At 40.5% G+C, this 72,089-nt stretch overlaps 3 protein-coding genes and 1 pseudogene across 3 annotated transcripts; all 4 read right to left on the bottom strand.

Moving 5' to 3' along the window:
- Positions 1–3,410: 3,410 nt before the first annotated feature.
- Positions 3,411–29,467, bottom strand: LOC137078334 (interferon-induced very large GTPase 1-like). The gene is made up of 4 exons (XM_067445528.1): positions 29,441–29,467; positions 14,949–15,629; positions 12,151–13,382; positions 3,411–8,217 (listed from the first exon to the last, which is right to left on the bottom strand). Exons 2-4 carry the CDS (start codon positions 15,127–15,129, stop codon positions 3,538–3,540), a joined length of 6,093 nt encoding a protein of 2,030 aa, XP_067301629.1. The 5' UTR covers positions 15,130–15,629; positions 29,441–29,467; the 3' UTR covers positions 3,411–3,537.
- LOC137080297 (5S ribosomal RNA) lies at positions 23,110–23,226 on the bottom strand (annotated as a pseudogene).
- A 16,921-nt stretch (positions 29,468–46,388) lies between the features above and the next one.
- On the bottom strand, positions 46,389–60,848 carry LOC137078335 (interferon-induced very large GTPase 1-like). Its single transcript, XM_067445530.1, has 2 exons — positions 60,720–60,848; positions 46,389–51,068 (listed from the first exon to the last, which is right to left on the bottom strand). Exons 1-2 carry the CDS (start codon positions 60,846–60,848, stop codon positions 46,389–46,391), a joined length of 4,809 nt encoding a protein of 1,602 aa, XP_067301631.1.
- A 37-nt stretch (positions 60,849–60,885) lies between these two features.
- LOC137079142 (GTPase IMAP family member 8-like) lies at positions 60,886–69,380 on the bottom strand. The gene is made up of 5 exons (XM_067447106.1): positions 69,284–69,380; positions 66,062–66,742; positions 62,418–63,044; positions 61,034–61,951; positions 60,886–60,938 (listed from the first exon to the last, which is right to left on the bottom strand). Exons 1-5 carry the CDS (start codon positions 69,378–69,380, stop codon positions 60,886–60,888), a joined length of 2,376 nt encoding a protein of 791 aa, XP_067303207.1.
- Positions 69,381–72,089: the final 2,709 nt, after the last annotated feature.

The following is a 72,089-nucleotide window of genomic DNA, read 5'->3' as shown; positions in this document are numbered from 1 at the left end:
CTCTCGTTGACATCTGAAGGACGGCGCGCACGGCAAACGTGTATGTGTATGCGCTAGGTTCGCGCTTATATCGTCTGATCTTGCGGGCTATGTGTAATATAAAAATAATAGTCCATTCAATCGTGGGTTGATGAGAAATTAAACATTGTGTTTGTTTGAAAAAGACGCTTACGAGCCCTATGATCGAGATAATCATTCTAGTTGCTTCTCCCTCATTCTCTCCTCTCCCTGAACTGATAGGGGAGCTGAAGCTCATTAAATATGCAAGTCTTATCCAATCCTTGCCAGGGGCCTTTACTTCCAAGTCTCCAGTGCGTCTCCCAAGTCTCCCATCAGAGCCCAGCTTTCAGGAGAGAGCCTCAAAACCAGTGTAGAAAATAGCCTATTACTTATTAGTTATGATGTTTTGAATTGTAAAAACCACACAAACGTCATTAGTTGACCTCAGACAACAGTATAATTTTTTTTAAAAAGCCAGTCCATGACACCTTTAAATAAAGCACATAATCTGCACTTGTCATACTTGGTATGCTGTTCCAGCCACAACGTCGCATAAATATAAACTGTTTATAAAATAGAATCGGCGTGAATCGCAGTTGCAGCTGGTTAGTACAAAAAAACTCTATAATTAATAAGGAAATGTTAATTTTTCTCTCGTGGTTAGGACAGTGATTTAAGGGGCTGTTTCAGTATTTGTTAAGTCTGTTGTAAAGTTCTTTTAGTGGGTTTTTGTCCACATTTTGTTTAGCTATAATGTGATTATTTGGGATGTTGTTGTTGTATGGCCAGAAGGATATCCTAGGTTTTTGTGAAACGCCACCACTTCTGCTACAGATTGCGCAATCCCCTCGGAAAGGTCACACTAGACGTAGCACCGCCTCCGTGTTTACAAAATGCTCATGTGTAGACTAACCCAAACATCCTGTAGCAAAAAAGGAGCAGTGCAAAATGAACAATTTAGGTTAAAATGTATATAAATATTTTTTTATTCTTGAAAATGGCCTATGATTTGGTTAGATAAGTCCCCATTCCTCGTCTGGGATCGTACAGAGCCTCTGAAGCCCTTCCTTTGAAACTGCATTGATTTGGACCTTCAACCGCTGGTTCCCATTAAAGTCCATTTTGTGGAGAAAAATCCTGGAATGTTTTCCTCAAAAACGTAATTTATTTTTGACTGTAGCAAGACAGAAATAAACATCTTGGATGAGATGGGGGTGGGTTACATTTTTAGGAAATTTTTATTTTAAAGTGAACTAATCTTTTAAAGGATACTTCTTAGGCTGTAAAATTGTATTGTTTTTTAGGACATTCTTCTTTCAGACAAATACAATTGGCGTTATATAAAAAAAATATCCTGACTCTTCCAAGCATTATAATGGCAGTGAATGGCAGACACAAATTTTAAGACAACAAAAAAAGTGCATCCATCCATTATAAAAGTTATCCACACAGCTCTGTGGGTTAATAAAGGCCTTCTGAGGTTAAACGTTGAATACGAAAGGCAGTCTGTCGGAAGCTGGGTATTTTACTTTATAATGAGTTAAATATGGATTTTTTTTATTTTTTTATTTTTTATTTTATTTTTATTTTTTACAATAAACCATTGATTCGATTCAGACTGCCCTTATTAACACCCTGGAGCATTTGTTTATATGGCATTTTCTTACATCAGACACGGAGTAAAACAGCTCTGGAAAAACTTGGACTTTCTCAATGCTAAGTGGTCTCTTAATTTTTCAGAGCTGTATTTTATCCTGCTTAAATCTAGGCAAAATCATTACTTTTATACTAGGCAAACAGCATTTCTTACAGCAGGTGCTTTCACACACTAGAGCATTTGGAGCAGAAATGAGTTTTGGTTTAATTTGGTGTAAATGCATTACTCCAAACTCACCACCAAAAGTAGGCTCGGGTTCAAATGAGCTCCAAATATTCTCAGCCTCTTCAATCAGGAATGCACAGACGGGAGAAGAAACAGACACAGAAGACAGAACACTTTGATTAAGTCGCTCTTTTAAATTTTGAATCTATTATGTGAACTACTGCTTTTAGCGGGTTCGGTATGCTATATTTTATATGCCAAATTCACTGAAGTATGAACATAATCTCATTTAATTTTAGGGTTGTGCCGATGGAAGATATCATCGCACATTGTGATGGCTGACCGATATCACTATGGTGCCCTGACAACCCCCCCACCCCACCCCCCGCAGGGATTGCTCTGTAAATTAAATTAAGAGTATAACTAATGCATATAGCCTACGCTATTTTAAATACTATAGTATATGCAAGAGAGAGAGAGAGAGAGAGAGAGAGAGCTATACATTTTGAAATGATAAACGCTCAAACATCAATTATTTTCTGTCAGTGAAACAACTCACTCAGCCTGTAAAACAATTAAACGATTATGTGTAAATAATGGTAACCCAAAGAATATAAGAAAATTAAATATTAGTTTAAAAAAGTAGATAGATTCCTAGCCTTTTCCCCCGTAAAGATGCGTCCTATGCTGCTCTGTGCTTTGAGATGAATGTGGGACACGAGCTGGATAGACACCTTTTCGAATATCTTTGTCTTCGTTTTCTCCTGATGTTGCAAAGCAACACTTGTTGTAAAAGGGCTGAAGAGCGAATTTTATCTTCCACAGGGCCAAGACATTTAGGCTATGTTTGATTATGCAAATGAAAGTAAAATCGCAGGGTGTGAAATGCACTATTCAAATAAACTTGACGAGCCTTAAGTCTAATAACAAGCACAAACATAAAATTTAATCAAATAAAATTTGTCAAAAGGTATTTGTCCTACAGTATTTATCATAGATGTGAATGGGTATAATAGACTTAATTAGGCTATACGCAAACAAAATGAAGAAACGTTTATAATTTCCTGTGAAAATGAGTGTGACGCAAGTGAAGATTTGAGAAAAGAAACTAGATGTCCAGTGAGCTAAAATGGACTAACATTATGCCTATTGTTAAAATTCACGGAAATCGGAAAATCGGGTGACCAGATCGCAAAACTGAATTAAAAAGCTGGCCAATCTTAAATTGGGCTCAGTCCACCTCTCTCATCCAGGGCTGCAATGTTACATCTGCAAATTTATTTCCTTTGTAAACAAAGCTTTGTGCTTTACTCCTGTGGTTATATAAAGCAGCATTCACATACAAAACACTGGGTTAATAACAAAAATATAGCTTAAGTAGAAAATAGTATTTATGTAAAGAGATAGACATAAAATAAAAAGTGCCCAACTCTTCTTAAGTGGAAGGAAGCTACTTTTTCCCCCTATCACGTGCAACCTAGTGAGTCCTTATTTGGTTTACTAAAATAATGAAATTATAGTTTTTAAGTAGAAAATAGTATTTATGTAAAGAGATAAAATGCAGAGTATAGTATATTATATATTTTTATAAGAATAAAAACAAACGACGATATCATCATTCATCGCAATGTTTTACTGTAAACATCGTCAACTGCCAATTTAGGGGATATCGCCCAACTGTGTATTGTGTATCAGAGTCCTTGTTAATTTCTTCATTATATGTATTCATCCAGACTCTTAATAGCTTCCTCTTGAGAGTATTTTCTCCATTCATCTGGGATCGTGCCACTTCCCTCAAAGGTTTTTCCGTAGTGCTTTTCCAGATCTTTCTGGAATCTGCACGCAAACCACTTCCAGTACGGCAGCTCAGAGAGATCCGGGGTGATACTCCATGTAGCACAATTAGGATCTTTTCTGTATTCCTTCCAGAGGACTTTATCATCTGAGCTATTTGGATAGAAAGATCGATCGCTGGCTACTGCTGATGTGCAGATACTGATAGATAGGTTTGTTGTTCCTCTGTAACTAATCCCTTTTACTCCAGTAATACGATGGAAAGGAACACTGTGATCTCCACGATGGCCTTCTATTGTGTTGGTGCAGATGGCTGCACAGAAAGGACACTGAACCCAACAGCACTGACAGAAGTGATTGATCAAAAGCTCATCTGGTCTGTCTGTGTGTTCCAGCTTCACTGGAAAAGTTTCTGTGCTGAATGTACTGCGTATGTCAGACATTATAGAAGGAAGTTCTTTCATTATCACATCTTCTAGGAAGCTGACTTCAACATCATCATGATTAACTCCAGTGAAGTCATTCAGAGAGAATATCAGCACATCAGAGAGCTCTTGTGTGAAATTATTCAACCATGTATCAGCATCTCCATTGATCTCTTTAACCTGTTTGGTGGATGCATGTGCTGCGTTTCTGATCTTCTGCTCCAGCAGTTTAATGCTTTTTTCCATCTTGGGCCGAACTCTGTCTTCAAATCTTTCAGTAATGTACTTATTGACTTCTGCTCTGATGAAATTCTTGAAGTGTTCTTTGGGATTGTTAATGTAGGTCATGTATGCTTTGAAATCCTGTTTTACTGCCATTGTCCTCAGAATGTGTTTCTCCAGTTTTGATCGATTTCCATTTAGTGATTCACAGTTTGTCATCATTTCGTCTGCTAAATCTCTGGCAGTTTTTTTGTAGACATTCTGCTGAATGGGCTCTTTCAGTTTGTTACAAACAAATTCACCAAAAATAGCAGCTGATGTTGTTCCTTGACAGTATTTCTGGAAAATTATGATATACTCCTGACTTTTCCTTTCAAAATAGAGAACAGGATCATTGCCTTCCCTAAACATTTTGTACTGATCAGTGAATGTCTTGTTTGCTCTGTGAAATATGCAAAACACCAGATCCACAAAGAATTCACCCTTGAATACATATTTCACGTTTTCCCCTTCCTCATGCTGCTTTATTCTTGCCTTTATGTAATCTACGAGTTGTTGAATGCAGCTGAAGTTGTAGCCCATCTTTGCAATGTTAAATGACTGAATCATTTCTTCTGTGTGTTCAGTGATGTCTGTGATTAAGGATCTTATCTGAGATTCATCCTCTTTAGATAAAACAAGACCCATCATCTCTTTACCTCGTTTGTATGCATTTTTTAAAGGTGCTGTCTTTCCAGTGGATTTCTTCAACCGTACATATTTTGAATAGCTTGGCAAAGAGATCATATCTTTGTGCTTACTGCTCTCTTTCATTCGGTCTAAAGGGAGACTTGCATTGGTCTCACTGAAGAGCTTTATCACATCCTTTAATATGTCAATATCTTTGACTAAAGGAGTGTCTCTGATGATCTCAGCTGTCTGTTGTTTCCAAAAGGACTCAAACTGTGTTTTCATGAAATTTTCATCATTTGCTTGATCTTTAAATTTTAAAGCAAGTTCTTTGCTCTTTTCAAAGAGTGTGTTTTCATGATGTGTCCTCTGAGCATCCATCTTTTTCTTCAGGTGACGCTGCTGAAGAACCCCATTTAGTTTCCTCTTAGTTTCTCTCACAATGTTTTCTTGAAGCTCTTTGATTTTTATCTCAAAGAAACCTTTCCACTGATTCAGTACAGATGCATCTCTGTCTTTCTTAAAGAAATGGTACATTGTCTTTTTCACTTCTTGACTTTTTGGATTTAGTTCTCTTTCAAGATTAAATTCTTCAATGTCATGAATTGCTTCATTTTCTATTTTATTGTGTAGTCTGTTTTCAATTTCCAGCATTGCATTGCGAAGGCTCCAGGTCCACTTGCTGTATTCAGTCTCGAGTTTTTTGTATATTGCAATTTCCAGGGAATTTTTGAAGCTGAACACAAATTGTTCATTCAGCAAAGCCTCCCAGAGATCCTGAATACGGTCTCTTAGGTGTGTCAGCATTATGCCATCTGATTTTGAAGCGTGTGTAAGAATAGTTTCCTTCAGTTCTTGAATGTTCTCGCAGTAGTTTGGGTTTGGTGGTGCCATGGGTGGGCTGCCCTCCCAGAGCTGAGCAAAATACTTCACATCATTTTGTACATCAAACGCAATCACGTCACTGAATCTTTCTGCATCACAGACTTCCTCTTTAGCAGCGATTTTGGTCATTTCATCCAGTTTCTCCTGCAGTCGTCTTCTTCCCTCCATGTTTTTCTCTCCAGCTGTGACATCTGAGACATTCTGATGCACGAACATACAACTGGGACTCAATCTGACGTTCTTCATCCTCATGAAAGCCTGAACAACAATCTGAAGAATGTCCTGCATCTCAGATGGGTTTTCTCCAAAGATGTTGACCAGGGTCATATTGCCAAGACCAACAACAAATGTGGCCATTTCATTGTCACGATGTGTTGTTGAGCTTCCAGCCAGTTCTGGTGCACGTAGTCCTTCAGTATCAACAACCAGAATATAGTCGAACTTCAGCTCTGTTTTCATCTCTTCTGACACTTTGACCAGCTGCATGAAAGCTCCTCTGGTGCATCTGCCAGCACTGACGGCAAACTGCAGTCCAAACATGGCATTCAACATTGTGGATTTCCCAGAGCTCTGAATCCCTAGAATTGACAACACAAAGACTTTCTGGTCTCCCAATTTCTTAACAAGTTCACCTAGAACAGCAGTGACCCAGGTGAGAGGAACATGAGCAGCATCTCCATCCATCAGCTCCATCGGAAATCCAGAGATCATCATCTCTGCTGCAAGACTTGAGAGAGAATGGAAGTCAAACTGCAGGCCTTTCTTCTTCACAGATGACCACGATTCATAGATCTGACCAAACTCTCTCATGACGTGCTCCAAGCCAAAACATGTTCTATTGATTTGCTCAAATAGTTTTTCTAGGTTTGTTTGTTCAGTCTGCAGATGATCTAGATTGGTAGGATTTTTTTTCAGTGCTGAGACTTCATGCCATTTCTTGTCATATTCCTTATTAAGATCACACAGCTTCTCTGAAGTGAACTCATCTAGCAGGTTCATCATCCATCTGAGAAAATATTTTTTTTCATTGAAACTTTGTGATTTCATTGTTTCAATAAATGTCATCATAAAATCTTTTAATCCTTGATCCATCTGCTTTTCTCTTATTTCTCTCATGTTCTTCAGTTTGGTACTTTTATCTTGCTCTAGATTTTCTCCTTCTAGATGATGCAGCTCTTTGTTCTTTTTACACCAGTCATGCCACAGTTTCCCCTGACAGGGCAGGTTTGTTTCCTTCGCTGTTGATGGATCCTTTCCTCTCAGTAATCCCATGATCTGAACTGCTGCCTCTTTCCCTTTTCGGCATTCTGGATCCTGCTCATCTACTCTGATTCCTGAGTGTTTGGCCACATCTTCAAGTTTGAAGGTCATTTTCTGTTTGCTCAAACTCACTCTGATCGTCTCCATTATCTGATTCGACACATCCGACTGGTTTTTGTCCAAAAGGCCGTATATGAATTTTCCATTCCCCAGTTCAGTTTCATCACAGTGATTGTCAGTGAGCAGACAAATGAGAGGTTGAGGAGATTTGAAAAGTGATCTTACCAAACCCTTGTAGTGGTTCTTCTGTCCAAAATCAGGTAAGAAGAGGACATTCACAGAAGCCATACTGGTCAAAATCTCATATTGTTTCTCATTGGCTGCTGCATCACCATGAAGATTACAGAAAGCAACACAGTCATCAAACGCGTCAGTCTTTTTCCCAGAAGGGCAGTACCAGGCGATCTCCACCACTCCATCCATCAGGATTCTGGTTCTGCTGCTTCCTGAGCAGTTCCTGTGGAAGAATGTGTTGTGTTTCTCATTGATGAGGCCGTTCATCAGCTGAGACTTGGATGAAGACACTGAACCAAACCTGAAGAAAGCCACCATTGGAGTCTCAGCCTTGTAGACTGGTTGAGTTTGACTAATGATCTCATTGTTGGTATGTGTCTTCTTCCAGCTCTTGTTGATTTGTCTAAATGTCCAGAGAGGAAACTCAATCTGTTGAGTGAATGGATCAGGAACAAGCAGAGGCAGTGAATACTGACACTGTGAGAGTTTAGTCACTATCAGCTGCTTCAGGAAACCATCAGCACAATGAAACACAGCCAACTGAACATCCATTGGGTGAATATCCGGGCTGTAGTTTGCCTTATCTTTTTTACCTTCTTTCTTTCTGTGTTTTATGACTATGTATCTTGCTCTGTAGTCCATGTTCATCAGCTTTTGTAGGAATGAGTTTACCAGTTCAGTCTCTTCCTGTGGTTTCTGCAACTGAAATGATGACTTGGTGATTTCAAGAATGTCTGCTCTTTTTATTTTATCTTGAAATCTTTTTGTCAGATCTAGTCTATCATAGAGTTCTTCAAGCTTGATATTTTTTTGTCCAACCTTTGGGTTTTGACCAGTCTCATCTTTCTGTAAATACATGAACACATCAAAACAAATTTGTTATTGTGCAACAATAGCAGAGATGATAATGGCTTACCCTCATGTCGTTCCACACCCGTAAGACCTGTAAATCGAAGTGAATCGATCAATGGTTCGGATCGCCAATGTCACGTGATTTCAGCAGTTTGGCAATTTGACACATGATCCAAACTACTGAAATCACAGTGACATTGGCGATCCGATCCATTGATCGATTTGCTGATTCATACCTGTTTGAGTCTTTATTTGAGGAACACAGAAGAGAAGACAATGCTGAATAAAGTCATAGTTTTTGATATTTTTGGACCAAAATGTATTTTCGATGCTTCAAGAGATTCTAATCAACCAACTGATGTCACATATGGACTACTTTGATGATGTTCTTATTAGTTTTCATGGACATTAAAGTGGGCATAGACTGCATATGCTCTATAACTAAAATATAAAATATCTTAAACTGTGTTCCAAAGATAAACAGAGGTCTTACAGGTGAGGAACGACATTAGGGTGAGTCATTAAGGACATCAATTTCACTATCCACTTTTTTAGAAACTAGGGTAACACTTTACTTGAAGGGGTGTGCATAAGACTGACATGACACCTTCATAATCATGACATGACACGTGTCATGAATATGAAGGAGTTTTATGCATGTTTATGACAACTGTCATTAAGTGTCATTCGCTTAATTATGTCATTTTTAATGCAATGATGACATTTCGGAGTTGTCTTTGTTATGACAACTTGACATAAACCAATACATCATAACCTGTCAGTGTCTTTTTCATGACAACTTGACATTACCAAGACAACATAACCTGTCATAAACATGACATAACAGATTATCAAATTTAAGAACTTACTTAGCTAAGAGGGTTAACCGTAAACTGTAATGTGGTTGGTTTTGATGTTGACTGAGGCCAATATAATGTAATTTCATAATTTCAGTGGCAAAAGTTTAATTTGTCATTAAAATGTAATTGGGTGTTAATACGCTGTCAAATTATTTTTTAATAACAGCATCATTAATATTTTTCAGTTCATGTTTTATTTTATTTTTTAAGTTTCCTCCACCAGCTTCAACAGAAGGTTAGATAATAGACAATTTCAAATATATGAAAAGGAGTTCGAGAAATAAAATCAATCATTTAATTGTTAAGACCTGCCCTCTCACAGAACTGACTCTTAAAAACACAAGGCATGACTTTATACACAGGTGACCAGCACCAATTAACGCAAAAAGGGGAAAACACGTACACAAATAATGGCCATTACAAAAAATAAACATATATATATCAACATCATATACACACATAAACAAACACAGAAAAATAACACTTTGTCAAATGACTTCACTTTATAAATTATCTTCCGATGTATACAAATAAGAGAAATGGTCTTTAGAGCCCCACCCCGGGCTGAACAAGGAATGGTTGCGGCTAGAGCCTAGGCCGGAACATTATATATAGGGCCAACGTTTCCGCCCGAACCCCTTTTGACGGTGCACCAGCACACGGGACTCCTCCATAACAAACAGACAAACAAAGAAATGGTAAGAATAAACTCAAACTATTCGTTAAAGAGTGAGCGAAAGTTTAAATAAAGTTTATTAAACCCAAAATAACGTTGTTGTGAATTGTTTTTACTTACTGCAAACTAAATTGACATTAAACACCCAAACAAACTAACCTGACTGAGGCTCTGCCAACAACTGTTACAGCGTAAGTTACACATTACCAGTGGTGCCACCATAGACATCATGGGTTTATATGTCTATACCACGCTATCATTTTGAGTTATATTAATAGTTTTTAATGACTCTGTACGATTTCCTCTATGATGCCATATTTCAGGTCAAGCTAAATATTCATGACACTGTTATAAAATAATTTGACAGAGTATTGACACTTAATGACATGTTAATGACAAATTCAACTTGTACCACTGTAGTTTAGGTCAAGAAATATATTCATGACAATGTTATGAAATAATTTGACACAGTATTGACACTTAATGACATGTTAATGACAAATTCAACTTGTACCACTGTAGTTTAGGTCAAGAAATATATTCATGACAATGTTATAAAATATTTTGACAGAGTATTGACACTTAATGACAGTTGTCATAAACATGCATAAAAACTCCTTCATATTCATGACACGTGTCATGTCATGATTATGAAGGTGTCATGTCAGTCTTATGCACACCCCTTCAAGTAAAGTGTTACCGAAACTAGGTTCATTTTCCAAGTCCCTTAAACAGTTGAGTTTTACTGTTTTTGAATCCATTCAGCCGATCTCTTTATCTGGCGGTAGCACTTTTAGCATAGCTTAGCATATTTCATTGAATCATATCAGTCCATCAACATCAGTCCTCAAAAAATGACCAAAGACTTTCAATATTTTTCCTATTTAAAACTTGACTCTTCTATAGTTACAATGTGTACTAAGACCAACGAAAAATGAAAACTTGCTATTTTTTTAGACCATTATAGCTGGGAAGTCTTTTTTTCATTCCTGCGTAGGAACTTTGCGGCCATCATGGGTGCAAGGATATTACACAAGGTCTGAAAATAGGCAAAGTTTTGTCAACATAACCAGTGTGACAATCTGCTTGCACAGAGAGCGATTTGTAACCATGGAGATGTTTGTGAGAGACGATTTAGAAGATATTTACTTTGGTGCAGATCTTGAACCATATCTATTTGAACCGGAATAACAGTTACACTGAAGATGAGCTTTTGAAATGTGAAAGAGAAAGTGTGGCTGAACAGACTCGGGCAGAAGGGACGAGGAGAGCAGATTCCAACTGGTAAAACAGAGAAGAGTCAAAATTGAAGACAGAGAGAGTGCGCACGCTCTGTCGTTTCTCTCTGTCACTCAGCTAATATGTGCCCTGTCATCTACATCACTTATAAATCCTTGGCACAGAACGTAACATCACTAACAAAGTATTTTGTACCATAGAGAAACAATACTGGCAATTCCACATTCTATTTTAATCAAACTATGCACCAAGTTACCTCACCAGAACAAAACTACTAACGTTATATACTGTATATGCCGTACGTAACTCTTTCCATGTTTTCCAAATAGTCACCTGGTCCCAAATGCTTTGAGGAAACACGCAGTTTCTTGTTTGAATCTACCTGTGTTTTGATATCTATGGTTCAGCGCAGTCAACCACTGATTCTTTCATTACTTGATTTTTGTTGGTATTCTGTGAAACATGATGGTAAAATACACCTTCGACTCACTATCACAGCCCTTTACAACACAGAGAACCATGGCTAATCGCACAGTAAATCCACAACATAATTTACTGACTGCAACTCTGCATTATCTGCAGCTACACAAACTCATTGCTGGTCGCATTGGAAGTTACCTATCTGAGGACTACTTTCAGGCGTTGCTTAATATCAGCACGCTGCTGAACCCATGGTACAGCCAGAATACAGAATAGTCAAGTTTTAAATAGGAAAAATATTATCTAAATGATCTAATCTTTATCTAAATCAAGTCTTTTGTCATTTTTGAGAGCGATGCTGATGGTCTAATATGATTCAATGACGAATGCTAAGCTATGCTAAAAGTGCTACCGCCAGATACAGAGATTGGCTGAATGGATTCAAAAATGGTAAAACTCAAATTTTTAACTCTAAGGGACTTGAAAAATGAGCATAATGAGTGGAGTGGAGCACACTGGAGTGTTCCTTTAACAATGGGAAGAACAGCTGCTGCACCCAGTGAATGGTCCAAAAGGTTTGTATCTCCAATGGAGGAATCGTTATTTACATGGCGAGAATTCGCAAGTGGAAAGACTGAATGCTTCTCCATAAGAGAGAGGAATCCTTTTATTTTTAATATTTAAAAATGTGTGTGTGCTGCTGTGCTTCTGTGTGTGTAACTGATCACTTACCTTTAGAGAAGAGGCTGTTTGGGTGCAGCACATTTTCATGTTTTCTATTTCTGTTCTTCTGTCGTCTTCATAGTCCACTGGTTTTGGTCTCATTAGTTCATCTTGCTTCTGTTGTTCCATTACCCTCATTTTGTCTTCATACATTTTACGTAGCTGTTCCAAGTTTCTACTTTTCACTTTGTTATGATTCTTTCTTTCTTCCTCCATCATCTTCTTGATCTGTTCTATTTCTACTTTATGATATCCCTGAATATCTTCTTTCTCTCTTTCTATTCTTTGCTTTTCTCTCTCGATTTCTTTAATTTTTTCATCACATTCATCCCTTATGTTTTGTTCTTTCTCCCTCCTTTTCCCATTCTCCTCTTCTCTCCTCTGTCTTTCCTCTTGTAGCTTTGTCTCCAGTTTTTCTTGTTTTGTTTTGTATTGTTCTTCAATCTTTCTAAATTCTTCTCCTCTTATCTTCTTCTCTGTATCATGATTCTTTCTTTCTACCTCCAATTCCATCTTTAATTTCTCTTTTTCTTTTTCATATTTGGCCAGGAGTTCTCCTCTCTCTGTGTTCAGTTGTTCCACTTTGTCTCTTAGCATCTTCATCTGTGCTTCTTGTTTTTCTCTTTCCATCTGCTTAAACTTCTTACATGAGTAGTAACTCCCTCCATTTGCTCTCACCATGTCATTGATTTTCTGCAGTAATGTCGACACCTGCACACGGTCTTCAGTCTCATTATTATTGAACACATGGTATCTGTTTCCACACTGTTCAATGAGGTTCATCAAAGCAGATCCTGGTTTTCCCAGGAATTCTTCAATGGTCTTTCTCTTTATATCATCTCCTCTGGTGAAGAGCACCATGGTGTACATTAGGGAGTTTTCACCAAAAGTCTCTTGAATGATCTTGACAGCGTTTTCCTCCTCCTGAGTGAAACGTCCCACTGGTATCAGTAACAGAAACACATGTGGTCCTGGCAGAATCATGGAGATGCAGTCGGTGATTTCTCTCTGGATTTCTTCATGACTGTGTTTAATATCAAACAGTCCTGGAGTATCAATCACAGAAATGATTTTGCCATCTATTTCAACCATCTCTCTCTGACACTCTTTAGTAACTGACTCTTGAGACAAGTCTTCTTTAAATGCTTCTCTCCCTAAGATGGTGTTTCCTGATGCACTCTTCCCAACTCCAGTTTTTCCCAACAGAATGATCCTCACATCATCTAAAACCTCTCTTGAATCTGAAAAAGAGAGAACTGCTTGAGTCATGCTGCTAGTCTTTTAAAGTCACATCCTACAAGTATTTAGGAGCAATCTGTTTGAATGATCCCAAATACAACAGAACAAACTAAAATCAAATAAATTGTGATTTTGACATAACACATTAACACATCAATTGTCACACCCTGACAATTTACTGAAATTACTTCTCAAAACTATAATCTATTTATGGCCTGTTTAAACTGATATTAAACTCTGTTTGGTGGGTGTTGCGATCTGTTGGGGGGGTGGGGGGGTGGATGGGGGGGGCTAGTTCGGCTGGCATCCAGGCTAATGAGAATTGTTCATTTGGTTTATAAAAATGTTATTCATTAATTCATTACAATTGAATAATCACCTCTGTAATAATTATTACTAATTACTTATTACAAATTACGAATTAAGTTGTTTCCACACTAATCTGTTAAATAATATAATGGTGTAATAATGTAACACAAGCTCCGCCTAACAATGCCTGTTTCGGAAAGTGACCTTTTATTAACTAATTTTGGGAGGAGCACATTCAGATAATTAAACCAATTAAACAATGGAGCACGTCAGCTTATCAAACCTAATTAACAAGGGGATCACATTAGATAATTAAACCTAATTAAACACAAGTGGAGCACATTAAGTTAATCAATCTAATCAATGATAAGAGGTGTACATATACAACAGATTTACCTTCTCTTGTTGACCATTTTTATCTCCTCACTTTAATTTAATAAACTCATCAGATGTCAACACAATCCATAATACATTACAGTCTAGTTCTAGAGTATCTTTATCACGGTTGATACTCTGGGTTCGGGCAAAAATTCCAAGCTCGGAGCCCTCCCCTGGACAGCACGCCAAATACGCATTATCTTTACTCTATTTAATTTGACGTAAGTGTGAACTTGTGAAAACAAGATTAAAAAAAAAAATAACGGGCATTTTTCAACGTCTTAAGGATGTAGGTTTTGAAGCAGTTGACCCGGGTTCCAATCCGCCTTTTGCCGAGCTGGCTCGTCTGTTTCCCATCACATATCACATCGGAAAGGCATTTACTTTAATATATTTGCTTAACGAAATGTTTAATAATAATAAAAGCATTTATTGGGTCGGGTTAGGGTCGGTGTAGGGAGGGCTTTTATTGTCCCATTAAGGCTGCACTCATTTAATAATTTTAATAAATATACTGTAATCATTTACACTATTAATATTCCATCCTGTTTATGTACAACAATACTGGAAGTGCTAACAGTATGTATCTGTCAAAATAGCTACTATTTACACATTGCAAAGAACTACTTTTACATGGTGTAAATAGAATATATCACCATTTTCACTTAGTAAATAGCATCTACAGCTATTTGCAGTTAATGCAAATTTCATCCGTCCCTAAGAAAATATTATTTTCACTTAATGCAGATAGCCGCTGCCAAATGATAAAACTGTTTTTGTATTTATCCTTCTAAAAAAATATTTTTTATAAAAAGTTATATCAATTCTCTTGGTGATGTGTATGTGTGGGTTAATCTAACTCTCTTGCCAACAAAACTTACACAAGGTATTCCTTTGGATGGCAACTTCGCTTTTCTCTTTGTTGCTGTGTTTGATTTTTCCATCAACTTCGTGATCACCATCCTCCTCTTCTTCTGCTGTGACTGAACCTCCAGATCTGCTCTGCTCTTTATCCACTGATGAGGATTCTCCTGCTTTCTCATACAAGTTTTCTTTGAGCATCTTCTCAACTCTTTCAAATATTTCAGAGAGCAATCCTGAATTTCTTTCATCAAACTGAAAATGTCCACCTCTGCACTCTTTTATGAATTGATGAATATGGTTATTGTGTATCTCTTTCTCATTAATCAACACTAGAGTGTGTTCAAGAGCCTCATCACTGAATTCATTCAGCACATATTTCACTCTTTTTCCATCATTCTCACTGAAGTCATTCAGCTGCAGCACAAGTATGATCACATGAGGTCCAGGAGCAGACAGATTCACACACTCTTTCACTCCCTGTGTGATCTGAGACTCTGACAGATTTGGGTGCAGCAGGTGACCAGCGTTGATGACTATGATGTCTCTGTCCTTCAGTTTTCCTCTGTGTTTCTCAATGTGCAGCTCTACATCAGCAGGTGGCGCTTCACTCTGAAACGCTGCTCTTCCTAGGATGAAGTTTCGTATTCTGCTGTTTTCTTTTACATTCTTCCCCAGCAGAACAATCCTCAAATCACTCACTGGAACACACAACACAAATAGCAGTACTCACGTGAGTCCATGAGCAGAGATAGCACAGTTTAAATGGCATATTTTAGTAACACATCATTCTAGGCATTATATTGACCTCCCTGATACACACAAAGTTTCTCAAGGATTCAATGCAACTTTGAATATTATGAATGATTATATAATTGCTGACTTACTTTCTGGTCGGTCAAGAGAGGGACTTCGCAGGCCTATTTAAACGGCAAATAAAATAACATGCAATTTAAAAATTCACTAATTATTTTAAAAATAGCCTATTACTTATTAGTTATGATGTTTTTGAATGTAAAAACCACACAAACACCATTAGTTGACCTCAGACAACAGTATAAAAAAAATTAAAAAAGCCAGTTCATGACACCTTAAAAAAGTGATCCAGTTGCAAGGGCAGAGTACCTTGCCAAAAGAAAGCAAGGTTTTGTGTATATCTAGATAAATTACAACTTAAATTAAGATGTTATGTTTTGTGGTAATTACACAGTTATTACATGTTAATAATAGAAATGTTTTGAATTTCTAGTTCTAAAGAATCGATAATCAAATGTTTTTATTTATTTTTATCTTGACTTACTGTTACTAATGAGTCTATTTGAATGAACAGTAGATTGATAGATTTTAGGCCCAATATTACACTAGTTCCATATAAAAGATGTTTTCATTTATTAAACATGTTCCATGAGGTTTTGTCTGTATTGTTTTGCACTTCTTGTTAATTAAATATTATTATATTACTGAGTTATATAAATTGTTCTGAGTATTAAAATAAAGGCAATTGAAATCAGAATAAAATGCATTGACATTTTTACTTTTATCTTGTGAATATCAATCATTATTGATCACAACGTCAGGTGGTGCGACCGGTCATGCTCAGGTGGTGCAACCAGCATATTTTCATTTAAATGTATCAATTCCCACTGCAATTGCAACATACCGTAAGAAATATAACTAAAACTTAATATAACATATACAAATCATTTTAACAATTAAAAACAAGAATAAAAACTCCTTATCGAAAAATTGGTGTTTGAACACAAAGAAAAGTTATTTATATGAATTGGAATAAAAAAGACAATAAATAAAGAAATGGAAGGGGAATTTACAATGCAATATGCATCTAAGACACTACAATAACAGATATTTAAAAGTTCTCAGTAGTGCTAAGTACATTAAATGTATATTTATTTAAATTAATATATGGTCGCACCACCTGACATTTTCTGGATGGTAAAATCAGAAATCTTGTTTAATAATGAATTAATGCTGCCAAAAAAGCTGTAAAACCAATATGAATCAACATCAAACATTGGTTTGGACATAAAAATGCATTTTAAAACCGTTTTGCTTAAAAAAAATAAAAAATAATCTTGAAAACCTTATTTGTCATTGACCCACCCCCGAGCGTAAGAGAAAGTCAAGAGTTTGTCACATTAATATGCTAAAGGTATATGTGACCCGTTTTAACTCTGGCTAAGATCCCTGTTGTCACTGTCGCCCCACTGAATGTACCACTGTCAGATTATTTGCCTGAAATAGACGGTTTGAAGATGAATAGTACAACATTCTCAACTGCTCGTTTACCCAACTCAGAGACTCCGTCAAACTTTTCAGCAAAATTGTCACACCTGTCTACGTCTGCCCAGGCTGACATACAAAATTTGGTTGAAAGATATTTGACTTTGTTCGGTGCCTATCCTACCACTACACACGTGATGAAACACGATATTGATGATGGTTCACATGCACCTGTTAACCAGAACGCTTATCGTGTCAATCCACTTAAGAGAGACCTGATGGGGAAGGAAACTCAGTATTTACTTAAACATAACTTTGTAGTCCCTAGTTCCAGTCCATGGTGCTCACCATGTCTTCTCGTCCCTAAGCCAGACGGTACTTCGAGGTTCTGTACAGATTACAGAAAAGTTAATGCTTTAACTAAGGCTGATTCATTTCCACTTCCACACATGGAAGACTGTGTAGAACGTGTGGGTAATGCTAAATTCGTAACAAAACTGGATCTACTAAAAGGTTATTGGCAAGTGCTGCTCACAGAGCGGGCATCTGAAATCTCTGCCTTAGCCACCCCTGAAATGTTCCTACAATACCGGGTTATGCCTTTTGGCCTTCGAAACACTGGAGTTACTTTTCAACGTTTAATGTCCATTGTGTTATCCAAAGTATCAAATTGTGAGGCATATTTAGATGATGTAGTGTGTTATGCTAACACTTGGGAAGATCATCTGAACCCTAGAGAAAGTCTTTAAACGTCTCAGAGATGCTAATCTTACCTTGAATCTAGCTAAGTGTGAATTTGGATGTGCTACAGTCACATACTTGGGTAAAGAAGTCGGTAGTGGTCATGTTCGCCCACTGAACTCAAAAATTCAGACTATCCTCGACTTTCCAGTCCCTAAGACGAGAAGAGAGCTCCGCCGATTTTTGGGAATGACCGGTTACTATCGATGTTTTTGTTAAAAAAAAAATCAGATGTTGATAGCCCTCTCACCGGTTTACTGCGTAAAGCAGTCTCGTAACCTCCCAAGGTAGGGGGTGCGAGGGTACCGGGTTCACATCCCAGAACAGCCCCCAGCTTCTGTTACGACCGCAGTCGCAGCAAAAAGGAAGCCAGTCTCAATACCAGAAAGATATCAAAATGATATACGTTTATTTACAATGAAAATAAGGGTTTTGGCGTCAGGGGCAGACACAGCCAAAACAAACAAAACAATCTTCTTTACAACCTAAATTACCTCACCAAAAATAAAGAAAACAAAATACAGCTTAACTTACCTCTCCCTTAACCATAAACAAAGTGAAATAAACATAAATAAATTGGCATCAAACCCCCTACCTCCCTTAAAGTGGTAATAATATATACAATAGTATTTACAGTAGTATATACAGGGTCTTGGCAAACAAATCAGATTCAGAATTCAATAACCGTAGTCAAACAGGCAGGGATCAAAAGCGGAATATGAATATGATATCAGATGGTAACAATAAACAAACACTCACAACCTCCTAATACACTCGCAATCTCTCTGGCTTGACACTCTAAAACAAACGATGACGAAACGAACGGTATAATCAGAAAGTCACTGGAATTGAAAATCGAGGGCGATATAGCACAAAGTCAACAAGGCACAAGGCAAAGGCTGAGTGTTTGGGGCGGTCCTTAAGTACTGGCCAGGTGCTTAGCTGGACCAATCAGTGTTTCCCAACCGGTAAGTGGAAACCATGCCCACCTGGAACACAGACACAACTATACATACAGTATATCTGTATTTTAACTTAAATGCCCTGGGGTCAGACACAGGATGCGAAACTCAGCGCCACGCCACGTCTTTAAAATTCGAACACATTCAATGAGTGTACACACACCGGCGGCAGCATTCGGCACATGTCCGCAGCCATTTCAAGATATTATATTAAATGTATATTATATTTCTCTCAAATCATCAATGTAGCCTACTGTTCCCTTTCAGTCGGTCACATTCGACGTACGTCGGACGAATGGGGATCACTTCTGGGAGCCCCTTTCAGCTTCGAGATTTAGAAAAACAGGCCAATGAACATTGGTGTGCGTGCTTTGCATATCGCCGCTGCGCGGGTATAAAGCGGAAGCGATTACCACGCACCATTGTCATTCACTTTGGAGCCGAACAGCGTTGATGAAGCATCTGACTGCCTGCTATCTAGCAAGAGAGAGAGAGAAAGCGTGTGCCAGGGGAAATCGCTCTTGTGTTGGCCAGACGGGACAAGACAGCGCGACTGCGATCTCACTGCTGCTGAGAGAGCTGCTGTTTTCACAGCAAACTGAGCAAGTTGCACTTACACACACACCACACACCGTTGGTCTGCGGTCGATCCCTGGGTGCTTCAACACCTAAAAGAGCAGATTTTCCTCACAAAAAGAGCTACACGGGTGACGTGCCATCCTTTTCAGGATGTCTATCCACCCGTGCGTTCCCGCCGACGGCCACAAGCGCTGTATCACGTGTCTGGGCTTACAGCACGCTGAGGCAGCGTTTGTGGATAATTCGTGTTCTCACTACGGGAACATGATCTCGGCGCTGAGGTCGAGACTCGCCTTCCTCTGGGAAGGTGGAGTCCCCTTACCCATAGCTCAATCTAGTTCTATTCCTGCCCAGCAGAATAGACCTACTTTAATGGATGACCTGAGGATTACGGTTAGGACAAACCCGTCGAGTGAGCCTCCACGGGGACCCTAATCCCTCATGAGTGCCGCAACCGGTGGTACTTCCGGGAGACCCCGGTCGGCCCCCCACATGCTCGGCCAACGGTGTCTTTTGGGGCACCCGCGGATGAACAGATGTCGATCGCTGCATCGGAGGGGAAGTTTCAGTCCTCTGGGGATGAAGATTCGACTGTACTGCCTCCCTCTGGGAAAGTGGCAACGGTCGAGTCAGACCCGGAGTTGATGGCCATGCTTTCCCGGGCCGCCGAAAAGGTCGGGCTTGAGTGGAACCCTCCACCACGTCCCGAACCTTCTAGGTTGGACGATTGGTCAGCCCCAGTGCCTTTCTTCCCGGTGGTGCATGAGGAGCTGACTAGGTTGTGGAAAGCACCGTTTAGCACCCGTGGGTGACCTAGTGGCTCCTCCCTCCTCACTACCCTTGACGGCGGGCAGGTCAGGGGGTATGAGGGTCTCCCGCCGGTGGAGCAGGCGGACGTGATGCGACTGTGTCCGACGTCCGCCTCCGCCTGGCGTGGGGACCCGAATCTCCCGTCCGGGGCTTGTAGGTTCTCTTCCGGTCTGACCGCGAAGGCCTATAGGTCCTGTGGCCAGGCTGCGTCCGCCCTGCATGCCATGGCGTTGCTTCAGGTGCATCAAGCACAGGCACTCATGGACCTGCACAAGGGTAGTCCTGGCCCAGAGCTCCTCCGGGATCTCCGGGCGGCGGTTTTCATAGGACGAGGCGATTTCCACTTTGGTGGTCCAGGAGCGGCATCTCTGGATCAAACTGGCCGACATGAGGGAGACCGATAAGTCCCGGTTCCTGGACTCCCCTATTTCGTCGGCTGGGTTGTTGCTTTGCCCAGCAGTTCTCGGCCGCGCGGAAGCAGACGGAGGCCATCCGGCACATCCTGCCCCGGCGGTCCACTGCTGCCCCCGCTCCCGCCGCCCAGCAGCAGCCTCCACCCGGACGTAGACGTGGAGCCGGCCGCGGCAAGCGCCGTTGTAAGAGACCCTGAGACGGGCCACCCAGAGATGGAGGATCCTGCTCGACAGGAAGTGGCAGCAGCACCACTTCCTCCCCCCGGAGGAGGGCCGGGGGGCTTTCCTGTGACAATAACATCTGTCCCCAAAACTTCACAGAAAGAGCAGTTTCCAAAATCTCTGGGTGCCTAGATATGGGAACATTACAGATTCTGTGTTGAATCAGCTGTAAACAGCCGCGAGCATGTATTCATGACGAGGTAAAGTGGAAAACTGCAATACACAAACGTTTCACTTTATCACAACCACAATTTACCTTGCAGCTAACAGCGAAGAAATATTGTATTTTGGAAGAAACATTTATTAAAAATGTTGCTATATTACTTAAATTAATATTGCAGAATATAAATCCCTTTTATTTTTCGTATTTTCTACTGGTGTTTATATTTTTTTTACTTACAAATATAATAGTTTATTATATATGTTTTATATATTTTAGAAACCATATAGCCATATAATGAGGAGCAAGGTTTTACAGTCTATGTTTTTTACCCTGTGACTACCATGATCTTACATTTAAATGAAACTGGCCTACAGTTAAACTATAGTCTATAAAACAGTTTTAAAGTCTGGATCCCATGAATTAAGGACAAAGCTTTTTTTCCTCTTTAAAAGTTTTATTAACTTTTTTTTAATGAAATGTAATAGCCCCATGAAAGATAGCTATCAGTGTCTTATTTTATGAAATTATGCTATCAGTGTCTTATTTTATTAAATGATGTGTTAACTCTTGAAAAATATGATTGTTCAACCCAAAAATGTGATAATTTTCTCACTCTAATGTCATTCCAAACCTAAATGAATTTATTTCTGTGTAGCATAAAATAAAATAACTTGAGTCAATTCAAATGGTAGCCTAACCAAATGGCTTGGTTGCCAACATTCTTCAAACCATCTTTTGTATTTCGGAATGACACGAGAGTGAGTAAATGATCACACCATTTAAAAGAAGTAAATTTACCGCATCCTAGCTCAAAATCATCAGTGCTTTACTGCCAAGGGCATTTCTGTATGACAAAAAAGCAATATTAAGTTTATCTGCATTTGCAGCAAATTCGATTATATCTCTCATTATTTGTCCTTGTCCTAGTTTTATTTATATACTCCAATTTAAGGCCCTAACCCCAGCAAAAACATTCACGGGGAACTCATGGGCCGGATGTGCTTGGTATGCCAGAGCCGAATTTTAGCCCCAGTCCAGCCCTGTTCTCCACGGTACGACTCCCTACGGCAAGCCTGTGTCTTTCCCTTGGCAGAGCCCACTCTGCCGTCTCAGTGTGGTGACTGTCCCCCGCCCATCTGGGCCGGGGCCACCCCTGGGACTCCCGTATGTAGCACTGCCCACGGCCAGTCCATACGTGTAATTTCCACACGTTATCTCCTTCGGGGGAGTGTGGCTTCCGCAGCGGCCTCCAGGGGCACGCTTTCCCAGCGTTATCCAATAGTCCACTGTTGGGTCTTGTGAGATAGCAGTAGGGAAATTCCCTGCCCGCTGAGACGGGGTCCGAGGCACTCCGCAAGGGCGCTGGAAGTGGTAGTAACTGTGGCGTTTTCCATAGGGATCCCCATTCGTGGGTCTAAGTCCAACGTAGGTCGAACGTGACCGACTGAAAGGGAACATCTCAGTTACGTATGTAACCCTCGTTCCCTGAAGGAGGGAACGGAGACGTACGTCCCGTCGCCACGGTTGCTGTACCATCACAGCAGTTCGAGCCTCGGTTCGGCTCCTTAGTGAAAAACAATGGTGCGTGGTGTTCGCTTCCGCTTTATACCCGCACAGCGGGGCGGGGTGTGATATGCAAAGAAAAAATGTTCATTGGCCCGTTTTCTAAATCTCGAAGCTGATAGGGGCTCCCAGAAGTGATCGGTCTAAGTCCGACGTACGTCTCCGTTCCCTCCATAAGGGAACGAGGGTTAATCCTGTGTAAAGGACTGTAAATCCTTCTAATAATAATAATAATAATGCGTTCAATTTATATAGCGCTTTTCAAGGCACTCAAAGCGCTTTACATAGAAGGGGGGAATCTCCTCAACCACCACCAATGTGCAGCATCCACCTGGATGATGCGACGGCAGCCATATTGCGCCAGAACGCTCACCACACACAGTATAGTACACCTTTTGTCAGTATAGTGTCCCCATCACTATTCTGGGGTGCTAGGACCCACACAGACCACAGGGTGAGCACCCCCTGCTGGCCTCACTAACACCTCTACCAGCAGCTACCTGGTTTTCCCAGTTGGTCTCCCATCCAGGTACTGACCAGGCTCAGCCCTGCTTAGCTTCAGTGGGAAACCAGTCTTGGGCTACAGGGTGATATGGCTGCTGGATACAGTGACCGTTACAGGATGCAGCAGCTAACATTAATAGGGAAAGAAAAGGGTTAACAATAACTACTCTGAAAAAAGTGCAGTTATAGCCTACATAAGCTACCATATTTACTGCTTAACTTTTAATAGACTCCAGGTCGAAAGAGAGTGCGTTTTTTCACTGAGAACAACTACAGTCCAAGCGCGATGCTGGTCACTCTCGCTCATGTCTGAGGTAAATCATTAAAGGGTTACTTCAGCGATTAGCATATGGCTTTCTATCAGTAGAATCCCTGAAGTGTATTCGAATGATTGTGCTTCCCCCTCTTATATCCCCCTGAGATGAGAGATTTATGCATTTTATTTCTGGAAATATGATTCCGGTGATGCAAATATCGTCGATTTGCGCTATCGGTAAAATGCTTGGCCAGACTCTAAAGACTACAGCCAGCAGAGGGAGCTATTTCCACATGTTTTCAACTCACACATGGGGGATAGGGTCGCACTCACAGCTCAGCTCGGCTCAGGCATTCATGGAAACGGTGCGGCCGGTGGAGCAAAGTGAGTATTTTGTCTTCTCAAGTTAATTCCTATGAAAGTTAATCTTCCAAACGCATGAACTGAACACGCGCTAAGAACTACTGCCGCGAGCGCGGATGCGTTTACCTCAGTGCTCATCACGAGAGCTCATTCAGCTCATCAGGATGCGTGTAATCTTACTCCTGCTGCGTCTGTGCTTACACTTCCTCAGCGGCTAAATCACAATATAAGAAGTTAGAATAAAGAAGAATAAAGAAATTTTCCAAAAGTAAAGTGTTCGCATATTGCACAAGTTTCCAGTCAACTCGCTCCTTGTCCAATAAAAACAACCCACATAATCCGTCTTCTTCATGAAATATCTTCCTTTAATCTTGATTTGTTAATAAATTAAGCAAATATAATAAATACATATTATCTTAAATCCTAAATATTACGGATGCAGTAAAGAAAAGGTGCGACTCCACTCTCTTTCGCATGATTTACAGTCGCAATTCTTAAAGGACCAGTCTACAATTTTAACATGCAACATATTATGATGTAAAATTAGAGAATAATTATCTAAAATTACACGCAAATAAATAAAGTGTACAACCTAAACGCAAATACTTAAAGACTGAAATGCACCACATAATTTGCAATATTTGTCAGTGAAAATAATTAGGGATAGGTGTCCCATTAAGGCTGCATTCATTTAATAATTTTAATAAATATAATCATTTACACTCATTATTAGTGAATCATGTTAATGTATAACAGTACTGAGGTGCAAATATTATGTTTCTGTCAAAAAGTATAAATTGCTTGTTATTACTATTTACACATATTGCAAAGAACTGCTCCTTTTATATGGTGTAAATCTAATCTATTTTCTTAAGCTATTTCACTTTGTAAATAGTATCTAAAGCTTTTTTGTTTTGGGATATGGGGGCTCATCAGGACTGCAGTGCAGAGGGCCAGGAGATGGTGCATTGGCCTGGATCTTGTGCTATGCCACTGTAGATACTGTCAAAATATAGTTTATTACTGAATACATTTTGACATTTATTTATAAAATTATGGGTGCGTCTCAATCAGCTAACTAGTTTGATAGGAAAGGAACTGATCAGGGAATTTGTCTGAGTCTTAAAACTTTCCCCCCTTTTTTTAATCAAAAGAAGGTGGAGATAATCATCCTAGCACTTGCTGTGGTACAGTGATCACTCATCAGATTCAGCCAGGCAGAGAAATTACTCTTTGAATGAACATAAAAAAATCATGGAAAGTATTTCCACATAATTAACTTGCTTTATTTCAATATTATACAATTCTGTTATTCCAATTTAATGTACTTACGTTGGGTCAACTTATTTGCTATGGTTGGGCAGAGCTTAATTTAATAGTGTCAGCTCAACTACACAAATTTGTTGTAATCTTGTTGTATTAACTTAAAATCATTTAGTCAAAACTACTAAAAAAATCATGTCATTCCAACTAGATAAAGTAGGATAGAGAGGGATAGAACTGATGGCCATATTTATTCTATGGGAACTGTGTCACATGATTTAGTTTTCTTTATTTCTATAAAAACTATTAGTCAGCCTTTTTTAGAAAATAACTCAATTTTAGAAAAGTTTCAGTCTGGTTTTAGGTCACGACATAGCACTGAGTCTGCGCTGCTGAAAGTCCACAACGACATCCTTCTATCCCTTGATGCTAAAAGATCTGTGCTGTTGGTGATGCTGGATCTAACAGCAGCTTTCGACACTGTGGACCATTCAGTACTTATCGCCCGCCTTGCTCAACAGGTCGGCCTCAAGGGTTCAGTCCTGCAGTGGTTTCGCTCCTACTTGAACAACAGGAGCTTTTCAGTTATGATCAATGAATTTTCGTCATCCACTGCTCCTCTGTCCTCTGGAGTGCCACAAGGATCCATTCTTGGCCCTGTTCTATTTTCACTTTACATGTTGCCTCTTGGTTCCATTATTGCCAAGCACAATCTTTCTTTCCACTTATATGCAGACGACCTCCAGGTCTATATGCCTGTGCTTCCAAATGATGGTTCAGCTCTAGACTCCTTGCATAGTTGCCTATCTGATATTAAACTATGGCTTTCACGAAACTTTCTTCATCTGAATGAGAGTAAAACGGAATATATTATCTTTGGTTCCCCTATTTTACACCACGATTTATCATCAAGCACAACCCCTCAAGTTAGTGAGGCAATAAAGAATCTGGGGGTGATTTTTGACAGAGATCTGAATTTTAACAAACAAATTAACTCTGTAGTAAAAGCAAGCTTTTTCCAGCTGCGACTTTTAGCCAAAGTAAAGCCTTTTCTGTGCCGCAGTGATCTGGAAAAGGCAATTCATGCTTTTATCAGCTCACGCATTGATTACTGTAACGCACTCTACATTGGCATCACACAGTCTTCACTCCATCGTCTCCAACTGGTACAGAATGCAGCTGCTCGTCTTCTAACCGGTACATCTAGACACAGCCATATTAGTCCAGTTCTCTGTTCCCTCCACTGGCTCCCGGTTCGGTACCGTGTTGATTTTAAAATTTTAATGTTTGCCTTTAAAGCTCTTAATGGCCTTGCGCCACCTTATTTATCAGAGATTTTAACTGTCCACCGTCCAAACAGAGCCCTCCGGTCGGCTGACCAGATGAGGCTAGTTGTTCCGAGGTCCCGTTGCAAGCAGTGGGGCGATCGTTCATTTGCTTTTGCTGCTCCTAAACTTTGGAACACTCTACCAGTAGACCTGCGTGTTCTTACAGACCTGGCCCTATTCAAGTCCAGGTTAAAAACGCATTTATTTAAACTGGCTTTTAACACACAGTAGCACTGTGGCACTTTGAATTTTATTTTTGAATTTTATTTTTGTATTTTGTGTAACTGTTCCTTTGGTTATTGCTTCATGTATTAATATGTTATTTATTGTAGATGTTTTTCTGTTCTAAATGTAAAGCACCTTGGTCCTCCTTTTGGTTGTTGGAAGGTGCTACACAAATAAAGTTTGATTGATTGATAGTCAACTACACTTCATCACTTGCTAATTGTAACATGCAAGCAATGATAAAGCATTTCTCGTAACCCGTGGCATTAGCACAGTTACAGCTCATTGAGAACAGCATAGCTTAACCACAAGGTCTACACTTCACTATAATGGTAACCTCAAAAAAATCAACACAACATAACATAACTTTTAAATATCAAATATAACATCAAACGTTAACAGGTCTTTCCCTTCACTAAAAAACACATTAAACAGCACTTCATTTCAACATTTACTCTCCTGAGGCATCCCTATGCAAAGCATGCTGGGAAACAGAAATACACTGCCCAGTTCAGCCAGCGTAACATAAATGATTCATGTAGTCTCAACACAAATGGTTTTGGTTAACTTAACATTTAACAAATTTGATTTCATTTACCCTAATAAAAGGGTAGTAAAAAACTAAAGATTTGTGTTGTTTCAGCTTATTTTATTTAAATAAACTGAGCAAACAGCTAGAATCATTTTTTTGAGTGTACAAGATTGTATTGGCTAGATGATTTTGTTACATGCATGGCATGCCCAAAGTTGTTGTTTTTTATTATTTAAACAACTTTAATAGTTATTAGCAGATCCTCAACCCAAGCACGTGCTCTACACTTCACCACAATGATAACATCCAAAAACACTAACATAACACACACTTTTAAATAACAACAAAACAAAAAATTAAACATTAAAAAGTCTCTCCATTTTCTCATCTCGTTAGAAATGCATAAAATAGCACTTTATTTAAACATTTACTCTCCAAATTCAGCCCATTTGCAAAGCATGATGGGAAGTGAAAGTCCTGTTTGTTCGGCTTACTTGATTGAATCATGTTATTTCAAAATAAACACATCCAAGTTATGTCAAAGAGTAACGGTTTTAAGTCAGTTTAACATGAATCAATTACATTTGAACCAGAAACCTGATATAATGGTGTTAAATCGAGATGAATTGCTTAAATAAAGTGAACAGCATCAAAGTTAATTTTTTTGAGTGTAGGCAATATAGTGTTGCTAAATTTGGGATATTTAATAAAACAATTTTTTACTTAAAAACATAAAAACAACATTGTGTCTTAAATATAATATTTTGATTTATACTAAAATAGATGGAGACAGAGATATTTAAGAAAATTAAGAAAAGGAAAGGGGAAATGAGGGTACCGTTTGAGATAAAGCCTTTAATTATTTAGAGAAAAAAATAGGGTTGTCTGTGTTTCTACATTTTATTTTGGGTACACATTGGCCTGGATGGGTGTAGGATTTCCCGGCCTGAAATTGTGTCCCAGTCCGGCCCTAATCCATTGTCACTAAAGTTTATCATTTGCATTTATTTTTAAGTCTTGCCAGTGTTCACTCAGCGCGCGCGCTCTCCAAGAGACCGTAATCTAACACACACACCTGACAAACACACAGCCCATCTAACAAAAAACTCGCTAGTACAAATTGCGCTGCAATGGTCAAATACACACAAAATGTATGTACTAAATTACCGTCTTGACGAGTATCCGCATAAACCCCTGCCCGTCGTGAGTCGCGAATGAACGACTGCATAACCGTATCCCTGTATTCGCTCTTAAAGTGAAAGCAGTCGAATGAACTGCTGCTGTCTCTCAGTTTCTCGTTGTCTTGTTGTTTGATGAACCTTAATGAAACTCACTGCTCTTGAATGGCTAACTTTTGCAACTTTGTAAGGACGTTTTTTTTTTTTTTTTTGTAATGACTAGCTTTTGCAATTTTTGTAAGGATTAATCTAATTTATTCAGGGAAGACCAATATTAATTGACATTTAATTTTTTTTTTAAATTTCTTTAGTATTTCTTACCTCAATACTAATGTTAGACCCACATGAAAAAAAATGTCTTTAAAAACAAAAATGCACTGCATAATCAAAGATTTAGGTGAGATAATATATAACAAGAGTCATCTGTAAGGGGGGAATTCCCCCATTTTCAGAAATAATAAATTCCTTGAATGAATGTCTGTAAAATCCCCTATAAATAATTCTATATGATAAAAAGAAGGCTTCAAATAGGTGGCTATCTGTGATCAGACCGGCAGATACTGCTTGATGTGATCAGCGATCGGATATATATATAAGATTTTTTTTTTTTTACATGGCATAAAATCTATGGAGACTTAATGCACAAGTGTTTGAAGTACATAAACCAATACTAAAATTGGCATAAAATATAGGAGAAAAATATTATAGATATTAGTGGTTATTGATCAGCAGTGTATTTGATATTTTACCAATTTAAAAGCAAGAGATGCAATAAATTATATCGGTCAAAAAAAATGGTTTTACGACATTTCTGTCCTCCTCACTTCTGAAAAGATGGCTACGCCCCTGCATGCGTGAATGAAGCTTTATTTAAGCCCTACACTGAAAAAAATAAGTTGTTGGATTAAAGTTTTAAAAAATATATTCCACCTTGTCACAAATAATCGGTTTACTTCTGCTCAACTTTTGTTTTTTGTTTTTTTTGCAAATTTTAAGTTGAGAAAAAGTTAATTGAAAGTATATACTTCCTTTTTTAGTTTAAAAGAAGTATACTAATGGAACACTAATGGAATAAACATATGTTTCATAAGGGAATCTAGTTAATCGCCACAGAAAAAGATTGCACATAAATGTTCATATACATAAAAATATTCCATATGTTTTATTACCTTCAGAGTGTAAAACTCCAGATTCCATCCACAGCAAGAGGCAATATGGCAGTTGCAGTGGTTGTGCTTTGCCTCATGTATAGGTCTCTGCAGGTTAGTAATAGGCGTTACTACATCAGGTTACTACAGGAGTTACTACATCCGCTTCCTGATTTGCCCACATCACAGTGTGGTTAGGCTTTAGGGGTGGGGATCATTGCATGAGTTATTTTGAAAACACTGTGAATTCCCAGGTGCTTTCACATGAGTCATGACAATTATATGGTTGAACATCCTTAAACAATAAATAAATAGTTCAAGATTAAATTATGTTAAGATGTTTAGGAAATATAAAATGCATAAGTAAAAAAATTAAACCGTGTTCATTGGAATAGGCTGTTTGTTTTATTACACAAGAAAGAGGACAAAGTGAGAAACACTGAAACACTATAAAAAAATGAACATTGCATATTCCTAACATAAACTAAAGTTTGTTGGGCAGACAGATTATGGAGAAGAGAACGTTTGTGTGTGTGTGTGTGTGTGTGTGTGTGTGTGTGTGTGAGAGAGAGAGAGAGAGAGAGAGAGAGAGAGAGAGAGAGAGAGAGAGAGAGAGAGAGAGAGAGAGAGAGAGAGAGAGAGAGAGAGAGAGAGAGAGAGTGAAACAATGTGACTGTTTGTAAATGGCAGCCAAACCACCCGTATAGCACAGATGTATCAGAGTAAAGTATGGCTTCATAAGAGACTCGCTGACAGATCGCAGATCGACCAACAGACAGGATGACTGACCATCTGGAACATCAGTGCCAGTGAATCTGGACTTTATAAGCTTGAACTCACCATCAATGAATTAGTCTCCAGGAGAACATTCAGAGTTGATGTATATGGTAAGCTTTAAATACTGCCAATACAAGATTCAATACTAATGCGTCAAATTCTGGGCCAGCAGACTCATACATAGTCATTTATTTATTTATTTATTTATTTATTTATTTATTTATTTATTTATTTATTTATTTATTTATTTATTTATTTATTTATTTATTTATTTATTTATTTATTTATTTATTTATTTATTTATTAGATTAATTTAAAACCAACTGTGTTAATCTGAATTAGCATGACCAAGGTTGCCTATAAAACATGGAAAGAAATCTTAAAATTGCTTGAAACTGAGAAGCAAATCCAAGGGAAACAAAGACTTGGAAACGCTTTATTTTAAAGTGTCCTGGTTACATACAGGGAGTGCAGAATTATTAGGCAAGTTGTATTTTTGAGGATTAATTTTATTATTGAACAACAACCATGTTCTCAATGAACACAAAAAACTCATTAATATCAAAGCGGAATATTTTTGGAAGTTTTAGTTTTTAGTTTTTAGTTTTAGCTATTTTAGGGGGATATCTGTGTGTGCAGGTGACTATTACTGTGCATAAGTATTAGGCAACTTAGCAAAAAACAAATTTATACCCATTTCAATTATTTATTTTTACCAGTGAAACCAATATAACATCTCAACATTCACAAATATACATTTCTGACATTCAAAAACCAAACAAAAACAAATCAGTGACCAATATAGCCACCTTTCTTTGCAAGGACGCTCAAAAGCCTGCCATCCATGGATTCTGTCAGTGTTTTGATCTGTTCACCATCAACATTGCGTGCAGCAGCAACCACAGCCTCCCAGACACTGTTCAGAGAGGTGTACTGTTTTCCCTCCTTGTAAATCGCACATTTGATGATGGACCACAGGTTCTCAATAAGGTTCAGATCAGGTGAACAAGGAGGCCATATCATTAGATTTTCTTCTTTTATACCCTTTCTTGCCAGCCACGCTGTGAAGTACTTGGACGCGTGTGATGGAGCATTGTCCTGCATGAAAATCATGTTTTTCTTGAAGGATGCAGACTTCTTCCTGTACCACTGCTTGAAGAAGGTGTCTTCCAGAAACTGGCAGTAGGACTGGGAGTTGAGCTTGACTCCTTCCTCAACCCGAAAAGGCCCCACAAGCTCATCTTTGATGATACCAGCCCAAACCAGTACTCCACCTCCACCTTGCTGGTGTCTGAGTCGGACTGGAGCTCTCTGCCCTTTACCAATCCAGCCACGGGCCCATCCATCTGGCCCATCAAGACTCACTCTCATTTCATCAGTCCATAAAACCTTAGAAAAATCAGTCTTGAGATATTTCTTGGCCCAGTCTTGACGTTTCAGCTTGTGTGTCTTGTTCAGTGGTGGTCGACTTTCTGCCTTTCTTACCTTGGCCATGTCTCTGAGTATTGCACACCTTGTGCTTTTGGCCACTCCAGTGATGTTGCAGCTCTGAAATATGGCCAAACTGGTGGCAAGTGGCATCTTGGCAGCTGCACGCTTGACTTTTCTCAGTTCACGGGCAGTTATTTTGCGCCTTGGTTTTTCCACACGCTTCTTGCGACCCTGTTGACTATTTTGAATGAAACGCTTGATTGTTCGATGATCACGCTTCAGAAGCTTGGCGTTTTTAAGACTGCTGCATCCCTCTGCAATATATCTCACTATTTTTGACTTTTCTGAGCCTGTCAAGTCCTTCTTTTGACCCATTTTGCCAAAGGAAAGGAAGTTGCCTAATAATTATGCACACCTGATATAGGGTGTTGATGTCATTAGACCACACCCCTTCTTATTACAGAGATGCACATAACCTAATATGCTTAATTGGTAGTAGGCTTTCCAGCCTATACAGCTTGGAGTAAGACAACATGCATAACGAGGATGAAGTGGTCAAAATACTCATTTGCCTAATAATTCTGCACTCCCTGCATGTTACATGTTACCATAGTAATAACAGTAACGAATACATAATCATGCAACTTACCCTCAACCAAATCCTAACTCTATTGTAAGTACATGTAGTTAAAGGGGGGGTGAAACACTTTCAGTCAATCTCATGTCAATCTTGAGTACCTATAGAGTAGTATTGCATCCTTCATATCTCCGAAAAGTCTTTAGTTTTATTATATTTATAAAAGAAATATAGGCTGTACCGAGTCTTTCCGGAAAAAACCGAGCGCCTGGAGGCGTATCGTGTGGGCGGAGCTAAAGAATGACGAGCGTGCAAAGGATGTATGATCCAGAATCATTCGGAGGCTGAAATAAATTTAACAGGAGAAACAGCAACAGCAAGACGTCCGTCTCTGTGGTATGGACTGTATTTAATTGGCCTGTCAACATTTGTGTTTACTCGCAGTTTATGAGGACATGATTCGGTTTATGGACTATTGTATGCGACTAAACCTTAGCAGTAGCAAGCAAAATGGTTTTGCACGTCAGACTAGTGAACCGTTATACATAGAACAACAATGGAGTCCGTAAGCGCATTTGAATGAAGAAGCACGCAATCGTGTCGATAATCTGATGTTTACTCACGCAACGATAGCCAACAGCACAGACATTTGAAGCAGTTTTACTCACCGGCTGCTTCCAAAGCAGGACCGAACCTTTATCACTGGGACCGCTCCATCAAAAACACACTTCTTTGGTATGATTTGGTTAAGTCCTGACAGCAGTGAATAGTGGAGATCCACTTTGCGAAGCGACTGAAGCGATGTTGTGAAGCTTCTCGTCATTTCTGCGTTCAAATCGGTTCAAATGCAGCGCTGCCTTCCTGGAATGCTGTGCTGAAGCGTTGAAGTCGCTCGACGTCAACCATAGGAATAAAGTGGAGCGCGGCACGGAGTGTTTATGGGTGTTTATTTCCTCTCTCGCTCTAGTCACGCGCGTGCGCACCCTTCCGGGAGAAGAGCCCGTACGGCCCATACAAGGACCTTCCGCTCTATTAACGTCAAGCCGAGCCATACTCGAAAAAAACTCTCCGAAACTTGTGAGAAAACAGAAGGAGTATTTTTGACACAGAAATACTCCATCAAACGTCCAACATTAGTTTTTGAAACTTTGTCTATGTTTAGGATGGGAATCCAAGTCTTTAACAGTGTAAAAAGCTCAGTATGCATGAAACAGCATTTCAACCCCCCTTTAAACAAATACAGTAAAATCCCCCCCCCCCCCCCTTAATTAATTACTCAGTGCAAGTTACACTGTTATAAAGACACCTTAAAATAAAGTGCAATTAAATACAACTTTATTGAGCAAGAGAAAACGCTCCAGCTACTAACAGAACCTCAGTTTCCTGCCATTGTTTTGACGCATATGGGGGAAACAATTTGGTTTATCGATGCCAGAGGCATGGGAGAGCTGAGGTTTTGTGAGCTGCCCCTGAGTGCCCTCAGCACAATGGAAGGGACCAGAAAGGACCCATGTTGGGGTGTTTAACTAATGCATTACTTTTCAAAGTAACTTTCCCCAGCACTGGAGATAACTGGCTATAACCAGTGTTTGTTTACCTGCATATGTAACATGTTTCAGTGGGTGGAGAAGGTGATGGCATTGAAATAGTTAAAGTGAAAGTTAAAGGTTTCCTTCATCTGTATTCTGCAGTCGCTGACCTGGAGGTGTTCAGATGAAAGTGGCAAACAGAGTACTCGTGTCGCACAGATGCATTAAGGGAATATTTACTCTCATTATGACGAGAAATTCACTTGGACCAAGAAATGGACATTTTAACAACCACAGACATCAGGACTAATTAATTGTTACTCTTAATTTCCATCTGTCATGGCAAGGGTCGCTTGATGACCATTTTCTGCAAAATTGTATGTTATATGATACTGGGACAGGCTTTTGGAAGTAAGGTTTCAGATGAACACCCATACCATCTCATGACTGAAGTTTATGCTGCTCAGTTGAGCTCCAGTTCCAGCTTTAAATATTTGATACTCCTTAAAAATGTCCATCAGTATTAGGGCTCTTGTCTTGGTTTTCATGAGTGTGCAGGGTACGTGATTTTTTTTTTTTCATAATGTTCTAAATTGTTGACGTATTCTCTCATCTAGTAAGTTATTGAAACATATTGGTGTATGTTGTGAATAGTTTCCAATATACCAACATACGTACATAGTCTCCACACAATTCTCACATTAAATTTTGAATAAAACTTAAGTTGTGGTTCATCTCATATGGGCACAAGCGAACAAATATCTGACTATGACACTAAGCTTAGCTGATATTAACAAAAAACTTAGAATGCCAGATTTATATTAATATTTCATGGGCCCTATTTTAACGATCTGAAACGCAAGTGTCAAAGCGCGAAGTGCAAGTAACTTTGTGGGCGGGTCTCGGCACTGTTGCTATTTTCCCGGCGGGATAAATGGCACTTGCGCCCGGCGCTAATCTAAAATGGGTTGGTCTGAAGTAGCTTCATTATTCATAGGTGTGGTTTGGGCGTAACATGAATAAACCAATCAGAGCGGCATCCAACATTCCCTTTAAAAGCAGGTGCGCAAGTTCCATTATGGATTGCTATTATTATGGCGTATTTACCAGGCACACGGCAGGAGCGGTTCACAGCCGAGGAGACTGATGTTCTTGTAAGAGCAGCCCTTACGAAACAAAAATATATTGCAGTATATTGGAAAATTTCATGCAATACATTAGGAAATATATTAACATATATGGGAATTAATATTTATATCTTTCAATATATTGAAAGCGGCAATCATTTGTATATTTTGCAATATATATGAATATATAATATATTTTATAATACCATCAATATATTATTCCGTATATTTACAATATATTAAAATATATTTCAACTAATATATTGGTAAATATATTTTCCTTTCGTAAGGGAGTGAAAGACAGAGAAGTTGTGTTGTATGGGGATGGGAGAAACCCACCCAAAATAGCGTCTGTTAATCAGGTGTCGGTTAAACAGTTTTTTATTTTTTTCAGTCGATTTTTCCTGGTTCTTGACGGACAAACCAATTTGTCAGATGTCCTTATATATATATATATATATATATATATATATATATATATATATATATATATATATATATATATATATATATATATATATATATATATGTCTTGCCACTATTGGACAAACCTTAATTCTGGGTCTGATCCTTAATTACTACAATTACCCTGAATAATTTGTAAGCTAGATTTATGCCTATTTTTTCACATCTTCGTGGCACACCACAATGTGTTAATATTTTTTTTTTAGTGTAACAATTTATGATTTGCAAAAATAACTGTTGCATCTGTGTAGATTTCATGAGCAAAGTGTATGCGCGTTGTACACGCTATACATTATGGTCAAGCATGCACCCTTAAAATAGCATAATGAACAACGCGCAACGCGTCGCTGACTTTAGACTAGGTTTTTTCTGGTCAGTGGCGCAACTGTTTAATGGAACAGCAAAATAGCACCAGGGATTGTTTGCGCCGGAACACGCCTCCTTTTTTGCGCTGAACCGCCCAGGGAGCGCAAGTTCATTCACTAGTTTAGCGACGTGCTTCTGTGGAGGGAAAAGCGAGCTTTGCGCGGGTGCAAAATAGGAATGACACATGCGTCGGTGTACAAAGTCAATTGCGCTGGGTGCAAGATAGGGCCCCATGTGTCATGTGATGATTCCGTTTAAAAGAAACACTTTCTGGTGCAGGTGATTTCCAACCGTTATTGTCTAAACTCTCAAAATTACCTACTTCCTTTTCTACTCTTCTTACCGCTTTCAGTCAAACCACAGACTCCACCTGCTAGTGCTGCAAGAAATATGTATTGTGATCTTCCTTTCTGGGAAAATCAGTGAGTCTACGAATATACTGTCATAAGTTCCGTTCCAAAATTCAGTTTATTCTAACCAAGAACTGCCCACTAGCCATCTGACGAGTAATGCAATCATTCGCAGTTCTTTAAACTTGCTGTTTAGTGCCGGGGTTATACGAGATACGTATATTATGCATGAGTTACAGAAAATAAAATTTTAAAATATTTCTCACTCACAGCATTACACATTGTATAGTTTGTTCAATTTTTGTTTAAAATCTTCATTAGATCTTAAGCCTCTCTGATAAATATCTTATTGTATTTTACACTCTTAAACCAATGCACTGACGCCGTCACCAAAACAACAACTTTCTCTGCATTTCTCATCTTCTCTAGCTCACTTTCTAGTTGTCAAATAAACCTGGCATTGTATATTATAAATGAGTTGCTTTTATTTTTGATTAACAGCATCTGCTAAACGCATACATGTAAATGAAAGTTAAACACAGTTATTGTTTTGATATTGCTTTATATTTGACATTCAAATTATCAAGACTTTTCTTGTATAGTAGCCTGACCATTTGTTGGAAGTAACAGGGCTCATTCTAGGTCAGGGGTGTCCAACCCTGGTCCTGGAGGGCTACCACCCTGAATCAAACACACCTGAACCAGCTAATCATGGTGTTCAGGGCTGCTTGATAATTACAGACAGGTGTGTTGGAGCAGGTTTGGAACTGAAATCTGCAGGTTGGTAGCCCTCCTAGGCCTGTATATTTAACCTGTTTTTGTATTGTTTCAGTGGGTGGAGAGGTTGATGACGTTGAAACGAAGAAAGATGTAGTGAAGGAAGGAGGTTTCCTCAATCTGGATCCGGGACTTCGGGATCTAAATGGAGACGTTCAGATACTGTGGACGTTTGAAAGTGGCAGTTAAAGCACGCGTGTGGCACAGGAGTTTCAAAGGAAAGTTTACACTCATTATGACAAGAGACTCACAGGCAGAGTGCAGCTAGACCGAGAAACAGGCATTTTAACCATCACAGCCATCAGGACGGATGAATCAGGACTGTATAAAGCAGTAATCATTGTCAATAAAAAGGTCACAGTGCAGAAATACAAAGTGGATGTCTATGGTAAGTTGCAGCTGCAGTCAGTATGGAAAAGTAACTACTAATATGTGACCAAAGCAATAAGATTCACGATAATTACTGACAGGATGTCAAATGGCCTCATGATATGTTTCTCTGTTAAACTGATGATGTACATGTTTCCTCTCGTCCTAAAGCACCTGTCTCTGAACCGGCCACCAGGAGCAGCTCAGCAGTTACTGTGCACCGATCAACAGGTGCGTCTTTATATTGAACATACAAATATCATCTGAAATTGTCATCAGGAGTAGTACAGGGCACCAAGAGTGTGTTGTTTTTTAACATCCTGCACTGATGAATCACAATAATGCCAGGGACATTTAAATAAGTACAATTTAAAAAATGACTTCAATAAAGGTATTTTTCTGATTATTTCAAAATGAAACATTTAATATTGTGATGTGTCTGGCTCTCAGTGGGAAAAGAGAAATTGCTTATATCATGCATACTTGACATATTGCACCTGGTTAGGACTAGTGATGGGAAAACAAAGCTTTTCGAAGCTCTGAATCAATTGCTTCATAAAATGATTTCCTGTTTCAAAACTGGCAGCACATGATGGTCAAAATTGTGTTAATTCAACATTAAATATTAAAGTTCTGTCAAATGTTTTATGAATTAGTTTGTATTACATTTACTCTACAAATAATTAGCATAAAAACTTAAAATATTAAGACTGTCAAATGTGTTTTATTAGCCTAATTTTTAGTGATTGGTTTGTACGTTATTAGGCAGAGCTTGGCAAACTAGGTCAATTAGGGGCAATTAAGTGTCAGTTTCTGTTTTTAAGTATTAAAATTAATAATAATTAAAAAAAATATAAAAAATTCACCATCTTTTGGCAAACTCTCAGAATTTTAAAGTGCTTCGAAACAAATATGAAGTAATGAATCCTTGTTTGCTGAAATGGCCTGACTCTGGAGTTTGATACAAGCACCGAATCACTAATTTTTACAAAAGATATGCTTCAAAGCTTCATGAAGCAGTGTTTCGAAAGCTCTCATCAAGGTTACTATGAGGTAACTATGGCAAGCTGTTTTGACATTTAATCATTTAACATTTAAACTTAAAACATACTAGTACATATTTCCATGCTACTTGTACTTATTTTTAGATTCTAGTTTCAATTCCATTAAGTACTAGTACTTATTCTTTAGTTAGGTCTACTAGTGCTTATTCTTTACATACTAAAACATTTTTAGAAGATACTGTAGTTAATCATTAAATACTAGCTCTTATTTTTAGATGCTGGTCAGAGTGTAATGTATGCCTGAAAATACGGGACAGACTGTATTCCGTATGGCTTTTATATGGAATGCTTCATTGATGCTTAAATATGGGACAATAGACCATTTCAGAATGTTTGTAAACAATCGCCTCAAGATACTTCCGGGTGGCAGAACGCGAGCGGCGTCTACTGACAAACTGAAGAGATCAGCCGGCTACTGTAAACAGTAACATAGTTAAGAACATTGTTGTTGATTAAAGTTGAAACTATGAAGAAAACGTGTTGTGTTTGGGGTTGCGCCGTCAGATATACAGCAAAAGGTGTAGGATTTTATCGATTTCATTCAGAAAGAAGTAAATATATCCAGCAAAACTTGTGGGTGAGGAGGCTAAAGCGAGTGGACGTCGTCAATAGAGTCGGTCCATCTACAAAATCATAGCAGAGCATAATTATCTTCTGCTGGGGAAATTCAATATTAGTAAACTTAGATCTCTTTTAACCCCTTACGATTCAAAGATCATACGGCCTCAGATTACTATTGTTCAACATTCACTGCTCATCACACTATATTACTTTATCTGGACAAACTCAGTATCATCAGAAAGATTAAAGACTCCAGCTTCGATATTTGAACACTGTTTATGATAAAACTGGGTTGCAGTGACATTCATTTCTTAATTTATGTAAGGAGTTATTCTCGATCCGTTATGATCGATATTTTGAATAGATTATCAGACGCACTTTCATTCTTTCGTCTTCACTGGCTTATTTGTGTTCACAGAGAGAGATCGCAAAGAACAGCTTGTTTAGCTCTTAGTTTAAAAGTCCTCATATTTGGAGAAAGATTGACATATCACATTTGCAAAATATGTCATACAGAATACATTTCTATTCATTTCTCACAGAATTATTCGAGTTAAAACATGCGCAGACCTCTCTCCTACTGTCTCGGGTTAAGAGAATAAGAATTATTACTGAATAAGGTTTTTGTGTGACTGTTCATGTGATTTCGGCTATTTTATATCAATAATGGATGTTTACATTATGACTGCTAACAGGTGTAGCGATTAGCTCCATATAAAATGATTAATATAATATTTTAACATCGGGAGTTTGTGAGATATTGCAGATGCTACGAGTCATTTAATTTGATCATCACATCAAATCAGCTGGTACACGGCACGACTGTTTGCACCGCGAGCCGGCCGCAATCACACAAGCTTTCGTGTTAAACACAGACACCGGAGCTTTCAATGTTGCTGCTATAGCTTCAGATACAAAAAATAAAGAAAAAATGTGTGCAAATGATTTGTTGAAAAGCAGAGAACAGGTAAATAGTTAGATAACAGGGAAATAGACCATCTACGATAGCCTAACATATTGTAATTCAAACAGCAACAGTCACTAAAATAACTACTCAATGGTAGGCTGAGGCTCATTTAAAAATGATGGTATTAGACTAGCGCTACATCTACTGGAGCAAGGTTAGGCATTTCATTTATTGCTATCTCCTGAATTAATTGATCAGTCCCTCAATAATCATGTTAACTATGTCTGAATCCCAAGCAATTTACTAGCGTTGCCATAGGAACGCTTCGGCTTTTGCCACCCGGAAGAACGTTTATTACTGTTGTGACGTCATGGTGAATTGTCCTATTGGCAACTCTAGTCAGACTGCAAACTGCCTTTACTTTTAAAACACTCAAATAAATGAACCTCACCAAGTATAACTGTCCAGCACCAGGTGCACCACAGGGGACATCACAAGGAACACCACAAGGAACAGAAGCAAGAAACAGCAGCACCCATCAACAAACAAGAGAGTTCGGCCCTAATAATCAAGGTACAATGTTTTGCCTCTTTCTGCCACAATGATGTTTGTCTGGGTTTCCACAAAGACAAATAACACTTGTTATATACAGTCTTGTTCAAAATAATAGCAGTACAATGTGACTAACCAGAATAATCAAGGTTTTTAGTATATTTTTTATTGCTACGTGGCAAACAAGTTACCAGTAGGTTCAGTAGATTGTCAGAAAACAAACAAGACCCAGCATTCATGATATGCACGCTCTTAAGGCTGTGCAATTGGGCAATTAGTTGAAAGGGGTGTGTTCAAAAAAATAGCAGTGTCTACCTTTGACTGTACAAACTCAAAACTATTTTGTACAAACATTTTTTTTTTTTTCTGGGATTTAGCAATCCTGTGAATCACTAAACTAATATTTAGTTGTATGACCACAGTTTTTTAAAACTGCTTGACATCTGTGTGGCATGGAGTCAACCAACTTGTGGCACCTCTCAGCTGTTATTCCACTCCATGATTCTTTAACAACATTCCACAATTCATTCACATTTCTTGGTTTTGCTTCAGAAACAGCATTTTTGATATCACCCCACAAGTTCTCATTTGGATTAAGGTCTGGAGATTGGGCTGGCCACTCCATAACATTAATTTTGTTGGTTTGGAACCAAGACTTTGCCCGTTTACTTGTGTGTTTTGGGTCATTGTCTTGTTGAAACAACCGTTTCAAGGGCATGTCCTCTTCAGCATTGGGCAACATGACCTCTTCAAGTATTTTAACATATGCAAACTGATCCATGATCCCTGGTATGCGATAAATAGGCCCAACACCATAGTAGGAGAAACATGCCCATATCATGATGCTTGCACCTCCATGCTTCACTGTCTTCACTGTGTACTGTGGCTTGAATTCAGAGTTTGGGGGTCGTCTCACAAACTGCCTGTGTGATTCGATTGAATGCCACACTGCTATTTTTTTGAACACACCCCTTTCAACTAATTTCCCAATTGCACAGCCTTAAGAGCGTGCATATCATGAATGCTGGGTCTCATTTGTTTTCTGAGAATCTACTGAACCTACTGGTAACTTGTTTGCCACGTAGCAATAAAAAATATACTAAAAACCTTGATTATTCTGGTTAGTCACATTGTACTGCTATTATTTTGAACAAGACTGTAAGTATCATTATTCATTAAAAGTCCTAATATGATGCATAAGTTATTAACGTTTTAAAACTTCACATTTAAAGAAATCGTCTCTGTTACGAATGGTAACCCTCGTTCCCTAATGGAGGGAACGGAGACGTATGTCGGACTTGCCAACGAATTGAGATCACTTCTATGAGCCCTATCAGCTTCGAGATATAAAAAACGGGCCAATAAACATTGGCATGCGTGCTTTGCACATCGCACCTCGCCCCGCGGTGGGGGTATAAAGCAAAAGTGATCGCGATCGTTGTTTTTCAAGGAGAAGCCGAGCTAGTGACTCGGCCTGCAGTGATGGTACAGCAACTGTGGTGTCGGAACGTACATCTCCGTTCCCTCCTTCAGGGAACGAGGGTTACCATACATAACCGAGACATTCCCTTTCAGTCGGTCACGTTCGACATATTGTGTTACTACCACTTCCAGTACCCTGCGAGAGCCCCTCAGACTCCGTCTGTTTTGGGCGGGGAAATTCATGCAGGGAGAGTCCCCAAGACCCACTCGGCAGACTATTGGATAATGCTGGGAAAGCGTGCCCGGAGGGGGTGCTGCAGAAGCCACATCATGCCCAGAGGGAGTTACCATGTGAAGAGTACACGTATGGACTGGCCGTGGTAGTACAACATACAGAAGTCCCAGGGGTGGCCCCGGCCCCTGTAGGCGGGGGGCAACACTAGACTGAGATGGCAGAGCGCCTCTGCCGAGAGAAAGACACTGGCTAACCGTAGGGAGCACTACCGTGGAGAATACGCATATGGGACGCCGTGGGGGAACCCAGCCTAACACAAGTTCCACTAATGCATACGAGTGTTAGACCTGACTGTGTTAGACCTGACTGCCGCGGGTTACAGTGGACTCGACAGGGTTCGCCTTCTTTAGGGGAACTTGACTGGAGCATATAAGCGCACGTATCCGTTCCATGGGGAAGGGAGTGGCGCAGCAAGCCGACACTTACAACAGGCACTTCAGTGTTACCAACTATGGGAAATTAATACAAAGGAAGATACCGGCTCTACACTCAGGCTATAGAATCTAGCGACCGTTTGGGTCGTCTGTTGGGTGTCGGCCAGCCCGCAGCTCTACAAATATATGTCAGCGAGGCACCACGAGCCAGTGCCCAGGAAGAGGCCACACTCCTGGTGGAGTGGGCTCTAACCCCGAGCGGGCAGGGCACGTCTTGGGATTTGTATGCCAAGACAATGGCATCCACTATCCAGTGGGCCATCCTCTGCTTGGAGACAGTCTTTCCCTTCTACTGGCCTTCGTAACAGATGAAGAACTTCCTCCAAAGGCAGCGCTTGCAGGCTCACCACCTGGTCTCGGAAGGGAGCTGTGAGAACCTTGGCCATATATCCAGGCACGATTCGTCGACCGAAAATGCCTGCAGGTCCCCTACCCTCTTGATAGATGCCAATGCAGTCAGGAGTACCGTCTTTAGAGACAGAACTTTTAACTCTGCTGACTGCAAGGGCTCAAAGGGAGGTCTCTGTCTGGTGCAGTCAGCACCAGAGACAGGTCCCAAAATGGTATAGAGGGAGGGCGAGGCGGATTCAGCCCACCCTCCCCCCCCCACCCCCCCGGGACCAAATCACGATTTCTGGGTGTGCTCTTTAATACCTTTATATTTAATACAATATCTTTAATACCAATCTTTCATTTGAAAGCCACGTTTCTAGCATCTGTAAAACTGCATTCTACCATCTTAAAAATATATCTAAATAACGGCACATGCTTTCAATGCAAAATGCTGAACAGTTAGTACATCCGTTCAAGTCTAGATTATTGTAATACTCTACTAGGTGGTTGCCCTGGTTGCTTAATAAACAAACTGCAACTAGAACGCAGCAGTTTTAAAATCTTGCTTATTACTTACAAAGCACTAAATGGTTTAGCTCCCCTGTACTTAAAGGGTTACTTCAGCGATTAGCATATGGCTTTGTATCTGTAGAAACCCTGGAGTATATTCAAATGATTGTGCTTCCCCCCCCCACCCCCCATATACCCCGGAGACAAGATATTTATGCATTTCTGGAAAAATTCCTTCCATGACACAAATATTGTCAATTTACGCCATCGGAGGAATTGTTGGCCAGAGGCTAAAGACTACAGCCAGCAGAGGGAGCCATTTCCGCATGTTTTCAACTCTCGTGTGGGGGATGGAGATCACACCCACAGCTCAGCTCGCAGCTGCAGCCTCAGGCATTTATGTTTAAATGGTGCGGCCAGCAGAGCAAAGTAAGTCTTTCAACTTCTCAAACTAATTCCTATGAAAGTTAAGCTTTCAAAGGCATGAACTGAAAACATGCCAGACTGAACATGGGCTGTGAATCTATGCCGCGGACGCGAATACCTCAGCTCTCATCACAAGCTCATCCATGACTGTCAATATATCTGACTCCTGCAGCATTTTGGGCTGTGAGACTCCCTCAGTGGCTAAATCACATATTGAACAGACATGTTCAGTTTTTAATTGTAGTGTCTGTTCTCTAATTGAAATCATTTTATGAAGATGAAAGCGGTCGCGGTGGGAAAGTGATCAGTGATTCAGTAATCTAGTAGCTATGGCTTTGCGAGTGGCCTTGTAGGGCACCGAAGCATTCTGGGAATTGTTGTCTTTTATCCCCATGAGACAAAAATACATTTTTTGTCTTTTCTCAGTCTAGAAAGCACCAAACTAAAAAGTAATTTCACATTTCTACTACATTAATGACCGAGTTTAAATACAAATTGTTGATAATACCTAGAATATCTCAACTGCAGGCGGTCGATCCTTTTCCTATTTAGCTCCTAAACTCTGGAACAGTCTTCCTAGCAATGTTCGGAAAGCAGACACACTCTGTCAGTTTAAATCTAGACTAAAAACTCAATTCTTTACTATGGCATACACATAGAACATTTTTTACTTTAATTATTCAAATCAATTGACTGATTGTTAGGCGGCATTAATAACTAGGTCAGCCGGAAACCGAGAACACTTCCAATAACACCTGATGTACTTGTCACATCATAAAAAGAGTGGCATCTACACTAATGTTAGTCTCTCTGTTTATCCCGAGGATTACTGCAGTCGGTCGGATCCAGGCCGTGTCCGGATCGGATAGTGGACCTGCGTCTGGACATGACCAGCTCATCCTGGAGTGTGAGATGAGTCCATGTCCATTAGTGTCCCCTCTGAATTTGCCTCACCGGCACATCATCCTCAATAAACCTGTCTCCGGCGTAATAACTCTGATCTTTCAAGTATTCATACTCATGTGTAATCGGCGTGCCATCCTAAACTAACCCATCTCTTGCGTGATACCCAGAAATTTTGAATATTCCGATCTAATATGATTTCTGACCTGTAAGGTTGCCAGAATAATAATCATACATGGTGTGTTAATAGGCCAGAAGAGAACTGGCACCCCGACTGAGTCTAGTTTCTCCCAAGGTTTATTTTTCTCCATCATGCCCTGATGGAGTTTTGGTTCCATGCCACTGTCATCTCTGGCTTGGCTTGCTCAGTTGGGGACACTAAAATTATGATCCAAGTTATTCAACTAAATATACAAATAAAACGAATTAATTTGGTCTTATTTAATTCTATAAACTATAATACTGATCTGCCAACATTGTCGCTATATGATAAATTAAAATAAGCTGATAACATCACTGTTTTCTCCAGTACGACTGTACAGCCAAACCTTATTTTGTTGCATTATTGTCCTGTTTAACACTGTGAGGCTGCTTTGACACAATCGTCATTGTAAAAGCACTATATAAATAAAGTTGATTGATTGATTGATAATGGCATTGAATGGCAGTGCATTCATCCATTATAAAAGAAATCAACATGTCTCCAGGGGTTAAAAAAGGCCTTCTGTAGTGAAACCTTGAATACAAAAGGCAGTCTGCTGGAAGCTAGGTATTTTACTTTATTATGTGTTAAATATGAATATTTTTCTTTAAAAAAAAAACATCTATTCGCTTCAGACTGCCTTTATTAACCGTCCGGAGCATTTGTTTATATGGCAGTAATATGTTGTCCTGCTTAAATCTAGGCAAAATCATTACTTTTTTATAGTTTAAACTAGGCAAACAACATTTCTTATATCAGGTGCTTTCACACACTAGAGCATTTGGAGCAGAAATTTGTCCGTTTCAATTTAATTTGGTGTAAATGCATTTTTCCAAACCCAGTGCTCATCACCAAAAGTAGGCTGGGTTCAGTTCATGTTTAGTTTGGTTGGTTTTTGTAATCAGCCATGAACCTCAGAAGTGATAATTGTCAGGTTATTTCTCAGCACCCTAAATATTCTCAGCCTCTTCAATCAGGAATGCACAGGTGTGAGAAGAAACAGACACAGAAGACAGTGCTTCATGATCAAGCTTCTTCAGAGGTTTATAGATTTAGTCTGCATAGGGTATATATACTCAACACTTTAATGATATATTATAAAGAATAGATAAGAAGCAGGGAGGGGAGAAATGGTACAGTATGTAAGTGAAATAAACGGTCAGTAATTTTCTACTTAATATGAAAATGGAAAGTAAGTATTATTCTCACAGTGATGTAAAAAATAATAGTGTTAATATAGTGCAATATAATGCATTTTCTTAAAGATGTGTATCTGAAAATGTGTAGAGCAGTAAAAATACATCTTGCAATACATCTACAGGAGACAAACTTGTGTTAAAGTAAATTAATGAAATAAGATGTATATGTTTGTTATATTCTTTAAACATCTACTGTCTTTAAGTATAGATCAGTTACTGCTGTGTAGAACAGAACACTTGATTATATCGCTCTTTTACATGTTTAATCTACTAAGTGAATTATTACTTTGAGCAGTTTTGTTATTCTATATTTTAGCTATACATTTACTGAAGTATGGACATAATCTCATTTCAGCTGTGTATTGTGTATCAGAGTCCTTGTTCATTTCTTCATTACATGTATTCATCCAGACTTTCAATTGCTTCCCCTTGAGAGCATCTTCTCCATTCAGCTGGAATCTTGCCACTTCCCTGGTAGGTTTTTTTGAAGTGCTTTTCCAGATCTTTCTGGAATCTGCACACAAACCACTTCCAGTACGGCAGCTCAGAGAGATCTGGGGTGATACTCCATGCAGCATATTTACGACCTCCTTTTCTGTATTTCTTCCAGAGGACTGTATAATTTGACCTATTTGGATAGAAATATCCATTACTGGCTACTGCTGATGTGCAGATACTGATAGATAGGTTAGTTGTTCCTCTGTAAAACCACCCATTCAGTCCATTATTACGATGGAAAGGAACACTGTGATTTCCAGGATGGCCTTCTATTGTGTTGGTGCAGATGGCTGCACAGAAAGGACACTGAACCCAACAGCACTGACAGAAGTGATCGATCAGAAGCTCATCTGGTCTGTCTGTGTGTTCCAGCTTCACTGGAAAAGTTTCTGTGCTGAATGTACTGCGTATGTCAGACATTATAGAAGGAAGTTCATTCATGATCACATCTTCTAGGAAGCTGACTTCAACATCATCATGATTAAGTCCAGTGAAGTCATTCAGAGAGAATACCAGCACATCAGAGAGCTGTTGTGTGAAACGAAGCAACCATAAATCAACATCTCCATTGATCTCTTTAACATGTTTGGTGGATTCATGTGCTGAGTTTGTGATCTTCTGCTCCAGCAGTTTAATGCTGTTTTCCATCTTGGGTCGAACACTGTCTTCAAATCGTTCAATGATGTACTGACTGACTTCATCTCTGATGAAATTCTTGAAGTGTTCTTTGGGATTGTTAATGTAGGTCATGTACACATTAAAATCCTCCTCTTCTGCCAGTCTCTTCAGGATGTGTTTCTCCAGTTTGGATCGATTTCCATTAAGTGATTCACAGTTTGTCGTCATTTCATTTGCTAAATCTCTGGCAGTTTTTCTGTAGACATTCTGCTGAATGGGCTCTTTCAGTTTATTACAAATAAATTCACCAAAAATAGCAGCTGATGTTGTTCCTTGACAGTATTTCTGGAAAATTCTGATATACTCTTGACTTTTCCTTTCAAAATAGAGAACAGGATCATTGCCTTCCCTAAACATTTTGTACTGATCAGTGAATGTCTTGTTTGCTCTGTGAAATATGCAAAACACCAGATCCACAAAGAATTCACTCTTGAACACATATTTCATGTTTTCCCCTTCCTCATGCTGCTTTATTCTTGCCTTTATGTAATCTACGAGTTGTTGAATGCAGCTGTTGTTGTAGCCCATCTTTGCAATGTTAAATGACTGAATCATTTCTTCTGTGTGTTCAGTGATGTCTGTGATTAAGGATCTTATCTGAGATTCATCCTCTTTAGATAAAACAAGACCCATCACCTCTTTACCTCGTTTGTATGCATTTTTTAAAGGTGCTGTCTTTCCAGTGGATTTCTTCAACTGTACATATTCTGAATAGCTTGGCAAAGAGATCATATCTTTGTGCTGACTGCTCTCTTTCATTCGGTCTAAAGGAAGACTTGCATTGGTCTCACTGAAGAGCTTTGTCACATCCTTTAATATGTCAATATCTTTGGCTAAAGGAGTGTCTCTGATGATCTCAGCTGTCTGCTGTTTCCAAAATGATTCAAACTCTGTTTTCATGAAATTTTCATCATTTGCTTGATCTTTGAATTTTAAAGCAAGTTCTTTGCTCTTTTCAAAGAGTGTGTTTTCATGCTGTGTCCTCTGAGCATCCATCTTTTTCTTCAGGTGACGCTGCTGAAGAACCCCATTTAGTTTCCTATTAGTTTCTCTCACAATGTTTTCTTGAAGCTGTTTGATTTTTATCTCAAATGAAGCTTTCCACTGATTAAATACACCTGAATCTCTGTCTTTATTAAAGAAATGAGACATTGTCTTTTTCACTTCTTCCCTTTTCGGATTCAGTTCTCTTTCAAGATTAAATTCTTCAATGTCATGAATTGCTTCATTTTCTATTTTATTGTGTAGTCTGTTTTCAATTTCCAGCATTGCATTGCGAAGGCTCCAGGTCCACTTGCTGTATTCGGTCTCAAGTTTTTTGTATGTTGCAATTTCCAGGGAATTTTTGAAGCTGAACACAAATTGTTCATTCAGCAAAGCCTTCCAGAGATCCTGAATACGGTCTCTTAGGTGTGTCAGCATTATTCCATCTGATTTTGAAGCATGTGTTAGAATACTTTGCTTCAGTTCTTGAATGTTCTCGCAGTAGTTTGGGTTTGGTGGTGCCATGGGTGGGCTGCCCTCCCAGAGCTGAGCAAAATACTTCACATCATTTTGTACATCAAACGCAATCACGTCACTGAATCTTTCTGCATCACAGACTTCCTCTTTAGCAGCGATTTTGGTCATTTCATCCAGTTTCTCCTGCAGTCGTCTTCTTCCCTCCATGTTTTTCTCTCCAGCTGTGATATCTGAGACATTCTGATGCACAAACATGCAACTGGGACTCAATCTGACGTTCTTCATCCTCATGAAGGCCTGAACAACAATCTGAAGAATCTCTTGCATCTCAGATGGGTTTTCTCCAAAAATGTTGATTAGGGTCATATTGCCAAGACCAACAACAAATGTGGCCATTTCATTGTCACGATGTGTTGTTGAGCTTCCAGCCAGTTCTGGTGCACGTAGTCCTTCAGTATCAACAACCAGAATAAAGTCGAACTTCAGCTCTGTTTTCATCTCTTCTGACACTTTGACCAGCTGCAGGAAAGCTCCTCTGGTGCATCTGCCAGCACTGACAGCAAACTGCAGTCCAAACATGGCATTCAACATTGTGGATTTCCCAGAGCTCTGAATCCCTAGAATTGACAACACAAAGACTTTCTGGTCTCCTAATTTCTTAACAAGTTCACCTAGAACAGCAGTGACCCAGGTGAGAGGAACATGAGCAGCATCTCCATCCATCAGCTCCATTGGAAATCCAGAGATCATCATCTCTGCTGCAAGACTTGAGAGAGAATGGAAGTCAAACTGCAGGCCTTTCTTCTTCACAGATGACCACGATTCATAGATCTGACCAAACTCTCTCATGACGTGCTCTAAGCCAAAACTTGTCCTATTGATTTGCTCTGATATGTTTTCCAGGTTTGTTTGTTCAGTCTGCAGTTGATCTAGATTGCTAGGATTTTTTTTCAGTGCTGAGACTTCATGCCATTTCTTGTCATATTCCCTATGAAGATCACACAGCTTCTCTGAAGTGAACTCATCCAGCAGGTTCATCATCCATCTGAGAAAATATTTTTTTTCATTGTCTTTCTGTGATTTCATTGTTTCAGTAAATGTCATCATAAAATCTTCTAATCCTTGATCCATCTGCTTTTCTCTTATTTCTCTCATGCTCTTCAGTTTGGTACTTTTATCTTCCTCTACATTTTCTCCATCTAGATGATGTAGCTCTTTGTTCTTTGTACACCAGTCATGCCACAGTTTCCCCTGACAGGGCAGGTTTGTTTCCTTCGCTGTTGATGGATCCTTTCCTCTCAGTAATCCCATGATCTGAACTGCTGCTTCTTTCCCTTTTCGGCATTCTGGATCCTGCTCATCTACTCTGATTCCTGTGTGTTTGGCCACATCTTCAAGTTTGAAGGTAAATTTCTGTTTGCTTAAACTCACTCTGATCGTCTCCATTATCTGATTCGACACATGCGACTGGTTTTTGTCCAAAAGACCAATTATAAATTTTCCATTCCCCAGTTCATTTTCATCACAGTGATTGTCAGTGAGCAGACAAATGAGAGGTTGAGAAGATTTGAAAAGTGATCTTACCAAACCTTTGTAGTGGTTCTTCTGTCCAAAATCAGGTAAGAAGAGGATATTCACAGAAGACATACTGGTCAGAATCTCATATTGTTTCTCATTGGCTGCTGCATCACCATGAAGATTACAGAAAGCAACACAGTCATTAAATGCGTCAGTCTTTTTCCCAGAAGGGCAGTACCAGGCGATCTCCACCACTCCATCCATCAGGATTCTGGTTCTGCTGCTTCCTGAGCAGTTCCTGTGGAAGAATGTGTTGTGTTTCTCATTGATGAGGCCGTTCATCAGCTGAGACTTGGATGAAGACACTGAGCCAAACCTGAAGAAAGCCACCATTGGAGTCTCAGCCTTGTAGACTGGTTGAGTTTGACTAATGATCTCATTGTTGGTATGTGTCTTCTTCCAGCTCTTGTTGATTTGTCTAAATGTCCAGAGAGGAAACTCAATCTCTTGAGTGAATGGATCAGGAACAAGCAGAGGCAGTGAATACTGACACTGTGAGAGTTTAGTCACTATCAGCTGCTTCAGGAAACCATCAGCACAATGAAACACAGCCAACTGAACATCCATTGGGTGAATATCCGGGCTGTAGTTTGCCTTATCTTTTTTACCTTCTTTCTTTCTGTGTTTTATGATGTATCTTGCTCTGTAGTCCATGTTCATCAGCTTTTGTAGGAATGAGTTTACCAGTTCAGTCTCTTCCTGTGGCTCCTGAGACTGAAATGATGACTTGGTGATTTCAAGAATGTCTGCTCTTTTCATTTTATCTTGAAATCTTTTTGTCAGATCTAGTCTATCATAGAGTTCTTCAAGCTTGATGTTTTTTTGTCCAACCTTTGGGTTTTGACCAGTCTCATCTTTCTGTAAATACATCAACACATCAAAACAAATTTGCTAGTGTGCATAGCAGAGATGATACCCTGAAAAACACAGATAAAAAAAAAAAAAAAAGAAATATATATATATATATATATATATATATATATATATATATATACAAACACAGAAAATATATATTATAATGAAGTACTACAGTAATGAATTTTTAAGATAAGGAGCATTTTAAGATTTTAGGGCCTGTTTACACAAGGGCTTAAAAATAAATGTAAAAAAAAAAATCTATCGGATTACTCCAAGCAGAAACATCTCGGTTATGTATGTAACCCTCGTTCCCTGAGGAGGGAACGGAGACGTAGCGTCAGTGACTGATGAATGGGGATTTCGCTTAGAAGCCTATCATCTTCGAGATCTAGAAAACGCCCAATGGCAGTGCCAATGCCATGGGCATGTGAGATTTGCATGCGTAACTCCGCCTACCCAGTTAGGTATATAAAGAAGTAGCTGGCATGATCGCATTATGTTTCCATCTGAGGAGCCAAGCTGAACTCCTGTTCCAGCGGAACAGCAGAAGTGGCAGAAGGACGTTACGTCTCCGTTCCCTCCTCAGGGAACGAGGGTTACATACATAACAGAGACGTTCCCTTTCATTCAGTCACTCTGAGTAACGTCAGTGACTGACGAATGGGGGTCCCGATTTAGACAGGCCACTCAGCTGTCTTCCAGTGCCCTGTGCAAGCGCGAGTGCCCTGGCGTAAGACTAGTACAGTCGAAGGCCTCCACTTAACACAGGAGATCTCAAGATACACTGGGAGGCATATTCCAGGTGGAGATATGCGCCATAGTGCCTACCTGTAGGGTGGACTTAAGAATGCATCTATGACCCGCTAAGGGCTGCATACGGAAGATCATTGTGGTACCAGCCGCAGGTGGATTTTTAATTGGGGCGGCAGTGGCTCAGTGGTTCATGTAGCTTGTCTACAAACCAGAAGGTTGGTGGTTCAATCCCCGGTTCCACCTGACCAAGTGTCGAAGTGTCCATGAGCAAGATACCTTGGCAGGCTTTCCAAGGGAAGACACCCGCTCCGGGAGTAATATTGCACGTATCCAGTCCATGGAGTGGAATGGCGAGCAAGCGAAAACACCTGAGCCAATCCATTACCGGCCACTTGTAGAGGTGAGTACATATTTTGATACAGGCTCCACTCAGAGATTATAAAATCTGGCGAATGTGTTCGGTGTCGCCCAGCCTGCAGCTCTGCAGATGTCTGTTAGCGGAGCACCATGTGCTAAAGCCCAAGAGGAGGCCACGCTCTGAGTGGAGTGTGCCCTAACCCCAAGGGGCATGGTCGCCCCTGCTGCTGGTATGCCAAAACAATGGTGTCTACTATCCAGTGAGACAACCTTTGCTTTGAGAGAGCCTTCCCTTTCAGCTTCCCACCAAAACAGACAAAGAGCTGGTCTGAGGTCCTGAAACACTGCACCCTGTCTACGTAAGCGTGCAGAGTGCACCCTGGACAGAGCAGTGCCAAGGCTGGGTCTGCCTCCTCCAAGGGCAGCGCTTGCAAGCTCACCACCTGGTCTCTGAACAGAGTGGTGGGAACCTTGGACACATATCCAGGCCGAGGTCTCAGGATCACGTGAGAGTCACCCGGCCCGAATTCCAGGCATGCTTCGTCAACTGAAAATGCCTGCAGGTCCCCTACCCTCTTGATGGAGGCAAATGCGGTCAGGAGCGCTGTCTTCATAGACAAGAACTTAACATCTACTGACTGTAAAGGCTCAAATGGGGCCATCTGCAAAGCACTTAAAACTGCAGCCAGCTGCGCACATGGCGACTGAGTCGATCTCCATACCGAGAAAAGAGATCCTCTGCACGGGGCAGAGTTTGCTCTTCTCCCAGTTGACCCGAAGGCCCAGACGAGCTAAGTGGTCGAGAACCAGATCTCTGTGTTCATACACCCGCTCCTGAGAGTGGCCCAGTATGAGCTAGTTGTCGAGAACCCTTTGCTGCCTGAAGTACAAATAACCAGAGCCATATTTACTTAAGTAAGAAGTATTACAACGACAATCCTACTTAAGTAAAAGTAAAAAAGTACTTGATTTTAAATGTACTTTTAGTATTAAAAGTAAAAGTACTTGTATAACAATTTATTCTCTTTATGTCTATATTCTATTAATTAAAAAGAAGAAAACAGTATGGGCTGTGGCGTTTTAATTTAGTTAGTTTTGGGTTAATGTAGGCTAATGTGCTTATCATCTGTTGCCCAGTTTACATTCTGACTCACAATATCAGGGTGATCTGCAGAGTTAAATATCAATATTCAGAAGTAACATTTTCTTTAGCTTTGATGTATTTAAATCTTCATATTTATGAGGATTAATCTTAAATATAGGATATGCTTCAGCTTTCATTTTATATTCTTATATTTTATCAATAAATTAAATTAGAATAACGCTCATGGCTTATGGTTGTTAAATAAAATAATTTACACTGACAAATTACAATAGCATTAAATAATGTTATACAATTATTTTAACTATATATTTTTAATACAATTAGAAACGTTTGGAAAGAATGTTTAAACATGAAACTAAACTACCAGTAGGTGGCGGCAGGTCTTAATGAGTGAGTCATTGAGTCGGTTCGTTCAAACGGCTGATTCATTCATGAATGAGGCAGTCGTTTACAAACAGGTAATTGAATCTTTGATTCAACCGATTCATTCAAACGCTGAATCATTCATTAACACACTATTGCTGTGAGATGCGTTGTGCGTTGACCACTGCTGTGGACATCACCAGGCCCAAGGAGCGTGTGGTAACCTTCGTCGCCTGGAGAGCGAGGTCGGTCGCGGCGAGCAGCTCATCTCTGAGCCCTGGGTCGGCTTCACCCTCGTGCATGTTGCACAGTAACTTGGCCTTGTAGGCCTGAAGAGTTGCCATGGCATGCAAAGAGGCGGCGGCCTGCCTCGCAGCTCTGTAGGTCTTCAACACAATGGAAGATGTGAATCTACAGGCCTTGGAGGGGTGCTTTGTGTCGCCACGCCAGGAGGTGGCACTCTGGGGACACAGTTGCATTGCCACAGAGCGCTCCACCTTGGGAACCCCATTGTACCCTCTAGCCACCGCCCCCATCGAGTTCAGAGAAGGCAGAAGAGGTTGCAAAACGCTCGCGAGAGGACAACCGGGCCCTCCACGAGTGTGCAATCTCTTCATGCACCTCCGGGAAGAAAGAAATTGGGGGCACGGCAGGACGGCTGTCCTGACGTGACGCACCCAAAAACCAATCGTCCAGCCGCGAACGCTCAGGACGGGGCGGAGGGTTCCACTCCAAACCAAGCACCGCGGCTGCCCGGGTAAACATGGCTGTCAACTCGGGCAACTCGGGAGTCAACTCGGGTCCGACTGGGGCAATGCTGACACACCCGTGGACGGCAGCACAGCAGAATCCTCATCCTCTGAGGACTCTAGCCCAACTTGTGATGCAGCAACCGACATCTCATCGTCCTCCGGAGCGTCGAACAAAACCCGCAGACTGGCCGAGACTGAGGCTCCATCACAATGCTCACGGGTTCCGGTGCAACAGAGGGGGGTGTTGGCCGAGGCATGAGTGTCTGAGCTTTGTTCCACACCATCACCCTCAGGTCACCCTGTGAATTGACGCCTCGCGTAGAGACGTCAGTTCGGGGTGTGGAAGAGGGGACTCTCACTCCGGCAGATGCACGGAGCTCATTGAGTCGTGACCCGCAGTGGGGAACACGACTCATCCACAAACGCTGCCTGAGCGTGCTGAAAGCCCAAACACGTCAGACAGTGCGAGTGCCCATCGGAAGACGCCAGAGACCGGCCACACCCAGAAGCACACGGGCGAGACATCCAGAAAAGGACGTGCAACGTGTGAGCTCTTTTTGTGAGAGGATAACCTTGCAGTCGATGCCGAAGTGCCCAGGGACCACACACCAACTGGATACCGTATCGTCTGGCCAGCAGGCAGGAAGTATGCGATTGCTGGAATACGCTGTTGACACTAAAACCGACTGGAAGGTCTTGCCGTCTTGAAGAACTGACAGTTAACTCAGAAGGCTTTAGGAGTGAAGAGGTATGTAACCCTTGGCTCCGAAGCTAAAACATAATGTGATCATGCCAGCTACTTCCTTATATACCCACGTGGGTAGGCGGAGTTAGGCATGCAAATCTTGCATGCCCATGGCATTGGCACTGCCATTTGGGCATTTTTCTAGATCTCGAAGATGACAAGGTTTGTAAAAAGTAAACACTCGAGGTTAAAGCCTAGGGCAGACAACAGTATGAAGCGTGCATTCCGCATAAGATGGGCTTACATTTGGAAATATAATACATCTACATTTCAGTGCTAACACATATGGTGTTGATCATCATCTTTCTTTATTATTGTTAGCACTACCTCGAACTAAAGCGGTGTCTTTTCGAAACTGTCATTTTCTTAAATGAGCCGCGGTTAAACAAGCCGCTTAAAAGAGCCAATTTTTCAAATGAGCTATAATGCTAGATAAATGCCTTTATTTTCAACGCTATCACCTTGTACCCAAACCATTTCGAAACTAAGGAGCCATTTGTCCTCCGATTACAAACAAGCTCCTTTGCGGCGTGTTTGCGGGACTCATGTTTCGCGCTGTAGAGGATTTTAAAAAAGGGACATGAGTTGAAGGGAGGCGGTGGCGCCGGAACAGTGTGTGTGTGTGTGTGTGTGTGTGTGTGTGTGTGTGTGTGTGTGTGTGTGTGTGTGTGTGTGTGTGTGTGAGAGCGGCAGAGAGATCTTCGAGAGATGCGACACAGTTGCGAAATTGCAGGTGTGGCTCGCGGCTGTTATTTCAAATAGCGCAGCATATTTTACACTAATCGGTTAACCTGGTTCAACCAGCTAATGGGGCTCATCGGTCAAGAAAATGTTTAGTTTTCGCCATCCCTATTCCACATTCTATTTTAATCAAACTATGCACTACCTCAGGAGAACTCTACAACAAAACTACTAGCGTTATATACTGTATACGCCGTACAGTGGTAACTCTGTCCATGTTTTACAAATAGTCATCTGGTCCCAAATGCTTTGAGCAAACACGCAGTTTCTTGTTTGAATCTACCTGTGTTTTAATATCTATGGTTTAGAGCAGTCAACCACTGATTCTTTCATTACTTGTTTTTTGTTGGTATTCTGTGAAACATGATGGTAGTATACACCTTCGACTCACTATCACAGCCCTTTACAACACAGAGAACCATGGCTAATCGCACAGTAAATCCACAACATAATTTACTGGCTGCAACCCTTAGTGCCGGTCGCATTAGAAGTTACCTATCTTAGGACTACTTTCAGTCGCTGTGTAATATCATCGCGCCGTTGACCGGTGTCTGAACTACTGTCAAATCACGGCAATCCTATTGACCGCCGACAGCCTATGATGTCATCAAGGCGTGACCAGGAAGTATATAAGGGCGCCTTGCAAACATGACACTAGCTTTTTCATCTTCAGGGACTGTTTGAATGCTTCAAGTCAAAGTTAATCTGAATTCATTTGATTTCTGCCTGGGATTAAGAGCATACACAGGCAAGCTCTTATGGAGGTTGTTGTTTGTTTGTGTGCAACGGGAGCGTTTGTTAAAAAAATAAAAAAAACACTGTATGCGATCACTCCGCTCTCGACTGACTCTCTTCCTGAGGGAAGAGGATGGTTGCATCTGAGACTAGTGACATAGTCCCACTCACGCCGAGGCTGAGCGCAGACGCACGTCATGGTTACCTCGGATGGGGCTTGCCGATCATCACAAGAGGGCGGTTCCCTCTGGGGATCTGGCGGCTGACGAGATCTATTTGAAATGCTCTTAGGGATGGCTGGGAAGAAGATAAACTAGTTAGCAGCCATCCTGAACGTGTATGCGGAGCCGATGAATGTTATGTACGCTCTGCAAGGGCTGCGGCTGCCATGTGGGCGCGTTAGAGGAGAGATCATTCGTATTAGACTTACGATCGATTTCTCCCCGCCATGAATCATCGGCTCAGTTGAGCTTTCCATTCCTTTCTGATCTCCTTACTGAGATTGGGAGGGCATGGAAGAATCCATATCCAGTTTTTGCACTGACATCAGCGGGTATGAATGCTAATGTTTGGAGGATGGGTGGATTTGGGTAGGTGTTCTCGCCACGGGTTGTCGTTAAGAGTAATCTCCGGTCCAGGTAGGTGGGAACACTGAGAGCTCCACCCCTGCCATCTGAGCTTTTTTAACGATAAGTTTATTAAATGGCAGGGCATACACGCCAGCGGGTCAGCCTGGTGCTACTTTATACACAATGTCGTTGTTACAAGTATACTGGGAAGGTCTGCTGAGGGATCACAATCAGGGCAAAAATAAAATAAAATAAAATAAAATAAATAAAAACCCTAATGCAGGGCGGCGGACACGCGCCACACCAGCGATAGCTGGGCCCAAGGGCCAGCATCGAGAAAGCGTGTGCAGTGGTGTCTGAGGACCCGCACGCTGCTGAGATCCCAATCCCAGGCAGGCGGGAGGCGTCGCGTTCATAGACCAGTGGCGGGGCCTGAGGGCCAACATCGCCTCTCGTGCGCCCCGTGGTTGAGGGCGGGGCGCAACGAGGTGGACTCCCAGAGAAGAGGAAAGAAGGTTTATCACAACGTGGTTGGCGTGGATGATATGGTCTTCCCCTGGTGGGTGAGTTAAGAATTACAACTGAATTTTCTCCTCTTCTTCAGCATCTTCCCAGGTGCTTCTTGCAATCGGCCTGTGGTGGGGCTGTGAAGTGATGATACTCTAGGTCCCACCTGGCGGGCATGTGAGAAGCCCCCCCTCAGGTTTGGTGCGCCGAAGCATGCATGTTACATGAACGTGATAAGAGACCAGAGGAGAGCGGTTGAGTCACCTTTAGGGCAAACATTCTTTCTTTCCCGTATGTTTGGACTCTAGGCTTCCCTGAGGGGTTTTGTGGGAAACAAGTTTCTACAGAGAAGATTGGGCCTGTAGTTCCCCGGTGGGGTGGCTAGAACGATGTTTGTGATAAACACTGTGTGTTTATGTTAGGCTGTATGTTTTGCTAGTACAGCACTGTGGTCTGTGGTAGGCAGTTTCTCATCTGGATATGTGAATATGAGCAGTTGAGGCCACTGCGCATGCCCGCGGGCATGTAGCGTCGATATAGACTTATGTGCATTCTCCTAGTCGAACTGTTAGGCCCATAGCCACCCCTGGGTAGCATTAGCACCTCTGCTAGTGAAATATCTAGATGAGTGTATGAGGTCAGGCTAGCGCATGAACTGCAGTAAGGTCTGTCCCAGCCCTTTTTAGGGCCTTGGTTTTTTGCTTTTATCAGATCGATGCGGGCTGGCCCTCACGAGGGCACTGCATCAAGTTGGCCTAGGCTGCTGGTGGGATGGCATCGGCGTCTTGCAGTGGCAAGGTGCTCCGGCAAGTTGTCCTGGGCTCGTGTCAGTACATCTGCAGGAGCTTATATCCCTACCCGGCCTCCCCTCAGTTCAGGGTCGTCTGGCCAATGCCCACCCCCCTTTCTCTGCATTTGGGGGCTGTTATTAATGCAGAATGGATTGCGACTTTGCCAGTGGTCATGGGACGGGGCTGAGGTACAGCAGGCCTCATCTGGCCTCCCCTGAGGGGTTGTCCCTGGGCTCCAGTCACCAGATGGCAGGTAGCAGGCCTCACCAGGCCTCCCTAAGGGCTTGCTGGGTTACAGCAGGCCTCATCTGGCTTCCCCTGAGGGGACCAGTAAAGCCACCTCCCTCTGGCCTTTAACAGCTAGCCTCAACGGAGCCAGGTAGAGGCTCCTTTGGGCCTCCCTGGGGGGAACGAGTCCCTTGAACGGAAACACATAACTGGCTTTATGCTGACAGCTAGTAGTTGCCTGCTGTTGGGTCCCGGCCTTGGCCGGCAATACCCGAGGGCGGGCTCATGCCCTAGCACGACGAGACGCCGTTTCTGCTGCGCGGTCCCTTCAGGACAGGGACCTGCCAGCCTACAGCATGGTTTACCTACCAGGCAGGCTTAAGAGCTCCCCTCACTGAGGGTCGTCTGCAAGCTTAAGGCCGCCTGAGCCTGATCAGACGGTCAGGCCCCCCTCGGGGCCTCCCGGTTAGATCAGCCCGTAGGCCTGTCCGGCCACCTGAGCACCCCTGTAATATGTGTTCAGTAGATCCTAGGATCGAGCAGAAGAGACTCCCCTCACTGGCAAGGGTTAGAAAGCACTATGCTGAGTACTGCTCTCCAGGATTCCCGTCTCCGAGTTCCGGTTTGAGGAAGACACAGCCAGTTTGCAGTCCCTCAGTCTGGATGCTCATGAGTAAGCAAAAGTCCGGAGGCTCTGTTTCTAAACAGACAGGGTTGGCCAAGCCGGGGTGTCCCACATAATTGATGCTAGGTCAGGCCTCCCTGGTGGCATTTGGTGAAGGTTTTCCCGAATAGTGGCCGGTTGGGGCGCCCTCGGGCCCCCTAGCCACATTCCCTTAAAGGGACCCCTTCTGTTGAAGTAGTTGGTCCCAGGCCTTTGAGCAGCCGAGGGTAAGAGACCTCAGATAAAACACTTAATAAGATCCTCTCTTAGGCATATAGCTTGGGCTATGACCGTAGGGAATGCTGTAACTGACAGCCTAGTGTGACCAGAGGGGGAGTGGTTCAGACTTTTCTTTCGAACTCTTGTCCAGGCAGTTTTCACTGCTAGTAAGGGGCATGCACTCCCCTCAGCATGGCGGCGTGGGTATATCGTTCCCTGTACTGTCAGCTGACACAGCTCGAGTTCCCTTTCGAAAGGGAACGTCCCCGGTTACGACTGTAACCTTAGGTCCCTGAGAACAGGGAACGAGACGCTGCGTCAGTCCCTTCAGATGAAGAAGCTAGTGTCATGTTTGCAAGGCGCCCTTACATACTTCCTGGTCGCACCTTGATGACATCATAGGCTGTCGCCGGTCAATAGGATTGGCGTGATTTGATAGTAGTTCAGACACCGGTCACGCTGGAGGCGTTCCCCGTAGCTTCAGCTGACGCAGCGTCTCATTCCCTGTTCTCATAGAACTAAGGTTACAGTCGTAACCGGGGACGTTTTTAATAGGGAAAATATTATCTTTGAAAAAATTATGTCTTTGGTCATTTTTGAGAGCGATGCTAATGGACTAATATGATTCAATGACGTATGCCAAGCTATACTAAAAGTGCTACCGTCAGATACAGAGATTGGCTGAATGGATTCAAAAACGGTAAAACTCAACTGTTTAACTATAAGGGACTTGGAAAATGAGCCTATTTTCAAAAAAAAAAAAAAGTGGAGTGTTCCTTTAACAACGGGAAGAACAGCTGGTGCACCCAGTGAATGGTCCAAAAGGTTTGTATCTCCAATGGAGGAATCACTATTTACTAAAATATTACTACTTTCAGTTGGTCAATGTCACAGTCATTTTCAGTTCCTCAAATAGCAAACGTGCCAACGATGAGCCGATTGGTGAACAGATGGGCACGAGTGCTTTTACCATTTAAACAATGGTGTAAGACATGAAAATGATAACTACGTCAGGCTGAAACTAGCAAAAAACACTTGCGTGGCGCCGTATTGTGCCGGGTGTATGATAGGGCCCTAAGTCTTCTAAATGCCCCTGACCTGTGATTTTCATTGATCACTTACCTTTAGAGAAGAGGCTGTTTGGGTGCAGCACATTTTCATGTTTTCTATTTCTGTTCTTCTGTCGTCTTCATAGTCCACTGGTTTTGGTCTCATTAGTTCATCTTGCTTCTGTTGTTCCATTACCCTCATTTTGTCTTCATACATTTTACGTAGCTGTTCCAAGTTTCTACTTTTCTCTTTGTTGTGATTCTGTCTTTCTTCCTCCATCATCTTCTTGATCTGTTGTATTTCTACTTTCTGATTGCCCTGAATATCTTCTTTCTCTCTTTCTATTCTTTGCTTTTCTCTCTCGATTTCTTTAATTTTTTCATCACATTCATCCATTATGTTTTGTTCTTTCTCCCTCCTTTTCCCATCCTCCTCTTCTCTCTTCTGTCTTTCCTCTTGTAGCTTTGTCTCCAGTTTTTCTTGTTTTGTTTTGTATTGTTCTTCAATCTTTCTAAATTCTTCTCCTCTTATCTTCTTCTCTGTATCATGATTCTTTCTTTCTGCCTCCAATTTAATCTTCAATTTCTCTTTTTCTTTTTCATATTTGGCCAGGAGTTCTCCTCTCTCTGTGTTCAGTTGTTCCACTTTGTCTCTTAGCATCTTCATCTGTGCTTCTTGTTTTTCTCTTTCCATCTGCTTAAACTTCTTACATGAGTAGTAACTCCCTCCATTTGCTCTCACCATGTCATTGATTTTCTGCAGTAATGTCGACACCTGCACACGGTCTTCAGTCTCATTATTATTGAACACATGGTATCTGTTTCCACACTGTCCAATGAGGTTCATCAAAGCAGATCCTGGTTTTCCCAGGAATTCTTCAATGGTCTTTCTCTTTATATCATCTCCTCTGGTGAAGAGCACCATGGTGTACATTAGGGAGTTTTCACCAAAAGTCTCTTGAATGATCTTGACAGCGTTTTCCTCCTCCTGAGTGAAACGTCCAACTGGGATCAGTAACAGAAACACATGTGGTCCTGGCAGAAGTGTGTAGATGCAGTCGGTTATTTCTCTCTGGATTTCTTCATGACTGTGTTTAATATCAAACAGTCCTGGAGTATCAATCACAGTAATGATTTTGCCATCTATTTCAACCATCTCTCTCTGACACTCTTTAGTAACTGACTCTTGAGACAAGTCTTCTTTAAATGCTTCTCTCCCTAAGATGGTGTTTCCTGATGCACTCTTCCCAACTCCAGTTTTTCCCAACAGAACGATCCTCACATCATCTAAAACCTCTCTTGAATCTGAAAAAGAGAGAACTGCTTGAGTCATGCTGCTAGTCTTTTAAAGTCACATCCTACAAGCATTTAGGAGCAATCTGTTTGAATGATCCCAAATACAACAGAACAAACTAAAATCAAATAAATTGTGATTTTGACATAATTATGTGAATGTTCGTGTGGCATGGAGAAAATGTATTTAACACATCACACTATGTAGGGTTGTAAATCTTTGAGCGCCTTAACTTAGATGGACCATAACTAAATTCTGCTTAAGATTCTGCATAAAAGCCATAAAATCACTGCAAAAACAATGAAAAAAGTAGGTTATGTTTAGGTCTGAGCCACAGCCTCTCTGGGTCTTTTAGAGATTGTCTGTGCAATGGTCGGACTGAGATTGTGAACTTTCCAGTAGTGGATGAGTAACTACTCCTCTGTCCACGTTTTATCATTTAAAGTGAAAGTGAGACACACATTTTCTGATCATTACCTTTTTGCTGAACCTGCATCTCAAATGAGATTACTTTCCTCCTCATTTCCTCAAATTTTTCTATTTGTGCCTCCAAAAATGTTTCTGTGGAGAAACAAATTCTACTATTTTCTTCTGCCATCTTCTCCAGTTTATTCACCAACATGGACACTTGTGTGTTTGGCTCAAGGAAATGTTGTCTTCCCCCAAAACGCTCAATGACAGACTTCACTGCTTCATTCAGTTCTGCTGTCTTGTTCTCTGATTTCTGAATAATGAGGACCATGATGTGGTTGTTGATCTTGGAGCTGAATATTTTCTGGAGCTCCTCTGTTCCTGTTTTGTCTTCATCAGTAATTGGACCATCAGGAATAATGAGGAGGAAAACATGAACTCCAGGATCACAGAGGGACACACAGCGGTGAGCCTGACGCATCACTTCCTCCTGTGAGAGACGAGTCAGAGCTGGAAGCTCCACCACAGTGATCAGACGTCCATGAACTTCCCCTTCCAGCTTCACACACTCTGAGCCGAGCTCGGATCTTCTGTATCTCTGGTCCAGGATGAGGTTTGATATGGAGGCTTTTAATGTTCTGTCACTCCCACACAGAACCACATTCAGCTTTGGCAAAGCGCAGACATCTCCCACTGAGAAACAAACATGACATTAGTTTAGTGGGTCAATTACATGAGAATGTTAATTTGGTTAATAAAAATTGTATTAATTACAATTGAATGTTCACCTCTGTAATATATATATATATATATATATATATATATATATATATATATATATATATATATATATATATATATATATATATATATTTTTTTTTTTTTTTTTTTTTTTTATTAACAATCTTTTTAAAGTGCTGTAAATGTAAATAATGTAAAAGTAATGTAAATAGGAATTAAGTTGTTTCCACACTAATCTGTTAAGTAATATAATGATGTAATAATGTAACACAAGCTCTGCCTAACAATGCCTGTTTGGGAAAGTGAAGTTTTATTAACAAATTTCGGGAGGAGTACATTCAGATAATTAAACAAATTAAACAATGGAGCACGTCAGCTTATCAAACCTAATTAACAAGGGGATCACATCAGATAATTAAACCTAATTAAACACAAGTGGAGCACATTAAGTTAATCAATCTAATCAATGATAAGAGGTGTACATATACAACAGATTTACCTTCTCTTGTTGACCATTTTTATCTCCTCACTTTAATTTAATAATCTCATCAGATTTCAACACAATCCATAATACATTACAGTCTAGTTCTAGAGTATCTTTATCACGATTGATACTCTGGGTTCGGGCAAAAATTCCAAGCTCGGAGCCCTCCCCTGGACAGCACGCCAAATACGCATTATCTTTACTCTAATTATTTGATCTAAGTGTGAACTTGTGAAAACAATATTTAAAAAATAACAGGCATATTTTAACGTCTTAAGGATGTAGGTTTTGAAGCAATTGACCCGGTTTCGAATTCGCCTTTTGCCGAGCTTGCTCTTGTCTGTTTTCCCATCACATATCACATCAGAAATAACCTGACAAGCCAGACCCACATCAAGATGTTTGGTCTGGAAACTCACCATTGACAGCTCAATCCGAGGGGCGGGATAAACGGTTGTCTTTCAAACTCCCTCTGCACAGCAATTGGATAGTGCTACAACCAACCAAAGCAATGATGGTGAAGCAGAGTTCGTTGACAGATTAAATTTTCGCCGTATTCGGTCGGCAAAACTCAGAACACATCTTCTCTTCTTAAGATTGCACGCACGGAAGCACAACTCGGCCGTCATTATGTTACGCCCCGCCCACCGACTCTATACACGATGTGATTGGCCTCGACCAGAGTTTGGCGTTTACAGCTCAGAAGTTTGAGAGTTGCTAGACGACACTCGCGGGCAGATTAGATTTGCTGCCGCTAGGGTGCGTCTAGATTTCTAGGCTACATCGGAAAGGCATTTACTTTAAATATTTGCTTGACGAAATGTTTAATGGTTAGGGTCGTGTAGGGAGGGCTTTTATTGTCCCATTAAGGCTGCAATCATTTAATAATTTTAATAAATATAATAATTTACAGTCTATTAATATTCCATCGCGTTTATGTACAACAATACTGGAAGTATGTATCTGTCAAAATAGTTAGTATTTACACATTGCAAATAACTACTTTCACATGGTGTAAATAGAATGTATCACCATTTTCACTTAGTACAGTGCCTTGCGAAAATATTCGGCCCCCTTGAACTTTGCAACCTTTTGCCACATTTCAGGCTTCAAACATAATGATATGAAACTGTAATTTTTTGTGAAGAAACAACAAATATGTGTAATCAAGTCTCCGTATAAATGCACCTTCACTGTGATAGTCTCAGAGGTCCGTTTAAAGCGCAGAGAGCATCATGAAGAACAAGGAACACACCAGGCAGCTCTGAGATACTGTTGTGGAGAAGTTTAAAGCCGGATTTGGATACAAAAAGATTTCCCAAGCTTTAAACATCCCAAGGAGCACTGTGCAAGCGATAATATTGAAATGGAAGGAGTTTCAGACCACTGCAAATCTACCAAGACCTGGCTGTCCCTCTGGCCGCAGAGATCTACAGCTGAGGTGGGAGACTCTGTCCATAGGACAACAATCAGTCAGATACTGCACAAATCTGGCCTTTCTGGAAGAGTGGCAAGAAGAAAAAAGTGTTGTTTAAAGTTTGCCACAAGCCACCTGGGAGATACACCAAACATGTGGAAGAAGGTGCTCTGGTCAGATGAAACCAAAATTTAACTTTTTGGCAACAATGCAAAATGTTATGTTTGGTGTAAAAGCAACACAGCTCATCACCCTGAACACACCATCCCCACTGTCAAACATGGTGGTGGTAGCATCATGGTTTGGGCCTGCTTTTCTTCAGCAGGGACAGGGAATAAGGTTAAAATTGATGGGAAGGTGGATGGAGCCAAATACAGGACCATTCTGGAAGAAAACCTGATGGAGTCTGCAAAAGATCTGAGACTGGGACGGAGATTTGTCTTCCAACAAGACAATGATCCAAAACATAAAGCAAAATCTACAATGGAATGGTTCAAAAATAAACATATTCCAGGTGTTTTAGATCAAAGTCCAGACCTGAATCCAATCGAGAATCTGTGGAAAGAACTGAAAACTGCGGTTCACAAACGCTCTCCATCCAACCTCACTGAGCTCCAGCTGTTCTGCAAGGAGGAATGGACAAAAATGTCAGTCTCTCTATGTGCAAAACTGATTGAGACATACCCCAAGCGACTTACAGCTGTAATCGCAGTAAAAGGTGGCGCTACAAAGTATTAACTTAAGTGGGCCGAATAATTTTGCACGCCCAATTTTTCAGTTTTTGATTTGTTAAAAAAGTTTGAAATATCCAATAAATTTCGTTCCACTTCATGATTGTGTCCCACTTGTTGTTGATTCTTCACAAAAAATTACAGTTTCATATCATTATGTTTGAAGCCTGAAATGTGGCAAAAGGTCGCAAAGTTCAAGGGGGCCGGATATTTTCTGATAAAACTGTTTTTGTATTTATCCTTATAAAAAGTTTTTTTTATAAAAAGTTATATCAAATCTCTTGAGAGGTGATGTGTATGTGTGGGTTAATCTAACTCTCTTGCCAACAAAACTTACACAAGGTATTCCTTTGGATGGAAACTTCGCTTTTCTCTATCTTGCTTTGTTTGATTTTTCCATCATCTTCGTGATCACCATCCTCCTCTTCTTCTGCTGTGACTGAACCTCCAGATCTGCTCTGCTCTTTATCCACTGATGAGGATTCTCCTGCTTCCTCATACAAGTTTTCTTTGAGCATCTTCTCCACTCTTTCAAGTGTTTCAGAGAGCAATCCTGAATTTCTTTCATCAAACTGAAGATGTCCACCTCTGCACTCTTTTATGAATTGATGAATATGGTTATTGTTTATCTCTTTCTCATTAGTCAACACTAGAGTGTGTTCAAGAGCCTCCTCACTGAAATCATTCAGCACATATTTCACTCTATTTCTATCATTCTCACTGAAGTCGTTCTGCTGCAGCACAAGTATGATCACATGAGGTCCAGGAGCAGACAGATTCACACACTCTTTCACTCCCTGTGTGATCTGAGACTCTGACAGATTTGGGTGCAGCAGGTGACCAGCGTTGATGACTATGATGTCTCTGTCCTTCAGTTTTCCTCTGTGTTTCTCAATGTGCAGCTCTACATCAGCAGGTGGCGCTTCACTCTGAAACGCTGCTCTTCCTAGGATGAAGTTTCGTATTCTGCTGTTTTCTTTTACATTCTTCCCCAGCAGAACAATCCTCAAATCACTCACTGGAATACACAACACAAATAGCAGTACTCACGTGAGTCCATGCGCAGAGCACAGTTTAAATGGCATATTTTAGTTTAGTAAATGCCATTGAAATGAATGGAAATGTTAGGCATTACATAGACCTCCCTGATACACACAAAGTTTCTCAAGGATTTTTATGGTATGCGACTTTGAATATTATGAATGATTAGATTATATAATTGCTGACTTACTTCCTGGTCGGTCAAGAAATGGACTTCGCAGGCCTCTTTAAACTGCAAATAAAAATTACATGCAATTTAAAAATACACTAATTATTAAAAAAAAAATCAACTTTATTTATTAAAGAAATAATTCACACAAAAAGAACAATTTGTCAACATGTCCCTCACCTCCCTTTCACCAAATTATATTCTTTCTTTCATAAAACATCAAAGTTGATTATGGATAACCCCCCTCACCTCCCTTTCACCAAATTATATTCTTTCTTTCATAAAACATCAAAGTTGATTATGGATAACCCTAGTGACAAAATAGTATACTTAAGCACATGTATTTGTGACACATTATAAATTGTGTCTAGGTGCATTGGAGTGTTTTAGGAATACACTAAAGTAATAAAACCTCTGATCAGGTAGGCTAGAGTGAATTTCTTTCACCATTTCAAACCGACGATATGTTGTTTTCTTTATTTGTCATAATTCACCTACATATATTAACTTTTGTAATAACTGTCTATATGTATGTAAAGCTGCTTTGCAACCATGCAAAAAATTGTGGAAAGTGCTAGAAATAAATTTGAATTGAATTAAATTAAATAATAGCCTACCTGATGTTTAAAATGTGGGCAAATTATTGAAAAGGTTAAGGTAATAATTATAAAACTTCATGATTATTATTTTTATATATAATTCCTAAAACTCATTTCCTGTAAACTTTTATCTAGGCTTATACTGTTTTATACTCCACAAAAAGAACTCAAATACAGTTCATTGATTTGTACATTTTAATAATAACAGGTCAACAGAGGATTCAATATATATATATATATATATATATATATATATTTTTTTTTTTTTTTTTTTTTTTTTTTTATTAGAGAAAAAAAAATGATAGCAAATTAACAAATTATAGTAGCTTATACAATGCAAGTGATCATAGACATACATACATGTATAGTGGGTAGAAAAACCAAACCATAACAAATAGAGAGGAAAACCAACAAAGAAAACAAAAACAATACAATAACAAACAGAGGAAAACCATCAAAAAAACAAAAACAACTGAATATAAATATAGTGATGTATGCAGGTATATTTGGTAAGTTTAAGCAATGGAGTATTAAGGGATAAGGGTAATTTGAGATGCTTATAGTAATAGTAACACATTTATACTTGAGGTAGTATTCATAACAAAAAATAATAAATAATAACTGTAGTAGTAACAGTAATGGTGGTAGTAGTAATAGTTAAAAGTATCAGTAGTAGTGACAGTAATAGTTGTAATTATCGTAATAGTAGTATTGATTGTAGGTAATAGTAATAATAGTAGTGATAGTAATAGTAGCTAATAGTAATAGTAGTAGTGATAGTAGCTATTAGTTATAGCATTAGCTATAATACACATGATAATAATAACAGTAATAATAATAATAGATGTAATGTAAGGATTAGAAATTCAAAGTAATATAAATCATGATATTGATGAAACGATTAGACCAGGCAATCCAGTTATTGTGGAGGGACACTATGGTCTATGTCCGGGAGCCGCTCCAGCGCTGTCAGTGAGCACCACCAACAGACACCCCCGGACACAGTCATCTTCATCTGATCCACCCAGGACCCTCCCTGCCGCCAGCGACACACTCCTCAAATGATCCTCTATGCTCCGTTGAGTCCTTGATCAAATACACTGGGGCACTATAACAGCAACCCCCCCCCCCCCCGGTTTGATTTTTTTTACATTTTTTATTTTATCTGTAGTATGGACCCTGGTGTGCACTGGTTAGCTCCCCAGCCAGAGACACCACATCCAGCCCAGATATTTATTTACATGAGAGGAGTGATTTGAGGTTGAGGTGGCAAAAGGGAGAGGATCCTAAGCACCGAGTCTGTAGTGATGAACGCCCAATGGCAGTGCCAATGCCATGGGCATGTGAGATTTGCATGCGTAATTCCCCCTACCCACGTGGGTATATAAGGAAGTAGCTGGCATGATCGCATTATGTTTGCCTGCTGAGGAGCCAAGCTGAACTCCTGTGGGCGCCCCTGCTGCTGGTATGCCAAAACAATGGTGTCCACAATCTAGTGGGACAACCTTTGCTTTGAGAGAGCCTTCCCTTTCAGCTTCCCACCATAACAGACAAAGAGCTGGTCTGAGGTCCTGAAACACCATGTCCTGTCTATGTAAGTGCGGAGAGCGCGTGCTGGACAGAGCAGTGCCAAGGGCAGCGCTTGCAGGTTCACCACCTGATCTCTGAATGGAGTGGTGGGAACCTTGGGCACATATCCAGGCCGGGGTCTCAGGATCACTTGAGTGTCACTCAGCACACTTGTCCTGACGTGGTGCACCCAAAAACCAATTGTCCAGCCGCGAGCGCTCAGGTCGGGGCGGAGGGTTCCACTCCATCCCAAGCGCCGCGGCTACCCAGGCAAGCATGGCTGTCAGCTCCGGGTCCGACTCGGGCAATGCTGGCACACCCGAGGGCGGCAGCACAGCCGAATTATCATCCTTGGAGGACTCTAGCCCACCTTGCGATGCAGCGGCCGACATCTCGTCGTCCTCTAGAGCGCCAAACGAAACCCGCGGGGCAGCCGAAGCCGAAGGGCTCCATCACAATGCTCGCGAGTACCGGTGCACTAGAGCGGGGCGTGGGCCGAGGCATGATCGTCGGAGCTGTATTCCACACCATCACACTAAGGTCACCCTGGCCACCAGCCGAAGTGACGCCTTATGTAGAGATGCCAGATCGGGGTGTGACAGAGGGGACTCTCACTCCTGCATGGAGCTCATTGAGTCTCAATCGCAACACAGAGATGGCCATATTTCTGCAGTGGGAACACAACTCATCCACAAGTGCTGCCTGAGCGTGCTGAAAGCCCAAAAACATCAGGCAGTGATTTTGCCCATCAGAAGGCGGCAGAGACCAGCCGCACCCAGAAGCACACGGGCGAGACATCCTGAAAAGGATGTGCCACGTGTGAGCTCTCTTTGTGAGAGGATAACCTCGCAGTCGATGCCGAAGCGCCCAGGGACCACACACCAACTGGATACCAGATCGTCAGATCAGGAGGCAGGAAGTATGCAATCGCTGTTGACACCAACACCGACTGGAAGGTCTTGTCGTCTCGAAGAACTGACAGATAACTCAGAAGGCTTTTGGAGTGCAGAGGTATGTAACCCTTGACTCCAAAGCAGAAACATAATGCGATAATGCCAGCTACTTCCTTATATACCGAAACTTCCTTCAAAACGAAAATTTACTAATTTACTCACTCCAATGTCATCCAAGATGTTCATGTCTTGCTTTCTTCAGTCGAAAAGAATGTTACGTTTTTTTGTTGAAAACATTTTATGATTTTTCTCCATATAATGTATTTCAAAGGTCTAAATCAATGCCGTTTCAAAGAGCTTTGCACAATCCCAGATGAGAAATAGGCTCTTATATAGTGAAACTATCTGTCAATTTCAGGGGGAAAAAATTAAAATTACTTTTTAACCACAGCTGATGGTCTGCGACACACCAGGCATTACGTAATCGCACTGGAAAGGTCACGCTGGACGTGTGCGAAAATATGCATAGTTTTCGCACCATACATATCTATGCTTTGCACGTTTGTTTTGTAAATAATGTAAACAATCTTTCCAACTTGAATACGTAATGCCTGGTGTGTCGTAGACCAACACAAGACAAACAATTGTGGTTAAAAAGTATATACAATTTTCTATTTTTTTTAGAAAATGACCAATAGTTTGTCTAGATAAGACCCTTCGTCTGGGATCGTGCAGAGCCTCTGAAGCCCTTCCTTTGAAACTTCATTAATTTGGACCTTAACATTTTGGTTGCCATTGAAGTCCATTTTATGGAGAAAAATCCTGAAATGTTTTCCTCAAAAAACTTAATTTCTTCCCACTGAAGAAAGACAGATATGAACATCTTGGATGGCAATAAAATATATACGGAGATATATAATATATAATAAAATATCAGGAAGTTTTCAAGTTTTTTTTTTCTAAGTGAACTAATCCTTAACTATTTTATTCCTAAAAGATAGCTATACTTCAGTTCAGGTGGTTTGATGAATTTCACAGTAACTAATGCAAGTTAACCAAATAACTAAGATTATCTGGCCTTTAATGACAATCCTAATGTCCCCGTGTCTGTCAAAGGGCATCCTGGTGTTTGAGAAGGCTTAAATTTGTTTTAGCATTTGCAACATCATCACACAGGGATTTTAAAAGTAGCAAGAATGTGATTTAAACAGACCAACTAACCCTAACCCACATATTACAACATTTTCATAAATACCACTATAGAGCCTTAAGATCGACCGTAAAGTGAATGTCAATGAGTGCACTTGGAAAATATCAACATTATTCATCAGTTTTAAAACAATTAACATAATGACTTTTGTGCTATGCTCACCAAACGATGCTGCATATAATTCAAAGCAATCATCAGAGACATACAATGCAATTTGAATGTGAATGCAACCACTTAATATAAAAGTTAAAAGAATTGAACCATACTCACCTTACTACCAAACAGCATTCAAAAAAAGAATAAGGTGTGTCGTCTTGACAGGAGAAACACCAGATATCTAAACAGCAACCATATTATATGTTACTTTTACAGAAACACACACATATGTCCTGGCTTTTTCAATAGTAAAATTGACAGACTACTGAACAATATCCATGAAAATATTTTGGTGTTTCATATACATAAAACATTCCTTACATTTTAATTACTTTCATAGTCTAAAACTCCAGATCCCATCCACAGCAAGAGACAAAATGAGGACTGCAGGAGTTGGGCTTTCCCTTGCAAAGTGTGTATTCCCAGGGGGAGGAGTTTCCCGAGAAAACACAACTATTTTTCACATTCCTGACTGGCAGACTTACCAAAGGGGTTTATGGACAAATGCTTTGATGTGAAATCATTCACAAATCCAGCAGCTCGAGATGACACTGGTTTCAGTCTTCTAAGTGTGCAACTTTTGTAGCTATACGCATTGTAAAATTAAGTCACTATGAAAAAAACACTGATTTCGGACCAAGGAACAGCGCCACCCCAATTCACAAATCATGAAGAATGACATCTGATATTATTTGCATGTCAGGTTTGGACATGTTCAGAGGAGGGAG

The sequence above is a fragment of the Pseudorasbora parva genome, chromosome 6 (genome assembly GCF_024679245.1).
Source record: "Pseudorasbora parva isolate DD20220531a chromosome 6, ASM2467924v1, whole genome shotgun sequence".
NCBI lineage: Eukaryota > Metazoa > Chordata > Actinopteri > Cypriniformes > Gobionidae > Pseudorasbora > Pseudorasbora parva.
The sequence above is the reverse complement of the archived record's forward strand: the minus strand, read 5'-3'. Positions and strand labels throughout refer to the sequence as shown.

Bases quoted from the DNA above. Each gene is read 5' to 3' on its own strand.
- LOC137079142 (XM_067447106.1), bottom strand. From the start codon at position 69,380: ATGCTTGCCTGGGTAGCCGCGGCGCTTGGGATGGAGTGGAACCCTCCG. The intron at 61,952-62,417 runs GTAATGATCAGA...TCTCTTTTTCAG, and splicing joins GATGCAGGTTCAGCAAAAAG to ATTCAAGAGAGGTTTTAGAT. The intron at 60,939-61,033 runs GTGATGAAAAAA...GAAATACAACAG, and splicing joins ACAAAACATAATGGATGAAT to ATCAAGAAGATGATGGAGGA.
- LOC137078335 (XM_067445530.1), bottom strand. From the start codon at position 60,848: ATGAGGGTAATGGAACAACAGAAGCAAGATGAACTAATGAGACCAAAA. The intron at 51,069-60,719 runs GTAAGTGATCAA...ATGTATTTACAG, and splicing joins AAACAGCCTCTTCTCTAAAG to AAAGATGAGACTGGTCAAAA.
- LOC137078334 (XM_067445528.1), bottom strand. From the start codon at position 15,129: ATGCTCAAAGAAAACTTGTATGAGAAAGCAGGAGAATCCTCATCAGTG. The intron at 13,383-14,948 runs GTAAGTTTTGTT...TCTCTTTTTCAG, and splicing joins CATCCAAAGGAATACCTTGT to ATTCAAGAGAGGTTTTAGAT. The intron at 8,218-12,150 runs GTAAGTGATCAG...ATGTATTTACAG, and splicing joins AAACAGCCTCTTCTCTAAAG to AAAGATGAGACTGGTCAAAA.